The following is a 72,089-nucleotide window of genomic DNA, read 5'->3' on the forward strand; positions in this document are numbered from 1 at the left end:
TCGTACATGGACCGAGAAAGCATCAGAGGGACTCACATTCTATCTCAGAAAAGCTCGTCTTTATGCGAACAACCCTGGCAGCGACGAACTCGATTGGGAAAGCGTTAAAACTCAGAAATAATCCATCAGCAGAGGCCCGTCTGTTTTTAAGACACGTCTACCGTGCCGTAGTAACTATCGTAGCTAGTCCTTCTAAAGATTTCACTTACCGGAACATTAGACTATTTCAGCAATTCATTAAAACGATTGTTATGTTTAAGTGACGTTACGTTAGTTTGTGTAAAAGTAACTGGCCTACTTCTTATCTATCGCTTATCATTACGAACGAAAAAAATGCGGTACACGCCACGGTACACTCCACGGTATACGCCACGGTACACCCTAGTGTCCTGCCTCGGACGATTGTATCTTTACTGCATCATGTAAATAGCATTCTTCAATAAACGTTGAATATCCTCGTGTACATACGCAAAAATTGCATAAACGCGAACATCTACGCCATCGGCCCTAGTCCTTGGAACCAAAGGTCGGTGAGAGACGTTATTCATGAGCTACTGACAACAGCATAGATAGTACAAAGAACACCTGTTGTATGTCTATAGTCGCGGAATATTTAACGTTAACTGCAGGATTTCATGTTTGGAAGTCATAATAACGTGACTATAGTTTTCGAAGACTAAATTCGGAGTGCGGTATATGATCTATCCTTTCCATCTTGATCCCTAACTTTGTCATGTTAAGATTTGTAGTGTTATATTTTGGTTATTTATAGAAGACCTTTTCTTCAATACAATAATAAGTCGATGAAATAAACGAATCAGAAATATATTCTTATTATTTACTTTACTTACACTATTTTACAATAAATATACATGGTAACGTATTAAAATTTTACACAGCCGGTATATCATACCGTTCTTTAAAAGAGTATTGTTCCAATTTTCAAAATTCTCTTTTTGTGGCATGCAATTAAAACGAATATCAAAATAATATTACATATTATTTGGACACGTCCTTATGGCACATATAATTTTTTAATATAGTTTGGCACATTGCGCAGCCTCAGCACTTAGGATTCCGGGTCTAATTGCCATTTGTAAACCGTATAAATTGATCGAGTGACAAAAATATTAATTAATAACTGGGGCGCGTAATAATTTTTTTATGATAGTTTTAGGTTTTCCAAACGTAGTCACATACTTGGGCTTTTCTATTGAACGGGTATAATAAATTGAAATGATTTGGTTCGCCACAGATAAAATATTAAGGCTTGATCTAATGGCAACTCACCAGCCCGCAAATAGACCTTTTTCTAAAATAAAACTTATATATATTTTTTCACTTTATCAGATGACAAATAATTCCTAAATGTAATTCCCAATTCGCTGATACTGCAATTTATTGTCAGTGGATCCATCGAAATTCGGCAATTCTTCCCAAAAATATTCAGCCGTAAACCTGGTTTGTCACTGCGCCAGCGCTGAGACCAAATTATAAAAATAAACGCCATTGAATTGAAAAGTTAATAATTGCGCGTAACTTTTGGTTTTGAAATATTATCAAAACATGGCTCGAAATGGTCACGTTCTAAAGTTCTAATAGTTCTAATACGATTTTACACCAACTGGTATAATAAATGCAAAATAAATATTCCCGGGGAATTAGTTTTTAACTAAACTTTTTTTTAAGTACATGATCACAACCATTTTCGTAATAAAAATATTGTCGATTCATAATCCGAACTTGGAACAGCCCATTGAAACACGAGCGACGTATCTTTAATTGTTCATCGCAAAAATTCAAAAACACCGGGAAATGAATCGTTTCTCGGGACAAGTTTCGCATTTAACCTCGCAGCACCACTGGAATCGGCATTTGCAGTTCGACTCGACCACGACTTTCGAAGTATTGTGTCCTCTTCCGCAACAGAGAAGTTCGCAGCCCTCGACGCCCTGCGACGTGTGATTGCACACCCTCCCCACCGTCCCCAAAGATCCCGTCTCGCGGTTGGCCACGCAAAAATCAGGAGACTCTTCGGAGTAGACGATGTCCTCCGTGTCCGGAGGTTTGATGGTGGCACCGCCTTCCGGGTGAAATGTTTTGCCGTCGTTACCGGCTGTCACTTTGGCGGCACCGTCGAAACGTTCTTTAATACGGTTACCAACGTCCCTGAACAATGGTAATTTCCTCCAACACGACTTGACCGTGCAAGATCCGGACATGCCGTGGCACTTACACGTGATCCTCATGTAGTTTTTAACAGCCTTTTAAATAGAAAACCATTACTGTTGAGCTGATATAACTAGCGCTGTGTTAACTAGCTTAAATTGTCATTTCATAGCTGATATATGAGCTAGTACCGTAAATCTATAATAGTGTTTCTTAAATTTATAAAATATTTTTTGTGACCTCTTCAGAGTGCATAAAGTCATCACAGAAAAATCGGACGCAAGCGAGGCGCTGACATAGAGTCTGTGTTGGGCGTATGTCTGAATAGAAAGGTTTAATGCGAAGAATAGGTGTCATAATTATAGGGCAATTACAACGTTAAGTGGTGCGATTTTAGCAAATAGTGCTCTAAATTAAGTGTCTACGTTTTGTTATTATTGATAATATTCAAATGTAAACCCTTTAATAATAATAATCGGCTAGGCTAATACCCAAGGCACAACCCTATACCTAAGTCATCTAGCGACTTTTATTGCCTTTAAGTCAGGTGGCCGGGTTACAATTCGTAGGAGGGTGGTGGCAAGCCCTTCATGCCAGGCGTGTCAACAGCTCCCCAGTGCCACAAGCTGAGATCGAACCCGGCTTCTCTTGCTGCGAGGCGAAAGTGCTAACCACTCCGCTACCCCACTTTTTCGCGTTCTACCTCTCTCGACAGATTTGATTCAATTTGATAAAACATTTGAATAATTTTAAGCTTAACCAATCCGAAAAAGAAACTTGATTTATTATTTCCGCATAAAGTAGAAAAATGTCCAGAAAATGGTTATAAGCCACTTACCATTCTTCCCGCTTCATAATTGTGTCTCAGCACCATCGTCTTTACGTCGCTTCTTTTTCTAAATCGCTCTTCGAGGAAGTCTTTAGCTTTCTCGTATCCATACTGGACATTCTCGCCGCAGCCTCCCCATCCGTACTGGCTCGTATCGGGGATTGGTGGGTTGGCAGGGACCAAGTTGTTACCGGATGACAAAGAGCCCATCGACACGCCAGGAACGACTGAAGTTTGAAGTATCGACGCTTCCATCAATGGGCGAGTGCTGGTTCGGTCGCAAGGGCAGTCGTTCAGAGACCCTAATGTGCAGGCTTGCGTAATTGCGTACGTCACTCCGGCCGCCGTGATCGCGTTGACGAAACCCGTTTCTCTCGTGTCTAATAATATACAATGAAACTGTAGATTAATATCCTCACTAATTCCTTTGACTTTATCAATTTGTCGTAGAAAAAAGTTAATTGCCTCTGATTAAAATCTTTCTGAGAGACCTCCTTCCAACGGTGCAATTCCACCTTCTGTTTCTGAACTGATATTGACATTCCCTCAAACCTAACGAAGCTCCTCGTCCTATAGCTCTAACTACGTCAGGCTCGTTTTTGCATATTTGCAGCGTTTTCCCTCGCAATCTTCGAGTTTTCCGGCATATCCGACTGGGTTCCAAAACTGCCCTAAGGAGATATACAGCAATTAGTGTCGTTGCAACAAATCCGGAAATAGCCTACGCGTGGAGACTAATTTTAAAATGTTCGCTTTATTAGGGAAACGCTTTAAATCCAGCAAACCCTCTATGATTTAGAAATACCATTAAAATATTTTATATTATAAAAATTTTTTCCACGCCATAATTCAAATATTCAACTGAAGGTCTCGTGCGTATCACGTAAACATTTTTGGTATTGTTACTAAATTAAACTGAAAGACTCGCTAAGTAGCTTATAAACTGCTCAAATTCGAACAACACAAACGCAAATATATCCAAAATAATGAATTGTTTTACGAGGTATATACGGTCCTAATGGAAACTAGACCCTTATTGCGTCAGGGATCTCGAGGATGAATTAGATAAGACGTATTAGGTTTAAAAGACGCTATCTGCGAATTCCAAGCTATTGTTCTTCCAATAGTATACGTGTCTTTGAACTTCTCGGACAGGGACAATCAGGCGTTTCGCGGTAAGTGGCGTAATATAATTAATCTAAACGACAATAAATCAGCAACGATCTTATATCAAAAGCAGACACCTTTATAGAGCCACCTTATCGAATGCTGACGGAAGATGGTAAGCTACAAGCAACACCGAAAACGCTTTCGGCACATGCCTAATCGGCGCTACAATGGCAATAATTTACGGCTAACAAATCTCGGCGACTGTGAAAATCTTTAGTTCCCAGAATTTGCCTTCCTGATTGCGAATTATAAATTACATCGACGAAACGTTCGCTCGCTTTCGCGGCGCGAAAAAATATGTATATATTATTTTTCTCGTTCAACGTGGACTTAATTAATTAACCTTTCAATTTTTTCGAAGCGCTAATTAGTGTTGATGAATTTTGTTCCACGCATCTGAGCCGAATATCCGAGTGATTGGCCTCGTGCGGAGTGACGCCTTTTTAATTTATACAAACTTCCGAGAACAAGTGCTCCGAAGAAACCACAAAAAGCTTTTTTCTTTTCTTTTTTCGTTGAAAGGGGCACCACTTATAAGCCTAGAAGGAATGTTACGAACACATCTTGCTTTAAAACTATATATTTTGAGGACATTATACTAACGAGTTGCTTAATAGCTTCGAATAAAGCAAAGCATTTCCGTCACTACTTTAAAGAGAGCCACTTTATACCTTACAAATTATGTAAAACTATACGAAATGAACTTCGAAATTCCTGAGAAATTTCGATCATTATTTTTTAATGATATTTAATCGAAATTTTTACTTTTAAACAACCACGGCGCATTTTTAATATAGACTTTGTTCGTAGAAAACTAAAAATTAAATGTGTGCTAACGAAATAATCCAAAAAATATTTATGGGTTTAAAATACCAAATGTTTAAACAGTAAGTTTAGTTTCTAATTCCAAAGCGAGGTTTTCAGGGATGGACAATGCAAATTTAGGAAGTAAAATGAAATTTGTGAAACGAAATTCTCAGAGGTGAAGGCATTTCCGATTTCGCGGTTTGTTTAAGTTTAAAAATAGCATACAATGTCGCGAAAATTGTACCAAGTATATTTTCGTTTTGTCTTCTTGGAATGAATCCGGTGCGGCGGGTGCGGATAAATAAGCAAAGCGTAGTCAGCGGCGGATAGAGAGGCAATATCGAAGACCCTTTTTTAGACGAATCGGTGGAAATTCGCGGAGGTGTATAGCTACTCGGAACGAAGGGAAAAAAGTTGTATTTGGTTGACAGTTACTCGTAAAATACTTTATAGCGAGCGAGCCTCCGTAGTCGCGACGAATGGCGAGTGTTTACGCTACGAAGGATAAACATATGACAGATTTAAAGACGGCTCGAGTGAGCCGCGACCTAACCTTCTTCGGCGAGATGACAAACAACGCTGTAGCTCAGTTCCGTTTAGAGGACATTTGATTTACGAAATTGCCCGAATTTTATGACCGTTTTACCGTTTTCCATAATAGTCGCCTACGAACCTGACAGAACGGCCCTCGTGTTTACAAATCTTTCCATTCATTTTAGGATCAGTCTGCTTTATAACGATATAAAATATAGATACTTCGTATAATTAAGCACTGTCTGTCATTTGCTACCGTAAATTGGGGCCGACGTACGCGTTACTTTTAGTCGAGTAAATAACTTTCCCTAACTAGCCGTTTTCGGCGCGCTGTAAATGCTGCTAAGTTGCGCGACTAGACTACTCTCTTTGGCTCTTCCGCACTCTAAAAATATATTGAAGTAAGTAAAATGGCAAACGTTGTTCCACAATCTTCGTACTATTGCCAGGAAATAATTAATTAGTTGGTTAGTTGAAGGTTACTAGCGAGATCGATGTTTAACAAAAAAACTAATACTTTGCAGATTATAATAATAATAATAATAATCAGCTAGGCTAATACCCAAGGCACCACCTTAGGCCTAAGTCATCAAGCGACTTTTGAAGCCTTTTTAATTCAGGTGGCCGGGTTACAATGCGTAGGAGGGTGGTGGCAAGCCCTGCATGCCACGAGATCGAGCCAACAGCTCCCTACACTAACTATTACCGTTATATATTATTATATATTATATATTATTCATTATATTGGTCTAGAAATTACCTAAGATTTTTAAAAATCATTAATGCAATTGAAACGGATGAAAAAAAGGTAATGTGAAATCATTTCCAATTATTTCTAAAGACGGATATTTTTCGGAAAAGAAAAATTTTCACTAACTACTTCTTAATTAAATGAGAAACTATAGATCGTGTCAGGGGGTCAACAGAATCCAGGAATATTTCTTCAAGTGAATGTTAATTTTATGATATAATATTTTGCGTACATTGCTTATGTATCGAAAATGTATAAAGCTTAAACAAAAACATGTTTCGAAAACCCGGATTCCCAGATATAAAGTTCTAAAGTCCGCGAAAACTAAAAATAAATTTAAACCTTTGATTTTTTCCGCCGATGACGAGAAGAATAATTGATTCTATTATTTGATTTGGCTGGTGGCAACAACGGCCCTTTTTTGTATACACGTCTGGAGGAAACACGCGAGTTCGAAAGTACTTGAGCTAAAAATATTTCGTTCGCAATTAATTTATATAATCCCGCGGAACGAGCCATTTTTCAGATAAATTTAGTTCGCTTTATTGCCAATCGATAGATTAGATCTCGTCTATATAATTGATTGTATGTTTGACTTCAACGCGTATAACAAAAACTTGTAACGTATGTTTATAATCTTATCCGCGGGGAAAGAATGATTTCGGTGTCTCTTTCTCAGATCGTACGCTTAAAAGTAATCGGGTAATTAAAAGTTTTCGAAAGGCCGCGTATTTAGTGCCTCCCCGAGCCTCGCTTCCACCAGACCGCTGTAGGGAAACGAAAAATGCACCACGTATGAATAATTCATTGAAGCGCGATGTTATTTACTGCGCAATTACTGGCAATTAGCAATGCAAATGCGAGTTCAATCATTCTCCGAGACTGCGCAAAATGTTACATTTGCCGCGAACCTATTAATACTTTCCATTCGACGTATTATAAATTATTTTCACCTCGAAATATCACTCGTACATTCTGCTGTATATATTTATTGAAATTATTTTTATAGAAGCGTTAAAATTACCTTGAATCAAATTAAAAATTAATTTAATGAAATAATGGTAAATCCAATACCAAGGAACAATTTAAATCGAATAATATAAAACCATACTACAATTTAAGAAACGAATTAAAACAATGTACAGTTAATGCATTGACATAAATATACTGTCTTAATGCACTGACATAAATATATTGCTTTAATGCATTGACATAAATATACTGTCGTAATGCACTGACATAAATACACTGTCTTAATGCATTGACATAAATGTACTGTCTTAATGCATTGACATAAATGTACTGTCTTAATGCATTGACATAAATATGCTGTCTTAATGCACTGACATAAATACACTGCTGAATGTACAATTAAATGTATATGTAGGCTTTGTCAAAGATTCGCTTTTAATCTGATATGAGTTATGATGATCGTAAAGGATGTTGCTGTAAATACTGGCGCCGGCGCATCTTTTAAAATTAAAGTTCGAGAGAAAATGAATTGCATCCACTCGCGTCACACATAATGTGGAGCCGTGACTCACCTTAAATTTCATTTACCCGATTTAATTTAAATTCAGCATTACATTTATATTCAAATATTTGGCCATTTTTAAAATTAATAATTAAGCGTTAACCTTTAATATAAATTCACGTTTACGTAATCTAACTTCAATCTACCTTGATTAAAATTTCAAAATAGGCCCTGACCTTAAAAATATATAAATTTGATAAAAATGACGTTTGATAAATAAAGTTTCGGATTCGTAAATCGAAGGTTATCGTATAAAATTTGAAAAATGTCTTAAACGTAAAATAGAATAAATAATAACGAACGAATGTAAGAGCGGTCTTACTTACCACCAAACGGTGTCAACGTAAACAACGTGGAAGACGTAGACCATTGCCACAATCCGTTTCCAATCCATGTGAGGTCGACGAGAAAAATTGGGAGGAATTTTGGTTCTATCTCTGTCTTTCCGTCGCGGCTCAGATGGGGGACGGAGATGAGTCGGTCAGAGCGTCATCGCTTCGTCGCTGCCAGCCCCCAACGGTGCCCGCTGCACCAGCACCAGCCATGGACGGAACGCGCTCGATGGCGGGGAACAAATATACGATTGTCCGCGGCACCACCTCCTGATAAATCTCTCTCTCTGGCGATTGCGGCGAGGATGGTGGCGGAAAGCGAACTTTTAGATCTCTCCGGGAGCGTCCCGCGAATCGGTCGCCGCTCTTTTCGGCAGACCTTCAATCGGAACCGCTAGAATGGGCGCGCGACGGGGATGAGGAACGACAACGGATGGTCCAGTTTCTCGCCTAAAGGAGACGAATTTGCTGGTTTTGTAATAAAAAAGGGAGAGCGTAAACGCGTTCTCGGATCGGCGTCTCGGTAAGTAGGGAAGACTGTGGCGGGGCACCCTCCGCCGAATGTAGCCCGAATGGAGCTGATATTTCGCGGCGCGCGAGACTCGGCGCGAGCTGGCCCTGACTCCGCCCCTTTCGAGACTCCGGCTCTCCTTCGTTCGCGAAAGGGGAAATTCTATAAAATACATCTTTCTCCTCGTGCGCTCCGAACGAACTTTGCGTGATTCAATCGGAACAATTCCATCGTGATGAACCGTCTCGGGGCATTCGGAAACTCGCGCGACGATGCTCTACGATCGATTTTTACATTTTCCGAAATCGTTAAAAATAGTTCTTAAGTCGGAATCGTAAAGATAGTTCTTAAGTTAGAATCGTAAAGATAGTTCTTAAGTCGGAATCGTAAAGATAGCTCTTAAGTCGGAATCGTAAAGATAGTTCTTAAGTTCGAATTGTTAAAAATAGTTCTTAAGTTCGAATCGTAAAGAATAGTTCTTAAGTTCGAATCGTAAAAATAGTTCTTAAATCGGAATCGTAAAGAATAGTTCTTAAGTTTGAATCGTAAAGATAATTCTTAAGTTGGAACCGTAAAAATAGTACGTAAAAAGTCGTAGTTTCCAATTCGGAATTCAACTTTGATCAAGTATTGTAAATTACAATTATTTGATTAAAATGGTAAATCTAAATATACTCGCTGTCGTAACGTTTCAATTAACGAAAGGACGATAATTTTTCAAAATACCTATTTATTTATCTGTTTGAAATTCGTCTCAAAAGAAAAAACTACTACGTATTATATCATTTATGAACGCATTTTAGACCATTTTCTTAAAGAAATTAAATAAATTACTTTTACTTAATAATAAAATGTTATTTAAATCTTTAGTTTATACTATTTATATCATCAGCACGACAAAAAAAATGATTTGCGTTTATATAATTACTTTTATATAATTTAAATATTCCATATTTAAATAAATATTATTATGATATTATTATATTATTTGTTCCATAACATATTATTGGTAAATATTGAATAACTCCGCAACGTTTTTAACATCGGTTCCAGCGTACGTAGAGCGGTTTCAAATTTCAATGCCGTACCTTTTAGTAAGTCCCCCTTTTTCGTATTTACGATAAAGTAATTTAAGCCATCAGATTTCGCGTATTAAACTATAACCTTTCATCTAAAAATACAAAGCGTCGCTTATTTATTTAGCGAGCTCGGATAAATACGAAAAAATGGTTAGAAAAATAAGCCATTGAAATAAGCCACTGTGAAAGTTAAAATCTTATCACTGTAAACGAGTTGATCGAGCTATATCGAGGCCTTATTTCGCTTTCCGTTCGAGTCTAAGAATTTCACGCGGCGGAAAGTAAATCTCGCAACACCTGGAATCATGATCTGTACGTTCCAATATGAACTTTGAAATGGCGTTTTCAGATATACGATTCGTGATATACGAGGCTGAATGTCATTTTTAACTTTTTATTTACCGTATCATCCGTCTGCTCAAATTGGAATTTTTTTTTGTCTTTTGATTAGGAAAAAAATTGTTTAATAACTTGTAATACGAAACCATCCAAGTTCAAAGATATTAGGGAAGTTAAGCGCGTAAAATACTTTTCAGAGAATACGTCTAGCGTACTAAAGGTTTTTCCGAGATAATTCTTAAGCCTAACGCTCGTAGTGCCGGAAGTCGTTAGGCTTAGGAAACGCCTCGATAAAGCTCGTGACGCTCGACGGCTACGATTTACCTAGCCGTATTCGGCGTTCTTAACCTCTCTATTAGTATCCAATTTTACGGTTAAACGCACCGCGGCTTTTATGCTAAGCTATTGAACGAGTGTGTGTAGGAGGTGACCGACGAAGAAACGCGTCACTCCGAAAAGTTCTTCTTCAACGCGAGTTTACTTCTTCTTAGTCAGTTTTATTCCGGCGTTGTGAGTCAACTGGACGATGATTCAATTAACTAAATAAACGTAACCTCTCACGAGCGTGTTTGAGATTTAAGAGAAAAAACATACGGTCGAAATGTTTTATAAATTAATTCTTTTGAAAGCGCAACGCGTCAAAAGGAAGTGCGTTTTTCCGTTTATTTTTGCGTTTGGTACGGGTTCTTCTTAAAATTGTTAGTTAGACTGTCTTATCTCGAAGGGATTTTGGTTTTCAATTAGTCCATGTGATATCTTTTATTTGTGGCAAGAGTATCTGAAATCATTCAAATTTACGCGTATGATTAATTAATAGGATATACGACAGTGGCTGATGTTTTCAAGCTTGTCCGAATGATATCACATTTGTAATAAGCTATTGGTAGGTGAAATTAAAAATTAGTTGACATTTTAATTGTATACGCTTATGTCGTTTTTTTTGCAAATATTCTTTGTATAACAATGAAAAACCATAATTGATCGCGGATGGCGAATAAATTTATATGGTTCGAGATATACCGATTTTTTTTTATTTTTGGTATCTATAGAAGTGATATAAAATATATTACGACCTAAATTGTCATATTTTTCAGTCGAAATTTTATTGTTACTTCCATGACTAACGCTAATTGCTTTGCATTTTTGAACCAAGTAAGAAAAATAAATATTTTTATTTGAAATAAATTAAAATAGTTATAACCGAGCCAAATTTGAAAATATCTGTTCACTCCACGTGAAATTTGTAACTTTTGTGGGTGGTCCCCGTTTTGGCGTTTGAGAGAGAGCCAAAACTACCTGTCAAAGAAATGGGAAACTGAGGGATCAGTAGGTCAGAACGTTCTATGTAATTACTAAGCGATAGTGGGAAACAAAACGGTTCCGTAGGATACACGTAGGATTTTATTTTTGATACGAACTTGAAGAAATAAGAATGACAGATGAGAGGATAAGCTTATTGAGTTTCGCGATTTCAAATCAAATAATTCGCAAATACGCGAAAGGTGATTTGCTTTCAAACAAATCTTCGAGCTAAGCCTCGATTAGTTTTTGTCTTACTAAGGATTTTGGAGCAAAAGTCAAACGCGTCAAATCGATCGATCGAAAGACCCGTCAACGTAGTTTATTTTAAAGTTTAAATGTTTTTAAGGCGAGGAAAGAGTTGGTATTGTCAAATATAAATTGAATTTGCCTTAAGCGTGTCAAAGTCACGACATTGTATTGTGTAAGTTTAAAACAAAATGAAAAGGGTATTTTTTTGGAAGAAAAGAAAGAAAGTAAACTGGTGACTTCGATGTTGGAGATTAAATTTGAGACTTATGTGATAAAATTAATATATATTTTTAATTTATAGAAAAATGCCGCTTTTAAAAAACCATTTAAGGCACTTTTATATTACGATGATTTAAATTTGTTATTTCGGTAATGAATTTCGTACACTGGAAATAAATAAATTCTTAAGATTAAATCAGCCTCAAGTACGGAGAGAGTAAAATCGGTCTTTCTAATCAAAAGTATGAACTGGGCTTTGGTGTGGTTTTACTTTAATAGTTTCCAATTTATTTTATTTTAAGATGAAAAAATATTAATTATAAATCCGGGTAAATATTTGGGGAGGAAAATTCCAAATATAAATGAATTTTGTACTAAACGAATTTCAATCAATACAGAAATTAATTTCGTTCGAAAAGAAGTTTTATGAATTGGACCTTTTCTTGACAACTTGTTATAACACGATACAATTGGAAAAATAGAATAGGATGATAAATCTTGGGTCAAGTGTATTTTGTTTCGTCTTGAAGACTGAAATAATGGAAGGGATTGTGTTGGCAGATAAGGATAATTATTTATTGAGAGAGATTGCCAAGAACGAAGCCAGTGCTCCCTAAATTTGCCATTTGTATTCAATTAAGAGCGAAACAATGGCAGTGACGATTGTTGCTACTGAAGTACCTATTCTTCCAACATTATTGATAAGAAGCCACTCTACAGACGCTCGCGTCCTCAGTTTTGCTCGAGAAGCCACGAATAGAACATCTCTTCGACGAGAATGAACTAGAATCAAAGCAGTATCAAAATGCAATATGCTTAAACGAGTTTTCGATTAAGTGGATAAATTGAAAGGTTTTGTTTTTCAAATGCAGAAAGAATGACCGCGGCTAACGATTGAGAGTTAGCTATTATTTATTTCATTTAAATGTGTTTAAATGTTACTCTTTTTCTTGTACGAATCTCTAAATCCGCTAAATCTATAGGTAAACATTTTTTTTAAAGAAATCCATAATTTGGGATTTTCAATTCCGCAGACTTTATGGAAAATGCATTTAGCTGAAATAATAACTAAGTTTCTGAGAAGCAGTCATCCGAACTAATTGACAATTTATATTTTACAATATCTGTTAATCAAAATATGAATTCTTGGAATGAGATTCTTTCTCAGCTGACAATACGAATTGACAGTATTTTAATTTCCTTCTTACAATCTTATCTCGCGAAAACAATAGATTGATAATCGCTTACGAAGAAATGATAAACGAATGAGTACTTATCGAATTTCTTTATCTTAATTCGACTTAAGAGTGTTCCAATAGAACAGTATTGTTATTCAATTTGATATTTAAAAGATGTCGAACAACTTACAGTTTTCGATCGAAAATTGGCTCATGTTTTCGGGCGATAGACGATCATCCCCGAAAATAAGTCAAATATCCGAAATTGGTTCGTAATTTGCAAAATAGCAACCGGTTTTGTAAGTTATCAGCTGAAAATTGAAAAACAATTTTCGTGTTTACAACTGAAAACCTTGTACGCGTTACCACAGGGTATTTTCGTATTTTTTCGCCAGTGCGTTTTCGTAGCTATAGTTAATTAAAAAGACGAGCCCATTTCACGTTTTAACTGCAGTTAACTGTAAAATGTAAATGGGGTTATTTTATGATTCGTCTCATAAAATAAGCCGATTTACATTTCACAGACCTCAATTGATATTTGGGTGGTCATTGAGCGATAAATATATTTTCTTAAAAGCATGAGGTGAGTCCAAGTTAGACTTTGAGCGTGAAACTATACTGAAAACCATTCTGGAAAAAGGCACTCGTAAATAAATTTTAAATTAAATGAATATCGTAGTTTACGGCTTAAAAGTTGATGTCCGAAATTACGCACTGCCAAGAACTCGGAATTAGTTTGTTTCTCGCAATTAAAATTAAGCTAGATTTTAATAGCGCCGAGTATTATTTGTAAAGGCAAACGTACCTTCGGGTTAAAGCAAATGTGGTTGTTGTAGCTGGGTTAGTTTATTTAAAAAAAAAATAGGTCGATTTTGATCGATGTAATAAATTAGTCGCGTTTTCCATTGTAAAAAGTGGGTACGTTGTATAAATTCAAAGGAAGGAAATTGAGATACTTGAGAAAGGGCTACACCCTCTATTGTTGACGGCTTAAAGCTCCCTCCGCAGTTCAATTTAAGAACTAATTCCAGAAGCGAAACAATACGTGTATTCTCACGCACCGTTCACGGCTTAAAAAAAGAACTAAAATTATTACCTCGCTATTAACCTTTTGCAAATAGATGCAAATAAAAACTAGTTATAATTTTCATCGAACAAGTGAAAAGCCTCCAGCTATTGAAATCAATTCGGGTCTCCTATTTTTTCGTTTCGTTTTTTTTATTGAACACCAAACAGCCAGCGTGAATTAGAACTCTTAATATAATTCTGATTGCCGTACCCTCTAGCACTTAGCGTCACATTTTTGGAGTAATTAAAATATTTAATTTGACTTGATTTGCATCTAAATGGTTTGATTCTGCTATTTGAAGATTAATAATTCCCTTCGAGCTTTTTTCTCGGTACACCACATTCAAGCCCATTTTTTAAACCTCTTATTTCACTTAATTTAAATAAGTTTGAATTGTGTCGTTCGGACTAGTTTCATTCATTTTTTATAGCAAGCTATTAAAAAATTATATCGTGTTATTACCACTATTTAATCATTAAAAATTATTCATGCTCAAAATTGTGAATGATATTGTTTTTACAGTCGATCCTTTTTGTATATATGACTGCTTAGTATAAGCAAAGGTAATGAAACACCAAAGTGCATTGTAAAACATCTGAAATATACTTTGTTGGTTCATCAAACAAGGACAGTCGCATTCATTCTGAATTCTAATGGTTTACGCAGAGATAAATTATTATTTTGCTGATATCTCGGAATCCTTATGTTTTGTTTTTGTTTCTGAGCTAATAGCATTAGCATGACAGATGCTTATTTTCCAACCTGGTTCAGTGGCGGATACAGAAAAAACTCAAGGGGGGGGGGGAGATGTTAAAAGACATCTTGAGCTATGGGTGTAATAACAAATCATCAAGTCACATGCAAAACTTAAGCTTCAAGGGGGGGGGGGGGAGGGCGTATGTATCCGCCACTGACCTTGTTCTAAAACGGTTTGAAAGCTGGATTCCTATGCCAATTTTAATTTTCAATCACATGGCTAAAAGGTTAACCGAATTGACTTAGACTTAATTATTTTTTATTTTTTTTATTTTCATTTTTCAATAAATTTATTTTTATTTTTAAACATATTATGAAATTTTAATTAAATGTAATGTAATTCCTACTTTTAATTAGCAGCTTGCACATAATAACGGTTCATTTAAATCATTGATTTTAAAAAAAAAGTTTTTTTTTTACAATCTGAAAAAATCAATTTCATTTAAAGGGAATATAACCTCAGGTGTTTTGGTGTGGAACACCAACACTTCGACCATTTCCCGCTCCCTCCTATGGCTTCAGATATTTTCGGCGCTGGTTAGTGATTTCCCGCCCAAATTGTTAACATAAAAAAAATAAAAAAACCTTAAAAAAGACTTGAGGTTATATATTCCCTTTAAATTGTTTTGTTTCATTTATTTCATTTAATCCATTGAATTAGGAATATGATTTTTTTTTAAATGTCACATCTTAATTTCGCAAGGTGGTCTAGTTTTACACAAACTTAACCTAAATACTCGATTAAAAATAAAATTATTTTTTAAAACGTACGTTGCTTTAAATCATTAAGTCATTTTCCGTAGCAACGCAAATGAAAAGAAACCAAATTAAAAGTAGTAATAAAGTTTTATATTAAGTTGAGTTAACCATCTATCAGTTACGCGTTAAGAATGACATTAAACGCTTAAATATCAATGAAAAAAATCGATTCCATTTAATTACGATTATTAAAATTTATATTTTACTCTACAGTAAATTATACGGTTAAATGACAATCAATTAATAATTTTATTATTGGATTTAAATTTAATTTAAAATATATATCAGCAATTTATATATCAATTATACGTTAGAAAAGTTTAAAAATCATTAAAATTATGATTTATTTACCACCAAAAAATGAAAAAATAATTTAAATCGTTTAAAGTGTGGTTTATAGGCGAAATCAGACCACGAGAGATTTCGTGGCCAAATATTTCCATCGAGGTAGAGGACGCGAAGGTCGAACAACGTAGACCAACACGGTAAGCCGCGGGTTCGTTTGTTCTCGGTATTTGGTCTCCCTGACCATTTCAAGCTAATTTGCAATTTGTGCCACCTATTTCGTAAATGGCGGCTGGTAAGAAGGGTGAGTGGAGGAGTCGGGTATTCGGTTTCAGAAGCGATTGACCTCAAAACTGCGATAAGGATCGCCAGAAACGCCGAAAAGGGAATTGTTAAATGATTGGGAAGGCGTCAAAATTGATGTTATGTTTTTTACCCTCTAATATTAGGAACCCGCGACAGACTGGTTTATCGTATAGAGCGAGCAGGATTCCCCGAGTCTCTTGGCAGCGTAGACGCCGCTCGGGACGCTGGCCCACGGTCGCGCTTTCCCAAGCAAAAGTCGCGAGGGCATGACGATATACGTTTGGCGCGCGCGTTGCAGCCCGAAAAATTAAAACGTTGGTAGAGATGGCTGAGTTTATCTCGTAGAGACAAGCGGTACCAGATCGGGCTAACGTCTTTATTTTCGGTTCAGATGGGCCGAATATTAGAAGGAGATCTTGGCCCTCGGGCATCCGCGGGGACCTCCCAGTAAGCGAACGCAATTAGGAACATCATCCCGGCGAAGGGACCAACTACAAATTACGGCCCGCACGCGTTGATACCACGCCTTTTATATTCGCGAAGCTTTGAAGGCGCTATATTTTTTGCCGACTTCCTTTAAATTTATTTATCGAAACGTAAACCAGAGTTGTGGTAAAAATAGCTATTGTACACTCTCTCGAGGTATTTCTCCCCGGACGAGGCTCGTCGGCGCGTATAAAATATAAAAGCGGGCTCTCGGCATACGTGTTCCGACTGCGCTCTTCTCCTAATTCCTTTGTTGCTCGCGTGAAAGGGTTTTTTCGTGATTAATTAAAACGGGACCACCAGGAATGAACGAATTATCAAACCTCTACTTCAGACGGTTTTCCGCTCGCCAACCGGGATAAGCTATCCTTGAAGAAATTGCGTTTAAATCTCTCGGATACGATAGATGTATGATTAAAATCAGGTGGAATTGATTCCATTTAGCAGAGATAAATTATTTCCGATGTTCCTGGCACACGTTTAATTGGGATTAAGGGAACGATTATCGAAGAGGCTTAAGCCGATTAGCTTCTTACCCAGTAAATGGTCATGACTCGAGTCAAATGAATGCGAGCGTGCTTCGATAATATTAATCGTTAATAAAATATATCTTAATATAAATTTAAATGTCCTTGAAGTATTCTAAAAATTTATAATAAGTGGGCTTGGCGTTTTACTCTCGATTAAATAATAATAATAATCAACTAGGCTAATACCCAAGCCACCTCTTAAGGCCTCGAGCGAGAATAAAGTTCCATATCAAATTTCAAATTCCTGCCACCAGGTTTAATGAAACTATGGGTGCATAGCGCTAGTTACGTTAAATACAAGACGAAGCCCTTATTAGCGGACTATTTTTCGATTTAGTCTCTACTCTCTTAAAATAGGTGGCGCTAGCATTCAAACTGGGTGAAAGTCTCCGAAGTTACCGCAAGAAAGGGACGAGATGCAAAACCGTTTAAAGTGTTGGTTGCACAAAAAATCGATAGTAATAAAAACGAATGAATGCGGGCTTGTTTTGAAGCCCAGGACGTTCTTTTTCCAAAAATGTAATTGTCGAAACAAATTTCCAAGCCTAAGTGTATTAACTTTGAGTCCGAAACTGACATTTTCCGCTCCCCAAAATCCTGAAATTTTCGGAGAATTTTCTCCTCCGTAGCACGAGCAATTTGGGGCAAATCAAAGCTGTAGTTTTATTCCTAAAATAGAAGGAACTGAAGTGGAGAGATTCTGTTTACTTGTAGAAGTTTTCCAACCAGAGGTTTTTAATCATAATATTAGGCTTATTATCGAAATAAAAATATTTTTTTACGCGCGCGCTACGCGGCGCGTGCGACCCGACGTTTTAATAAGAATTTACAAGGAGCCTTCGGTTTCATATCGTTTTTCTACTACGTAGGCTTGTGTATGCCTATTTCAATTACTACTGCGTAGGACTTTTTCCTGGGTGTTAAATCAACCTGCTTTTAATCCCAGATGTAAAGAAATGTATTACAGACAATTAGCCAATGATACGCTTCGCATTTTCTGACGTCATGGGTGCCGAGAAGTCTGGAATTTCGCCGAAAAACTCTATTTCCACCATTTCGACTTCTTTTTATAATAATTCAAAGACCACTTAACCGATTTTGATGACATTTTCTGTACTTGCTATAAAATGTTTGCTCTTTCTAATGAACCATTAATTAGCCATAGCTAAAATTTCGTGCAACCAACACTTTAAGACATTTCCTTTAGAAGTGAAACTATTCTAGTTGTTACAGTAAGGCAATTGTAACTTTCTGGCTATTGATTATCCACCCATTTTCAATGGACTTTAAATTTTTCTAGTGGTTGTTCGTGACTCAGGAATGGATTAATTCTTTTATACGAGGTATACGCGTTTATTGTTGAGATAGATAAAGATTGATATTTATAATATCTTTTCGAAAGGGTTACTTAATTTAATTACCGGTACTTTTAAAAGCGAACATTTTGATTACGGCAATAAAAACCGGAATGACTCTCCCACGTATTTGGAACATGATGCATCATGCATCATATTAGACTGCCTGGCGCGAGAGAGATTGCCTCTGGGGCTCCGCAAGTTCAGAAAGGATTCGGAAGAGTCTAGAAGCAAATATTTTAATCTTTCCGCGAAGTAAAGATATTTTTTCTTTTTTTTGTTGTAGAAGGACACACTTATATTTAAGGACAGGTATGAACTCGCGTTCACACTTAATATTCGCGTGGAGCTAATACGTGGTTAGCCACCAACAACAAATAGGCGTGGCGCGATGAATATCAAATAAAAAGCAAATGCCAATTTAATAACCAAACAAAACGAGAAAACGTTTATGTTTCCACTTTTTACGTTCCTCAATGGGATCCAAGTTCCGAAATCGATCAAGGTCAAGTAAAATACCATCATTATAGCTTTGTTTCAACCGTGTTGACAAATCGTAAGTGACGTATAAAATATGCAAAAACTGACATATTGTCAGAGCTTCTTTCATTTAACAGTGGCCATTAAGTTGAATCAACGTTCGTACGTTAAGTGATCTTAACAGCTTTCAACTTTTACTCATCTTTCGGTTAACGAACTTGTACATTCGATTCTGCATTGTGGATGCTGATGTCTATACGCTGAAGGGGTTCGGATACGGCGACACTTTGACAAGAATCCTCCCATTTATCCCAAGATAAAAAATCTCCTTAACCCCACTTTATTAAATTAAGATTTAAAAACATTTTAATTATAAAAAATCCCAAACAATTAATCACGGTGATTTCCGGGTTTGAATTTGAAATATCGTTTTTCGCGTCGCCATAGCTAATCAATTGTCGTACTATCGGAGGCATAATGAGAACGAGACTCGAATACTTGTCTCTTCGGTGGCATTTTGATTACGTGCTCGGGGCTCTAGCCCGATAATGAGCTCCAATAGGCTGCGTAATAGTCTAAGCGTCAATGTAACTCCCGGGAAAAGAGCGGCTCTTAAATCCCGCTAAGAATTTTTCCCAGAGAAAGATTAAGACTCAACTTTATGGATAGCTCATTCCAGCGCGTAGCCGTCGTAGCTTTTTCTTTCTTCTCCGATACGAATTCGGTTCCGAAGAGAAATCCCATCCCGGTATCTCGCTTTCTTTTTAGGCAATGTCTCGCGGTCGGTATTTATGGAAGGTGACTTCTTTCTCGGGGTCACTTTCGACCCGTATCTAAGTGGGAGTACAACAAAACCTCCGAGATTCTTATCTTCTACAGATATTCGTTTTGAGTACTTAAACAGAGTATATTCCGGTTTTCAATGAGACTCATTCGATACTGTTATTGTTTGGACTCGAGTCTAGCGAAACAAGGTGCATCATTACGTCACCCCATCCGCAATTTCGCACTCGCATTTTTGTGGAAAGTTTGTTCCGAGTCTACTTTGTTTTAGACTGCCTCGATCGGATTTTGTACCGTTTAGAGCAGCCTAATTCGTCCCATTTTATCGCAACTAAGCTCGTATCACCCCAAGTTTTGAAAAATTACCACGTGGTATAAAAATCAGAAACGAACACATTTTTAACATTTGACACTGTAAATAGTAATGGGAAATGAAAATTGTACGGGTAACGTTGATAGCGCGTCTAAATACTAGCTGCTAAACAAAGGGAATCATATTGAAATAATCTTATTCTTCACTTTTTATCCACGTCAGTTATTTTGTTTTTACTGTCAATGTGAAGTATTCCGTAAAATAGTTGAAGGTTTTTTCAAACTAACCGCGCACAGACATACTAGACAGCTCTATTAGCTGGTGACGTAATGTGGAAGAGCTTTAAAAAGTCGTCGAAGCTTTGTCACGGGATTAAAAAGCGATTGGAAGTTGATTTACCTTCGCTTTTCAGAGATCGCTATAAGGCAAATGTCATTTTTTATGAAGGTCTTTTAAGTGAACTAAATATGTTTTGAAGTAACGCTTTCACAGAGTCTTTTGTGGATACGGATTCTAGTTGTAGTTGCTGATAAAGGACCACCCATTCGCGTATATAAACGTCAGATACGCGACTGCCGAGTTCTACCTTTTATCTGCTCGAATTTAAGAAACTCTGTTTATTATATCAGTTCCGCTTGGGTTTATTGAGCTTTTTCTTTCAAAGAAATTGGAGCTTTAGACTTGATTAAGTAGACTAGCTTAAGCTAATTCGGCGCAAAAATCGTTGGTCTCCCACGACATTTTTGAATTATCGGCTTAAGCTAATCCATTATCGGAATGCGTATAGAAACACGCAACGGTGTAGGTTCCCATATAGTTTCTCCCAACTACGGATGTCAATTAATTCCAAAGACTTTAAACTATAACGCGGGAACTATTTGTATTGAATTAATAATCGTCTAGGTAAAGAGCACTGAAGTTAATAAACACCTAGTACCAATAACAATGGATGCGGGAGCTTACACGGGCCTGCGTAGAGATGCGAGAACAGCAAGGCCAGTTTTATTGATGCATTGTGTGCCATTTGTACCTTGCTCGAGCGTTATATCAGGACGTAAATATAACCGCGTCTTCTCATCCTGCCTATTACACAATTTTAAAATAAGGTAAAAGATTAGTAAATTGGTACTCAGTCCAGGCAACAGGGCCCATCAGAAGCATGACCCGGAGTCTCAAAGCATCCATCCGTAACCCCCAGTGGTTAATTATCGAATCGGCGCACGCCTAGGGCCTCAAATATTACATAGCAATAAAAAATACGAAAAACAAAAAGCAATTTTACTTAAAAGCGCCTTATGAGAAACTTGGGCCTCAAAGGAACATAATCCCCATGCAAGAAATGTTCATTGCGGATGTAATGTTTCTACAATAATGTATTGGGTAATGCTAGATTGAGTTTATAAGCTATCTCCCTGTTGGTTAGAGGGGTTTTCTCGAGCTGTTTGGTTTCCCCATTCCATGAAAACATGCTGAGGTTAACGGTAATAGTAAGTGTACGGAGCTGCTGGCTCGAGTGGCTTGAAGGGCATGTCACCATCCTCCTACGCAATTAAACAATGCCACCGGTAACGGGCTTTACAAGTCACTAGTTGACTTAGACCTGTGTGATTCCTTAGCTGAACGGTATTTGTAATATAGAAACGTAATATTTTAAATAAATGAGTTTCCAGGTTCAGCTTTTTCTGTATATATGGACTGCCTTCGGCGTAGAGTATTGCCTATTAAAATTACTGAAGCCATAAACCACCCAAATTTAGGTTATTCCGAAAATACCCAACAGTCGGAAATCGTCAAATACCCTCAAAAGTTCTTTATTTGCTATAGAAATAGATGACTTCGAGATAAATTAAGCATACTTTGTGTATAGAACATTTTACAAATATCGAAGAATAGTGAGCAATCCATTTTTATAGTGCAGGTATTTATTTCACGAGTATCCGTTATACATTTTCCCCGGTGGCGGGTGTGACTGGAAGAATTCGTACTTTTTGAACAGCTAAGCGCAAGCCGTCAGAGCTTCAATGTCATCGATTATTCCTTAAATTAGCTACAATGCCTTAAGTTTCGAGACAAATTGCCATTAAAAATAGGGCCTGATAGTCATGTCACGAATCAAAAATCTACGGGGAATCACTACAGTGTCTCAAAAAGCATGCGTTAATTCGAGGAATCGGGAAATCATGTCCAAATCATTTCTGACAAACTTGGAGTTTTTGCAATCAATTCTTCAAAGGCCGATAACATGAGAGAATCAATTTTCTCATCAGCGCATTTTGACCCCCGCAAAACTGATCTTGTTGATTTCTTGACGAGTGATAGCGTCGACGGCTCAGACTATTTTTGAATAGAATACACATAATGAGCATCCATAAAAGAGGTTAGCTACATTATCCAGAATTGTCCGAGTGGTCATTCAAGCTGTGAAAGCTGTCAATCAAGTTGTCAGAGATGCCAGTCAGTTTTCACTCGTGAAAATATTGAATACAGGATGAGAGCGGTGGTATTTCGCTCTGTTCTCTGTCTTACTTATACTGACTTACAACAGTGGCGTTTTAGATTTATGCCAAGCCTACCGTATCAACAAGATGGAAACCGTAAGTTTATTTATCCTTGATCCATGCATTATGTATTTCGGATAAAAAGTAGGACCATAAGTGATATAATATCATAAGTATGACACAAAACAATATCGGTTAATGACTGCTTAATCGGGAACTTCCAATGGTGAAACTCGTCATTGCGTTTTTCTCTTTTTTTTTGGAAAAAGTATTGCTTTGTTAAGTTGATAGCAATAAATAGGAGCCAAATTTTCAAATTCGAACTACCTAACCTCAAAAAAAAAAGTTTATATATAGGATAGCTGAGGTGGATTTTGAGGTAACATTTCTATTTAGGAAAACCATAATGATAATTTCAAAGCAATAGACGTTGGAAAGCGAATGACAAAAAACCGTCGAAATAACGTTTAATACTTGGTTTCCACTAGAGCGCGTCATAATGCATTTTTTGCGCGTCCAAACGTTTGTACGTCCCAAAGTTGAGTGACGCGCCGTTACGCGCCCTAGTGGAAACCAAGACTAAGAAGAAAGTGAAATATTTTTCACGCACTAGGTCGGTGTCATTTGAGATGTCAATCCGTCAATGCGTTTAACTAGCTACTTATTACCCCGCTCTTTGGACCGCCTTACGTACGGGGGGAGGGGGGCTTCGCGCGACAATGGCCGACGAAAACCTTTAAGTAATAAGTCAAACGATCCAGTAATAATAGGCTTCCAGCTTTCTGACGCTTACACCCTCTTACAAACGAGACGTTATTAGGGCTCCCTTTTCGGTCGGGCTGGCCTCGAAGAAAGGACATTGAGAAATGGGTTCGCTCTTCCCCTTTCCGGGAGCCACGCAGCGAGAACGCCGTCCCGGATCGCCAAATACTCGCGTCAATTGTGTCAGCTCTATTTATTACCCACTTGGTGAATGATCACTTACAAACGCTCGGTTTATATATTATTCCCATTTGCTAGAGGGCTTTCCCCGCGCGTTGGCAAGCCACTGAAACTTCGCTTCAGAAAGGTCACCTACAGTAGGCTGTCCGAGATAACGCGTTTTGCCTTTTTTCCTCCCGACCTTGTTGCCATTTTTCCTGTCTTTTGCGCGGTGGCCCACCTAGGGGAATTTCGGTCTGCGGAGAGAGACGGCTGTATATATCTCCCGTGTCTTTTTATCCTTACTAGTCATCATTAAACTTATGTTGACAAGCATCCAGCTACTTGAGCCAGCCTTCGAAGGTATATTCGCTAGCAGGGCCTGTACCGAGCGTGTTACCTCGAAGAGGGGGCTGTCCACCGGACCTCACAGGTTGTCGCGGGGTGCGTCCTCTAAGCGTTTGCCTACTCGATCCCGGACCGAGTCTTTGACGCCGCGATTGCTAGAGTTGATTACTCTAATAAACTCACTCTAGCGAGTTGGTTTATTACCGGTCGCTTATTCGGACTGAATTAGTCAAAATCATATCTAAGTTTCGATGAACGAAAATTTATCCAAAAATGAACGTGGTTGATTTAATAAATATCAAGGAGTGGCATTTAGGAAATAAAACAAAAGGATCGAATTAGTAAGTCTCGTATAGAAGTTTTAATTTGTTGGCTTATAAAAACTGAAGACTTAACGTTAGTGCTAGTCTATCTTGTAGACTGTCGGGCGTGTAATGTTTTAGGAATGTTCCCCGGGGATGACCCTATCGGTATATTTCTTTGGGTCGTCGCCGCGGAATATATTACTTTGAAGCAGATGTAACCTAAGTCTAATCATTGCTTACTCGCTGGACAAGAATTGAAGATCCCGACGGGACGTCTTTCGGCGTAAAACGTGTCTATTTTTCATTCAACTCGAGCGCGGCAAATGTCCCGCTGTTAAAACTCCGCGCCGTAATACCTGCAGCTCGTAGCGCGGGGCTTATTTTAGGCTATTCGAATGGGGTTTCTTCCTTCTTTGGTGATGTATTGTCGTCGGCCTAAAGGCCGTGGCTGAGGTTTTCGTCCATTTATCTTCAACGCGATTCGTCGTCAACGTCATAGACCAGAAACGCGTTAGTTGATAGGTAACGGTTGTCACGAGTGTATTTGAATGACGTCTGAATTGGCGATCGGATACAAAATAACTTCTTAAAAACGTTACGTAACGTATCAATCCGTTGAAACGAGCTTCCACCCTAATCCGTACCAGTCTATATCAGTTCTTTATACGTACGTGTCTTTGTGGGGGGCCCTCGTACCTATAAACGTTATTCCAGCCAGACAGCGAGCGGCCATGTGTAGTTGAGTGTCATCTTAGGCTCGCCAAACTCGTTTTCTAATTTGGCCTGTCTTTCAAACCATCATACGAATTTACGCGCTTTCAGCCGCCGCAACTTCCAAACGGCTACAATATATACGCCGCGCCGGGACGAAGATTTATCTCCGAAAGCGAGGCGAGTATACGTCGAGGAGTTTCCGCGGGGTGCTGAGCTAGCTTCAGATCTGATAGTGGGGGAAATACCGGTACGCAAAATTAATTAGAAATTACGACGCTTTATTTTTTGGTGGGTTAATGTTTATTGCGTAATATCACCATGGTAATACTTAACAGATTAAGAGACAAATAATTTAAAAATATTGATGAGAGTAAACTCTCGCAAAGAGCCATCTCTAATGTCGCTAAAAACAAAGTGGCGCTCTTTAATTCCGCAGCTTGTTGTTTATGGCAAATAAATAGTCAAGAACGCTTTTCAGTTTTTGACTCGCTGTATTGGATAATTAAAAAAAGTGGAAAAAATAACGATTCACGATAACCTAAAATATGTATTTACATATATAATACCGTTAAAATACATTAAAAAGTTACGTAATAAATTATTAAAATATCCCCTATATACTTAGCATTGATATATATTTAAGTTCAAGTGTTCGTCACGCAAAAGTTACATTTAAAACTTGGTGAATGTAATTCGTATTGGCAGGTGAAGTTTAAATACATCACGTCAGACGAGAAACTATATATTTCATAATTCAATTGCTTTTACATGATGCTACACGGAAAACGCGCTTAAATGTATCCGCAACTTATAACGTAGGTGGTGCTATTCAGCGTGATATTCACAAAATAATACATACTACTTATAAAAACATAAAGGCAATAATTTACGCTGGTTCGATGCAAAAACTCTGAAGCAATTAATATTTTTTAAACGTAAATGATTTTGCCGTCTTTGATAAGCTACTTACAACAAATTTATCTTGACTTAACGTTAAAATAACTCGAAAAAAGAGCGCGTAACGTTTAATTCAACCTCACCACAATACTGCTTTGTGCTCATTTAAGAGTCGCGGGAATGTAGTTTGTACGACGCGCTCTTAAAAGCGAATGTTTTACGAAATGTTACACGCTTTATAAGCACGTGTTGATCGTTCTTTTAATCTTGCAAGTTTTGCACTTGACCTGACAACACCAATGGAAAGTGCAACTGCATCTTTCAATTTCTTCGCGCACTTCTGTCCTGTAGCCCCGACCGCAACACATGAGGTCGCACCCGTCGACGCCGATCGACGACTCGTTGCACTGTCGCCCAATCGTGCCCGTCACTCCCAATTTAGGATTGGGCACGCAAAAGTCTGGAGAGTTTTCGAAGTACACCAGGTCTTTCCTCGAGGGAGCTTTGTGCTCCGGGTGATACGGCTTTAGCTGAAAACGAAACTTCCGGCGGAAGCGACGGAAGCTGCCCTGATTCGTCATTTGAACCCGAGACGCGCCATCGAATCGTTCCTTCAGGTTGTTTCCAACCTCGCGGAAGGACGCCAGTCTCATCCAACACGTCTTGACCGTACACGATCCAGACATTCCGTGGCACTTGCACTCGCGCCGAAGCTCCGAAGAAACGTGCTATTCATCAAAAAGAGATATATGTAAATATATACGTATTATAAACTTCGAAACATCTACAAATTCTTTTAACGTCAAGGGTTCCAATTAAGGTTGGAGACATTTTTCTCGAAATCAAGGTAAGAATATTCAACTTTCTAAGACGTTTATCGAACACGAGTATTCCGTTCCATATAAATCTTAAAAATATGTAAATATTTGGGTTAATAAAGTGCCATACCTGCCTGACGATTACGACCAAGTTAATTCGTTTATCTCCCTTTGTTTAATAGCTATAATTTAAAGGTCACTGATAAAACGTTTACAGCTAAGTAGTCATCCAGACTTTAACTGTCTATTTTATGTTTATCTTAAATTTTAATGGGATATCATAAGTTTCCCACAAACATTTGCTCTCAACATTGCCCGACCGGTAGCACCATCGTAAAGAGTGGATTTTTAACTAAAATTTGGCTTCTAAAGCTAGGCGCCTACTGGCTCTCCGTTTCGTATCCGTCCTGCCTTCCACAAGGCATTGTTTCTGTTACGAAGCCAAGGCTTGTGAAAGGTACGAAGAGCTGTGAGCGCCTGGCCTTAGTAATTGCAACGGATGGCTCTTCGAATGATAAATCGCGTAGGCTTTGGTTCGTCCACGATCAAATGACAGTTGAATATCCTAGGTCGACAAACTTCTGATATTAACAAACGCGATTAGAGTCTTGGGGAAAAAAAGCAACGAGGGTTTACCATTCTCCCGGCTTCGTTGTTGTGAAGGTTGATGATGAAACGGATGTCTCTTCCTCTTTCGGCGGCGTCCACGAAGGAGCGAGAGAATTTGTATCCGAATTCGGCGTTGTCGCTGCAGCCTCCCCATTCCCAATCCACGTCCGCGTGAGCCGATCCGGACATTCCGTGGCTGGATATCATCGGGGCCACCTTGGAAGCCACCGCCGAAGGCGCTCCCGTTGTGGAGCTGCTCCGTCGGACGCCGCCGGCGACGTTTGCCCCTCCAGTTCCCCTGTAGTCGCAGGTGCAAGTGTCTATAATGCCTTCGCTGCAAGCTCTGGAAACCGCGTGCGCTACTCCGGCGCTCGTGATGGCGTACACGAAAGACGCTTCTCGACAAGCTGCGTTCGTAAAAACAAAATATGGTCAATCACTTTCATTTCTATCTTAACGCGACAAATTTTTCATTTCAAATTTTGAAAATGTTGAATGGCGTGATATTATTTTAATATCACATTTTAAAACGTGGTTATCCAGCTCGCTCAGGGAGTTTAACCTTAGCAGGGAAAGTCTATAGCTTCCACCACGAGTATTGATGGAAGCTAAACAATAACTGCTTATAGGTATGTGAAAGAAAACTTAATGGAACGACTCTTCCGTTAAATATTAAAACATTTTAAAATATTACCGGTATACGTTTTAAATATTGGTCATCTAAATTATAAACAGTAGTTTTTGATACGCGGAACCGTTTTGAGCGAACGCGCCGGTAGACCGTCGCTAGTGAGTCAATGAGATATATAGATACGCGCCCAGAACTTTAGATTAGAAAGACATTTTGTAAAAAGATAAATGTTTATGGGTTTTAGATGTGTCGGACAGTCTTAAGACCACTAGGGGAGAGACCTCGCTTATCTTAATGTATTTTCTCGGCGAAGATTTCTTATCCGCATTATAGAAAGTCTATGAACCCTGTTTTGTAAGCAATTCTATTTTCTCTGGGGACATTGTCAGAAACCCAGGATGGCCGTGCTCGTAACAATTAAGGTCAAAACATTTTCTAGGATTTATTATATCTTAGGACAAATTTAGGAGTATATGGCATGTGTTTTATTTCAGCTAACCGCGTCTTAACGCTAGAGCCGCGGGGAGTTTAGACAATTTTGTTGAATCGCTCTATATTATACGCATGGCCACGTTTTAAAGAGTCTAATTTACTGGACCTGCGTGTCCTAAGTACGCGTTTCAAATAGTTTAAAATCGCAAAATGCTCGTCTGTAAAATATTGTTTTAGGGCCTACAAAAACGTGGTATCAATTCACGGGTTTCGTTTTCGTGTAAGCAGCTGTGATCACTGAAATAAGGAAATATGATTTACGATACAGTTTTCTCGGGTATATATATGTTTTGTTTTTGATTCATTTTGTTCGATTCAACGAAACAAATTTTAATTATCCGTATCGTAGCTCGTATTTGTTTTAAAAGTAAATCCTGGTCTGGAAAAAAAGGGCGATTCGCCGTGTCTAACGCGAGAGCGAATGCTTTAAAGGTGGCTAACTCGTAATTGAAAAGCGCTAATTACGTCATCTCAACATGTCCGGCCGAGAAACGCCACCAACCATTACGCGTACCCGCGCGCGGAGAGGGAAGAAAAGGTATAACGCGTACCACACCTGCCTTTATCATTATTATTAAATACCTTTCCGAAGACGAAACGCGTCTGGCCAGGCCGATCCCCGTTATTAACGTAAACGTCTCTTGACAAGCTAATGGCCTTAAATACGGGTTGCACGCGCGTGAAGTAAATTAAATATAGTTCTGCATAAAACCACCTACGCGTTTTAGCCGCAGCGCCGTTGAAATTTTCCACGCTCGCCGGTTTTTCCAAGTTTGAAGGGTAATAAAGGGAGATTACCCGAGCGAAAGCTCCGCCGTTCGTAATAGATTTTCTCCGTTTCCATTCTTCACGGTGAGAGAAATCTCGAACGGAAGTAATTGGAAATAGCGTGAGAACTTAACCCATAACGATTCGTGGAAGTTTTTTGTTATTATATTTGCCTTTCGTGTTTAAGGTGGCGCTTCGAGGGAAACGGAACAAAAGGGACGAGAATTATAGTTGAAGGTGTAAATTTCACAATGTGACTAGATTCGAGGATTTTGTTCGAAGCTATCACGTCATATCCTCCAATTATTTCACGAACTCCAACGATTTGTACTCTCGTCCGCCTGGCGGGAAAAATAATAAAATGACTAAGAGGTCTTTCTCGTCATTTTTACCTCTCCGAGGGGACTTTGTACCCTAGGAGGGGTTATACAACCACCGTGTCTGTCTGTCTGTCTGTGGGTCTGTCTGTCAGGCCTGCGAACGCGTTCGCATTTTCGGGGCAAAGGGTAATCACTGCGTACGCAGTTTCTTAGAATAAGGGAAAAGGTTTTTCCAAAAGCGCCCTCTTTTTGTCATTGGGTGTAGTATAATTTTTTAATCGGCCGGGATTCGAACCCGAGCCCTCTTGCACGACAGGTGAGCGTTCTACCGCAGAACCACGGATACAGTTACGCTTCACTGAAAATTAAAAACTCTTCCGAGGAGAGGTATATTTTGGCTTGCCAACTTGTTCAATTCGTAAATAAATCGACGCGACAAAGAACTGCGAAATTATCTCGTTTAAGACCTTTAGCTTAGAAAAATTACTTTAAATAAAAAAGGTGATGCAATTTTTACAATTTTATAATCGTGAGCGTCAGAAGGTTTCGATGTAATACAAACATTAGGACATTCTAAAACAAATCTAAGACACCGATCACGCTGTCAACCAATATCTAAAAGATGAAGTTTAAATTCTTTTATTCTTATAAACTAGCCTAAATTCACGAAAATGGTAGATCAAATTTTATTCCAAAATTATATCCAAAATTTGGCAGATCTAATTTCGACTTCGATTCAAAATTACAATCCAAAGTGTAGGAAATTAAACTGTATTATGTTTTGATCAAAATTATTTAATCCAAACAGAATTGTATTCAAAATTTGGACATTGGGTCGAGTAATATTCGTAAGGGTGTTAAGTAAAATTTTATATTTTTAAAGTAAGCCAACTCTTGCAAAATTTGAAATGAATTTGGATGCGCGATATCGTTGTAAAATGTTGTTTCTCACCTTTATGAACTATCTTTCCAAAAATGGACTTTCCTCTGGAGTAGTCCAACGTAGGACAGTTCCATTTTCGATTTCTGAATTGATACTTGCACTCGCTGATGGCCAAGCGCAGACCTTTGGCGATCGCTATTAAGGAACCGGGATTGGCCTTCACCAACCTTCTCTGTTTGCGTCGAAGAGGAACGTTAATGCCCATGTAGTCGCGGCTGGCCGTGATGGAATTTGACTGTTGCCGTTGTTGCGACTGCTGGAACTGCAACTGCATTTGTTGCTGAAACTGGAACGTTTGCGGATTGTTATTGCTGGCTCTGTTCGACGCTTCCGGTCGGAAATCAGGAACGTAAAGGTTGGAGTGACCGCTAAAGTGATCCGCCGAAGAAAGCACCAGATTATTGGGCTCGCCAGAGTGAGCGATTCCCCTGCAAATGGACAAGAACAAATTTCACATTTCTATACGTAAACCTTTCGTGGAATATATGTTCTCCCTAAAATCTCAACATTCTTACTAGACAGTTTCGTAATGATAATGTATTTGATGTTAGAAATTTAATCAAATCTTTTATTTAGACTTATTTGTTAAAAAAGAAATATAAAAATGTATTCATTTATAAAAAATATTACTAAACACGAATCATGTTAAGGCATTACGGTAAAAACGTATTCATTCCACTTTTAAATTACCCTCTTACGAAGCTCTATCTAAATAGTTTTTTTTTATCAGAATCGAAAATAAAGCCCTAAATAGGCAGTAGCACTCTACGAGGGATTACACAATCCAGAGAGAGCCGGGTTAATGTATAGCCTTTAAATAAATTTATGGTAGAAATAGAATGGGTCTGAGTATATTGTGTAAGGATTACGGATCTTCTAGAGAATTTAGCTTCCTTTCTTCAAGAATGTTATATTAGGTACCGGTCTTGGCGAGCTTTTTCCCGGGAAGCCGTGTACGAACACTCTGGCGAAGCATCTGCCGCCAGAAATCCCTGCCTGCCCTTTTGTACAGTTTGTTCAGCTTGAAAAATTGCCGGTATTGAGTTCCCTAATGGACTCGCTATTTAGATAGCACTTTTTTCACGTAAGAAGAGGGAAGTCAGCGTAAAAAGTTTCTCCATTTTTTTACGAATACCCGACAATAATAGGCGAAATTTATGCCACTGAAAAATCCATTACAGTTTGTATTTCAATCAGTCTGTAACTATACGGGGGAGAGTATTTTGGAGGGTTTTTCGAGAACGAACTTCTCAACCGACATAAGGATGAAATATCACGAGGGTTTTAAATTTAAGTAGTTCTATATATTTAATTCATTTTTTCATGTTTTGCATTCGAACGATTAATTATCTTTGTTTACGTTAAAACGAATTATAAATTATATAGGCCTATGAACTTTTAATATTTATGGAATCCGACCGAAGTATACATTTAATTTATTTAAACGAATGCAAAAAAAATAATTTTGTTTAAAATAGCTAATGCAATTTTTTTTTAATACTTAGAAATATTGTATCCCGCATTTATTCTTACTGTAGTTTGATATAAGCTTAACTGTAAAAATCAGTCATATTTAACTGTTTATTAAATCTTGTTTGAGCGTGAAAGTCTGTCTTGAAAAATATGACTTATATGAGGCTTATTTGAGTATTTTAAAAAAGTATTACAAAAACATTTGGGTTGTAATTTTTATTTCAGACGAAATTATTCCTTAAATAAGCCGTAATTCTATTTTATATTTATTTCCAACCTCCTATTTGATAGGTAACAAAAATTACGATTGATACTACTATCAGATGCTTAGAGACTACTAATTAAAAATAATAAATTACGTTTAATTCAAAGTGGAAATATCACTAGCGCCAAATTATGCAACACGAGCGGTGTAAAATGCGGGCCTTCATTTTGATATCCGAAATGAAAGGCAAGGCAAATAGTCCTCTGTAGTGTAGCAAACTTGGAAAATAGGACGATGTGGCTGGCGTATTACGAAGGGAAGTTTCTGTTATATGTAATGTCGATTTTTTATATATTTTTTTTGTTTGCGGCCCCGATGAAAGAAAAGGCAATTTCTCAAGTTCCCTTCTAGCGATGAACCGATGACACGATCATTCTTCAAGCGAAGGCAAAAAAGTAATAGAAAACCTTTTCAAAAGAAAGATATCTTCTTTTATACATACACAGAGCAAGTTTTTTACGTTTTTTTTCTCTTCGTTGCGAAAATACGCGCCTTTCTATTATTATGATTATTAATTCAAATTTTTAATAAAGCGTAGCTTTAACCCAAATTATTTTCCAAAAGAAAAAATATCAAAAACATTTTTCTTTTGTTGAAATACGACGTAAAAGATTTTAATATTCGTGTATACGTAAAAACATACACGATACAAATCGAGTTTTTATCTGAGTTTTCTTTTGTAGTTTTTCCGAATATAATAAAAGATATATAAAAACAACCCTTCAACGTGCAATACGACTAATCCGATCAAATATTTTCTTAAAATGTTAAGTTTAACTACTTCCGACAAATGACCGGTCGTTGCGTATTTTAAAATATTTCAATATTAAAAAAATTAAAAAATTTGATATGGATATCATTATTCACTACGTTGAGATATGACAGTTTTGGTTTAATTAATATAAATATAAATTAAAAACACCATTATTGCATTTATTAAAAATGATAAATAAAATTATATTTGGTAAATATACCGAAGCTTTCTTAGAAATGCAATTAAATACCAATTAAATCTAAATTACAGATAAGTTTATTCGCTCTTACTGCGTTTATGATTCTATTAATATAAATAATCGACAGAAATATTTAAATATAAATTTAATATTTGCTTTTAACCGTTAATTAAAATTAGAATGGAAAATATTACTGATCTACGAAATTAGTAGTTAATGACAGGCGGCATATTTTACGAATGTAACGTGTTATTAAAAAAATTGGAAGATGTCCATATTAGGTAAAATATTTCGGATGAAAAACATTTAATTACTAGTTTTCGGAGTAGCAGTGTCGAAATATCACGCGGCATACCCCAAAGCGTTTGCCAAAATGAAACATTTTCTTACTTAACTCGAGTCGTCGAAAGTGGGCAGTATGCCTATTAAAAGGACTAGTAGTCAAGGTTAATAAAAAAATTTCCTCCGGGCAAATTACGCTTTTAAAATCCAAATTAACGCGTTTATAGGCCATTGTTCAGAGCCTCACCGCTATTTTTAACATCGCTATAGACACATCGGCGCCTCGTCATTCACTCACTAAATCTAAACTTCATTCTTGAATATTTTAATTAGGGTTTAGTTGAATCTGCGATACAAGGGATACTATTATTTTTATATATTTTCGTAGAAATTAAACCAAATTACATAAAAACAATTCCGCAGTTATAGCGTAAGAGATCTACCATTTTCCAATATAGAGTCGGGTTTCAATCAAAAACCATAAATATCATCTGTCGGATGTGACTTAGCAACACGGAAAATATAATAAAAATTGCCTAAAAACTAAGGCATTTATCGCGGATATACTTTTATCCGCCATTTTCCAAGATGACGTCGAATTTCAATTAAAAAAAATTGATACGGTGTGTGAGGAAATCAGCCAAATCGGCCAAACGTTACTTAAAGGCATCCACTATTTACAAGATGGCACCGGATTTCTACCAAATTATAATCTCAGCTAAATCCGATAAATATTATACGGCAGCTATTGCGACAGGAACATTTAGGGTTTTCTATCCGCCATTTTCCAAGATGTCGTCAGATTTCAACGAAAAACAATCATCTGCCGGGTGTGACCAGGCCACGCGGAAAATTTCAGTCAAACACGTTTAAAAATAAAGATATTGACGGAATTTCAATATTTGGGAATACTCTATGTTAACAAATTTACTCGTCCGTAATAAAAGTCAGGGACGTCATTTGGGTAGGGCAAGGGGGGGCATTGCCCCCCCCCTGGATTTCTATGATCTTAAAATGTTCATGCATATCTTGGGAAATTTTTGGTTCTCGCTATTATCCTGAAAATCAATAGCAAATATGCAATAACTATTTCGATTAAAAATCCCAAAAATATGAAATTTGATGGGTTTTTGTCCTTTTAAAAAACTGGTTTTCCGGAGCTCTATAGTTCTGCCCCCTCCTGTAAAATCCTGAAATGACGTTCCTGATAAAAGTAAACAAATAGTTTTATTACAGTAGGAAAACACTAAACATACTAAAGGCAATGACGGTGAACAACACGAAACGCGAGCCTCCAACAAAGTTAGTATATAGCCCAGCGAGATATCATTATATTCGAAATTATTTCCATTAATTTTCGTCATACGTAATAACGAGCTTATATTTCTCATAAACGTGTGGCGATAAACGATCGCTATTGTAACTGTCGCGTAAATATTTGTAAAACGCAATTAAAAGCGACAGATATTTTTAAGTATAGTGGCGGTAGTATGAATCCTAGCTCGTAATTTACATGGAGGCTCGATTAATTAAATCATTTTCTCGAAGGTTTTTTTCTCTCCGCTGTCTCAATTAAACTCTCTTCTTCGGAAATAATTTCGCAATGCCATAAAATGGGCATTAAGATCGGCGTAGGCCTAATAGAGACGTTTCGGTGGGTGCAGTTTGTTTGAAATCTTCCATTAGAAGCCATTTCGTGATACCTTCACCACCTCAAACCGGTTTCGAAGAAGGACCACCCAATCTGACACCTTTGCAGATTACCTATATATTATTAAGAGTTTTTTCTATCAATTTGCCCAAAGTACTCGAATAATAAATATTTTTTTTAAGAGAAAACTTTGCAGTTCGAAAACTATTAAGAAAAAGCTGATGGAGGGGGAAAGATTTCTCGAGGGGATGTTTTTAGAAAAATTTACGCCTTACCAATTTACATAGACGATCTAAAATTTTATTTGTTTATTCATCTCACCCTGGTTAAAAGGAATTTTGTCGTAATTACGTTAAGTCGGTCCCGTATATACTGGAAAAAGTTCGATAATTTTCTCGAAATACCGCGAAAAAATATTTACGGCAATGCTTTAGGAACTTATAGACAAAGCAATGGGTTTTGGAACAACGTTGGAGGTCTCTCTATTTTGGACTGATTATAGGACGTTTCGTAACGATTTTCGGGTGCTATAATTGCGCGGGCCCAAGGCGACATTTCCACCGCTGACCTGATACTTATATTTAGACTGGTATCAGGCGGCGTTAATGAATAATAATGGGAAAGTTCAATATCTATATATCTCAGGGGAATTTTTCTCGACGTCACAGAAATATCTCTTTACGTATAGTCGAATTGTCGATATGAATATTTTCAGAAATAATTGATATCGAAGTTATTGAAGTCATTGAAATTGGCTCGCAAATTGCCGGGTGTTAAATCGAAGTTGATTTTACGTTAAATTGCACTATATTGTGGGTATTAATGGGGCTGCCCTCTATTAGGAAAAGAAGCCGCTTGTCGGGGAAACTAAAGTTTTTGGTTTTGCTGTCTTGCAGCGCGCGAAATTTTAAACCGATAGGATTGAAGGGAAGTTCCGTAACAAAAATGCCTCGAATATGGTAACTTCGATTCATTTACTACTGATCTTACTCAATACTATTTTCTCCGAAGCTAATTCGAACATTTTCGCAATTAAATAAAATTTAATTAAACTTCTATATTGAACATTTTTTGTTAGTTATTCGTGAAAATTTTAACCTAACAAAAACATTGTTGATAGACTTCTCACGACAGTGGAGGTCGTCATCGGTACAATTACTTTAGTTTTACACCCGCTTAAAACCTTGACCAGCGGTCGGACCTAAACGCGTCGCTTCTACTCTAACGCTCTCTATCATTGATCGGTCTTGAACCACTTCAGATTTTATTTAAGAAAAATTAAAGTGAATTGTTTGTTTTATCTCAAAAGCTCTTGTCTTTTAGTAAGCTGAAATGAACTCGACAAAATCTGACAGATTCGCAAAGAGAGAGATTTGTCCCATTCCGGTGGTGTCCGCGGGTGTCCGCGGCCGAAGATGAAACGATTAAAAACGTCGGAATGAGCTCATCAGTCAAACGCGGCGGCGCTGAGAATGCGAAGCGGACGCCTTCTTCATCATCAACTATTAAAAACACCTTCCGCGTAAACGGCGCGCGGCACTCGAAGGCGCGATGTGACCAGGCCTATCTCACCCTCGGGAATCCGCCAAATGGACCACCCTGCCTCTTCGATTTTAATAAAGACGTTAGTCCTAATCATAGGTTCTGGAAGCCCGGTTTCGCCGTCGGCGGTCAGCCAACTCCCTCCCCCCCCCCCCTCGCCTCGATCTACACGCGCGGGGTACCTTAATCTTAGGTATGGCGTACCGTATATACGTAGGGATATTTATTCCAACCCCTGAGAGACTAGCGGATGTCAGAGTCAGAAAATTACCCCACTGAAGGTGTTCGGATAATATAGACTTTAAGTTAGTCCCCAACGCGTTCGTTTTACCTCTATCATGGCGGCCCTGCAGAGAGGGGGGGGGGGGGAGAATGCAAAGAGTCTTCTGCAAAAACGAAGGCGGTGTTTTTTCAACCCCTGATTAATGCATTTTAGAGAGGGGGGGACACGCTTTCTTAGATTTAACCCCCTTAATTTTTCTACTTTTTTTCCACGTATGTCTATTCTTTGTAGTCGAGTTTGTTGTCCGGCGCAATTCTGGAACGAATGCGTCCGGCATTCCACGATGCTATCCACGGAAGCCTACGAGAAGAAGTTTCGGCGCGAGGTTCGGGAGTAGCCTCGACCGCCGCTCCTGGAGCGATTCCGTCTACACAAAGACCTTCCCATCAACGTTGAGATAACTGTGTTTAGTTTTTCCCCTTCTTTCGGTTCGTCTGTCGCCTTCCGTTGTTCCTTCCATTCGCTTTTTTTCTTCCCTTTAAGAGGTGGGATTTTTTAACACGTCGCGAATACCATTGTGTGATTTTAAGATGATCGTAATAGGTTTATTTGAGCAATTGTAGTATAAGAAATTAAGTATTGAGTTGAGCTCTTAACATTCATCAGTCGTCTCCTTCCCCCCCCCCTGACTCCCCCCTCTTCGTCTTTGGGAGGGTTTTTTTTCCCGGAGAAGAAGCCAGCGCGGTCTCGGCCAGTAATTTCTAGTTTGGAGCCGAGATTTCGGTGGTGGGCTTTCTCAAACGCTAACACGTTTTTACTCCGCAGTGAAAGTCTGTCACGACTGGTCCGCCGCTGTAACGCGTGATCAGGATTTTAGGCAGAAAATTGGAAAGATTTTTAATTTATACTACCTCGTGTCCAAAAAAATGACGCCGCCAGCTACGCTCGTAGCCGCGGTTCGTCTTCGCTGAAATAATAGTGATCGAAAAAGGGACCGATCCTACATTCCAACATGCCACGACCGACTATCGCGACTCAATTTCGCAACAGTCGAGATACGTGAAACAATTCAAAATAATAAACCTTTAGTATTTGTTTTACATTAGATTGACTAACTACTTTATTTTTAATGTCGCTTTAACCTTCTTTTTATTATATTTATTATATTAATATGGCAATTATGTATGGCACAAAATGTATCTTTTTTGACTCGCTTGACTATCGCTCTCGTGTAGCGATTTGTCAGTGACGTGTATTTTTATTTTTATTCGGCCGTAATCTACTTAATAAATAATTATATAGAAATGTTAGTTAATTTGGTTGAAGTGAGAATCCCATTATTTAGTATAATTTAATAATGGGACCTAAAATCCAGCGTCAAAATCGCAATATAAATTTCTTTTAAAATCCTACTTTTCGGAGGAGCTGTTCCTAATTATTCAATGATATTTACAATGAATTTATTTGGAGAATTTAAATCGTTTTTGCATTAGTTTAGTAAATTTGGTATACATTACCAAGCGTAGACATTCTCGCAACCTGGTAGTACTATAGCGTAAAGTAAAAATCCCTAAATTAATGGGTTTGAGTCTATTTGATCGATTCCCAATGATCGAACGGGTCCCATTTGATCGAACGAAATTTGATGGAAAGCTACTGTAGGGTAAAACTACTAGTTTTTGGGAGTAAATGGAAAAGGCAACGGTGCATACTCGCCTACGGCGCGCGTACATCAACCTAACCTAACCTAACCTAACCTAACCTAACCTGACCCTATTTATATATATATATCAAAAACAACGGGCTGTTATCGTCGATGTCATAAAAAATTCCATCATATAGTGTATAAAGTAAAAATCTCTTCATCTTTGTGGCTTAATACAGTTAAAGCAATTAATTTTTCCATCTTTATTCCTTCTGCACTTAAGCAATGAATTATTCCATCATTATTCCTTCTGCACTTAAGCAATGAATTATTCCATCATTATTCCTTCTGCACTCCATATTGACATTCGGTAAAATAAAAACATACCAACTGGTACTATAAATACTTTTGAATTCGATCAAATAGTATTCGATCATTTGAAGGTTCGATCTTATGAAACAAATGACAAATGGGATTCGATCAAATGGAATTTCGATCAATTGCAACGTATAATGATCAACTGTCGATCACATATTTTTCGATCAAATGGACCAACACCAATTAATGTAATGCCATTTAATTTAATCAGTGACGCTTAGACTGAAACTTCGTGGTCAGACACAATTCTTAAAAGTTTTTCAATTCACAAATCCATAAACCATTAGCTAGCGACAACTGGCGGATTAAGTTGACAAAGTCATCCTATAATTATGTTATCATCCAATTTCACCTCATAAAATACAAATTTTAATTTGATTAAACTTAGAAAATCCATAAAAGCAGCATTCGTCCTTTTGCACTTAAGAATTTCGCGAAAGTAAATCTTCTCCAAGGTCATATTTTCGGTTTCAAAGTACTATTTAGTACAATAATAACGGCACGTAGTTTCGGAAATAACCTATCTGTTGCGTTATTCTCCGCGCGTGCAGCTACCACTTTCACTTGAAGCGCGCTTTCAACAAATTGATTTAATTGAGACATTGTTAAATGTATGGGCGAGAGATAAATATCTTCCAAGGTTAATTAATTTTTGATGGCTCAATATATAGTCTACCTCCTTGCGCTGCTAAAGATATATTAGACATTCATTATTTCCTCTATATTAATTTCCTTAATTACTATTTAGACCTTTTGCCACCCGGGGCGCTCGCAGAGTGTGCCGCCCCTATTTCCAGGGATAACTCGTATAGAAAATGTCGCCCCCCACAAAGTGATGCCCCCCTCCTTTGCGACGCCATTGGAATTATGCAAAAGATCACAGTTATATTAATTTCGTTGATTTTCTTTTACAAACTTACCATTTTTTAAAGATTATTCCATAAATGTGACACTTTATATTTTAACTTAGAGCTACTCGCGACACAGACTCCATATTCCTGCTTTTACGCGAATAAAGCTCGGTAAAATATTTCCCAAAAATAAATACTTTTCGATCATTAGGGACTTATGTACAGAATTACAGTACTAAAAGTCTTATTAAGTTTAGCTTTGGACTAATAATCTAATGGACCCGAATCATAAGCAAAACCCAATTCTTCAAATTTCTAGCATTCCTAGCAAGATAATCGAGAAACCTTTCCACCCAAATATAAACCACCTGAATGTGAAATGACGAACAAAAGGCAGTGGTTTCGCTTATATCGCGTTTAATATATTTTGGTAACACTCTTTACAATATCGGACACAGCGGCGCTGCTCCCAAAGAACAAAACAGACAATGTAGATGCCTGTCCAGTAGTTTATTTGTCCAATGAATTCAAGTGTGTCATTGCGATTAAGTTTCCTAATCGAAACACTGTGATTCATATTATTAATTTGGAATGTAATAGAGGATATGTTTCCTTCATGATTTATCGCGGCGCAGCCATATAGTATGTTTTTAACATTCGCTCAAGGCGTATGAGATTGAAATGAACGGCCGGGTTCCGATGATAAAAAAAAAGAAGCCTAATGAAATAAGTGACGTGCCGTGTTATTTTCGTGATAAATGATCTTTAAAATTGTCAAAAGGGGTCAAGCCGATTGTGCTTACGTGTTTCGCTCTTAGTGCCTTTTTGTCGCTGAAATTTATTGGATTATTTGTAACTGTCACACTGATAAACATATTATTCGTACATTATAATCTACAAAAATATATCTGTAGTTTACCTTGGGGTCTAACTTTGAACAGCATACGCGGGAAATATTAATTAATTTCCTTAAATACACGAGAAAAGGTAATTTAACAAGATTATGATTCGCGTTATAAGGTTTTCCGTAAATCTTGAAATTTCATATGTTGGAAATTACGTTTTTAAATCCACAATCTAGAAAACCATTTTTGAACTACCCCAAATTTAAATATAAATATAAAATATAAAAAATACGCAAAATCGTATTTTAACAAGATAGTTGTTATTACTATTATTATATAGAATAACAAAGTTACTTTTGTCATAAAATCTACCCTGAGTGTGTTATATAATATTAATAAATCCGAACTGCATTATACAGTGTAAAAGCTTCAAAACCACCGTATTTGATTTCAAAACGTTTTATGGTATATTGTTAATCCTTGACTGGAATTTAAAAAGTTTTCTTTATTAATGGTAGAAAACATAACGGGTCTTTCGAGAAATATATGAAAACTATAATTAGCTAAAAAAAACCGTCGACAAATCGGATGTAGCGAGCGACTCAAACGTGACTACGCGCTGACTAAAAATGCCTATTATTTCCTGGTGTCCAAAAAATCAGCATAAATTAAGTTTGGTTAAAATCGCGAAAAGCATTTATTTTCTCAAGAATAGTCGTCGAATAATACCGTAAGCGTACGCTAGATAGCGCTTTCGAAGGCTACGCAGTCGGCGAGATTTTCGGAGGTCGAGTCAACGGAGCGTAATAAACACGAAGAGCCCTGCGGTTTTTACGATTTCCTCGAAAACGAACGCGCGCTCCGACAGAAAAGTGGTTCTCGCGCCTTTTTCTCGCGCCTACGGTTGTCGAAGGCGTTCGTGATCGGCGACCATTCTCGATTTCCCCCTCTCTTTCTCGCCGGAAATGAACGAACAGGTGTAGTAACTCATACCTCTCGCCTTTCGTTTCATCAGTCTCGCGCATGTTGTATTGATCAAAACTTTCGGGTAATTACCGGGTACGAGCGGCGTTACGTATAAATATTAGCGTACCTCCCTTCCACCCCTCGCTCTCTCTCTCTCTATGGCTCAACCGAACCTCCTCGTGCAAAGAGAGGAAAAATAATCGTTTCCCTTTTACTGATTATTTGGAGAGAGCCTAATGGCACTTGGAAACAACAGCGCGTAATTAAACTTCGCCGGCTTCAGTGGCCGACTTTCAATTTAACCGCGGCGAGTCAGAGCGTTGTTTACCTTTTTCACTCAATAATCGAGAAAACTGAACAATTTTGTTAAAGGGAACTGTTATATATTATTTTATATTGTAGCTTACTTTTACCCTATATAAAAATGAAATTATTAATTTGAATATTCGAAATTAAGCTGTTTAAAGCCCGGAATATTTCCTTAGTTGGAAAGTCTATAGCTTCGTGGCTTAGTATTGGCGGAAGATAGACCTTCTCTGCTAAGGTTAGACTCCCTTTAAAGACTTTACCTGGTTTGTTTTGTTTTTAACCAAGATTTAACTTCTAATGGATGGCCTTTAAAATTGGTTTTTCGTGTGTTATGATAAAAAAGCGGATAAATGAAGAGTTATTTTCCAAGACTTGTACAGGGTGACCACAGTTCCTATATTTCCTATTTTTTCCTATAATTTAACGTCTTTCCTTTTTTCTCCTCTAATTTCATTAAATTTCCTATAATACCCTATATTTTAACTCAATTGTGAAATAGTTGATATTTTACCCTTGGAAGTCTTCATATTGTCCTAGTTTTTAAAGATGCTTATTTCCAACACTGTTTGCCGATAGTTTTCGACTGTTTCTATCGGTTATCAACTTTATTTTCAATATTATTCCCCCTTTAAATAATTTTGACAACCGTTTTCTCCTATTTCTTCCTTTTTTCCCCAATTTTCTTCCTATATTTTCCTTTTTTCCCCCAATTTTCTTCCTATATATTTACCTATATTTCACTGATAAATTTCCTATAATTCCTTTAAAGGAATTAAAAATATTCCGCGGTCACCCTGCATGTAGCAAAAACGTCATTTCAATTTCGACCAATTAATAATGTTGGTCTTTTACTATAGTAATTCCGCAGATTAACGGGAATCGTTCGAAACCGTCAGGAGCGTTGAAATGGTTAAGCTTATCCTATTCTTCGAAAATGGGTGATAGTGTATTTGGGCAGTGACATTCAGCACCACATTTCCAGTATTCGGCGACAACGCGGGTTCAACGAGTCCTAAACCATTCCTATATAGAGTTGTTCTTCCTATAAAGTTGTTCCAAGTTGTTATTCGTATTTTGAATAAGCGAAGGCATTTATTAGTTAACAAAGATTTAGAATAAGATAGTACTAATTTTAATTATTTAATTAGTAAGACTAAAAACGATTCGCGGTCAATTGGGGAAAGGTTGACATATTTGTAGGTAAAATTCGTGCACGTTTCTACGAATCTTAAGCTATATTTAATTACGAAATTTCGGTGTTATATCAAACGGAATTATTTTACGTAGAATTTTTACTTTGAAACGGTAACAGTAAGTTTAGGGATACAATTCGTTCGGTGATTTAGAACTACGGTGGTGCCTCGGGATTGTAACTTCTCGTAATTTATAAGACAGTCGAGAGTAAAACGTTTTGAGAATTTTAGCTAACTAATCAAACAACTCGTGGCGTGCATAGAGAACAAAGGTACACTGAATAGCGCGTACTTACCACCACCTGGAACCCCTTCCTCTTCCCGAGCCTCTGTTTCTTCCGTTTTTGGCAGCTTGCACCGCCACGAAGGGCATCAGTAAAGTTTGTACCGCTAGGGTCATGACTAGCGTAAAGTTGATCAGAGTCTTGATTGAGAATCGGAGGCGGGTGTGGCGTTTGCGACGCGTCGTGGCGTCCGCACCGCCGCCGCCGACGCGAATAATTGGAGTCTTTCGAGAGCGGTCCCGGACAAATAACCGACTAATCACGCGATTAACGACGCTCGTCTTTAATAGCATGGCCAATATCTCTGGCGGACCTCACCGCGTTCGAGGCACTCGCGACGAAGCCAAGTTGATTCTCTCGATGGCCCGACCGATTGACCTTCGCGGTTGCGTATAGCGTACGATGTCCCGAATCGCCGGATCCTCCTTCATCAGTATGGCTCATGTCAGTGTACCGCGGGCATAGGCGTTTTTTGACCGTTGTTCCGAAAAGGAAAAAAAGTTCCGCACTCGCCGACGAAAGATCACGGACCTTCGGCGTATTTCGGCGGTTCTCGGCCCGAAGTCGGAACTATCGAAAGGTAACAAAGGGAAGCGTGTTCGGAGGGGAAGGTGTCATCCTCGTGTCTATCTCCTCCAATGAGAGTTCTCGAGTGCAGTGGGCGCGAAGCGGGCCAGACTGTGGCTGGGGTGATTGCGAGCTATTTAAGACCTACACGCGTACGTAGCGGCCCGCTGACACGATAAAGGTCCGCTTCCTCGCCGCTATTTCCTATAGTTCCCGGAGGAAGAGTCTCTACGCGTAGGGATTCTATTTGGATTTCTTTTCTTTCGCACGTTCGGGGGCGCGCGGCGGAGGGGCCGGGATCACCTTCTTCCGACGGAGTGTTTTAGGGGTTTCGGGGTACGAGTTGCCCACTCGTTTCTTCGAGTGGTGGGGCGTGGGTCGCTCGTTTGTGGGTGGAAATTGGTGCCACGAACCCGAGAGGAGAATAGGTGTTTCGTTTAGCGTCCGCTTTTAACTCGAGTGAGAGATGCCGAATTTCAATTCTTCTTCGGAGTTTTTGTTTGCCTAGAATCCTCGGTGATTCCCCGCTCGCGGATGAGAGCCGCTACGAATTCAAAACAAGCGCGCTTGTTGCTTCTCTCTCTTCAACTGAATGCGCCCAATATTTCAACCTATATTGACGGGAAAACAAAATTAGTTCAAACTACCAAAATGCCATTCTTTAAAATCATAACAAGCTCGATTTCAAACGATTTATTCAACGAATATATAAACAACTAAATTATTTTTTGTCACTTTTGGTCTTACCTACGGTTATTTAGTTTTAAGATCCCCCCGCGTAATTTATCGCTTTTATTTTGCTAGGAATATAAAAGAGTACAATTTTATGACTTTTTCTCCAAAATGTAAACGATCGTAAATGCAAATTTCGCTAATAAATATAACTCGGCGAGCCTAAGATACCCGACGAGCTTGGCAGTTGGAACACTTCTACAGGCGTAAATAGATGAAAAATAGGCCAGATCGTAGACTATAATATTGCGTACCTTAGAGCGTTTTTCCCCCAAGATCGTCCATCGCGTTTCAACTGTATCTGGCGCTATTGTTACACCGACTGCGAATCCAACACGCGTTGTTCTCGTTTATTTTAAAGCTGTTTTCCAACAAAAGGAGCCGCGAAGAATGGAAGCGTCGATGCGATAAATTCCGACAACAGGCGTGTAATCGACGCGTCATTACGGGCCCGAATCTCGTTCGATCGCTCCTCTCCGGAACCGTTTTTTCCCTCGTCGCGCGGGCCACGGGGACCGGCGCGGCTTCGAGGCCTGTCGCCGATTCTCTCAACGCGGCGCGGCTGGCGCGTGGTGACGGGGTCCGCGGAACGGCCGGGCGGCGAGCCTTTTACGCAAACATCTGAAGGATACCGCCGCGTCGAGGTCGGGGGGAGTCGAGGCTTCGGCGTGGCAGCCACCGTCCGCTTCTTCGTTCCGTCTTGGTGGCGGGGAACTTACTGGCCAGCGCTCTTCTACGGCGCGACTGTCGCGGAAAACGAGGTGTCGATATCCGAGGGGATGGACGCGTTTCTCATTAGAACGACACGCATTACGCGTATTTCACGCTGGAGCGTATTTCGACGGTGCCATCAGCATTGTTCGATGGCCCCAGCCTGACACGCGGAGACACGGAAAAGACACTCTTTGCGAAGGTCAAATTTTGCCTTTACGAAACCCCGCTTTACATTCGTACTACGTATTGGACTGCGATAATTACGTTCATTTCTTAATTACCTAATTTTTTATTTCATTTATTTATACGACATTACGCGCTAAATTAAGAAATATAAATATTTGCAGTTCATAGTATCCTAGTTAGTTCAAAAAATTAAAATAAAGATTTAATAATTAATATTAGTTTTAATTTCGTAATTTCTAATGTTATTTGCAATTTATTATTTTCTAATAGTTTTTAAAATAAAGAGTGAATAATTAATTTTAGATTTTTCATGATTTCAAATGTTACATATTTGCAGTTCATTGTTTTCTAAAAGTTAAAATAAAAGAGTTTTTTTAAATAAAGAGTGAATAATTAATTTTAGTTTTCTCATGATTTCAAATGTTACATATTTGCAGTTTTAATTCATTGTTTTCTAAAAGTTAAAATAAAAGAGTTTTTTAACTAAAGAGTGAATAATTATTTTAGTTTTCTCATGGTTTCAAATGTTACATATTTGCAGTTCATTGTTTTCTAATAGTTCAAATGAAAAGATTTTTTTTTCAAATAAAGAGTGAATAATTAATTTTAGTTTTCTAATGATTTAAAATGTTACGTATTTTCCGTTCATTGTTTTTTAGTAAAAAAAAAGATTTTTTAAATAAATAAATAATAATAGGTATTTCCATAAAATAAAACAATAAAAAGTTAAAAGTATCAAATATTTTACTCTGCGTCACGAGCTTAAGCTGTTTAGTACTTTATTCGCACGCGCGTTTCGCACGTGGAATTCCGAAATCTTTATCGACTCCAGCGCGTGCTCTATCTTCAATAACTATAGCTAGTGACGTTGAAAAAACATTTACACGTGACCTCCCCTATTTCACAGAAACACTAATTTTTGTTTTTCATAATTTCAAGCAGTTCGTGGTTTTTGAGCAGTTAAAATAAAATATTTTTAAAATAAAGAGTGAATAATTAATTTTGGTTTTTCACTTTTTCATAATTTATTTTTTTAATTATGAAATTTCTAAATAAACTGTTTTGTGGTCCACGTTTTGTGATATTTCCAATTTTAAGAGAGAGTGCGAAAGATATTAAGATTAAAAAAATATTATTTATTTTTATATTTCTTATTATAGTTTAACATTTTAAGAATGTGAATACAGTGCCAGCAGCTTGAAACCCTGCGACGTCACCAATGTTAAACATCTATTGAGAAAAAACGCGAGTTTTCATGAAAACCACTACGGAAGCTACGACTGTGACGTCACTAACTTTTAAAAACGCATCAACTGCTAGCACTCTATAATCTATACCCAATAATTATTAGTTTATCATTTTTGTAAGTGGGCCTAAGTTCATTTATTTTCAGAATCATAAATATTTAACCTTGATATATTATAATTATTTTGTTCCTGAACATTCGAGGTTAAAAAATTGTTTCATCGCCATATCGAAATTATAGTCAAAGCTAAATTAAACATGAAACAAATTTAAACTCGTTACGGAGGAGTGTAAAACACCAATTAGAATTCTGTCGAGAAAACTGTAATATCAATTACGCACCTAATATCAATAACGAAAAGCTCGCTTTGATCGTTACGAATGAGTCATTCCCAAATCGATAGAAACGAGCAGCGAACGCGTATAACAACGAGCAAAACCCAAATGTGAAATGAGGGAAAAAACACGGAGCTGGTGTGAATCTCGATTAAACCGCGGAGGGTTCGCCATCCGAAGATTCCACACGCACCGAGACTATGTACGCTTGTAGGTGGAGACCCCCCCGATACCTTCGTGGGCAGTAAAGAGGCTGGAAGGGGGGCAGGTGCGGACTGTGGCTTAGAAAGGCAATCGGGCTATGACAGTTTATACATTTGCGTGCGAAGGGTCGTTTTGCAAGGTGCAAAAAAACTCACCCGGAGTAGACGCCGTGGTCCGAGATTCGGGGGAGGGTGGGGGGTAGCATAGCCCGGACCACCCATAAGCGTTACTTCTTATTTCATTATATTATTCCTCTATTTTTTCGTTGCGCCTTACCTCTCGCGTATCCGCGGTGTAGAGCGAGCGGCGGTGACGAAGATTTTCGGTTCTCGATATAATTTGCGCCGATTTCTACAAATCACTGAGAAAGCTCTTCTTTATTTAGTGAAAAATACCCTCTTCAGATTGCCCTCGTAGTTTAGGCTTAGTGACTTCGTCAATAGCGGCCTTTTCCGTTATTTCCGGTGAGTCGCTAAACCTTCGCCGACGTCGGGCGGCGTTGGGCGACTCTCACTTGGCACCGTATTTATTAGTACCTCCGTTTCTTTTCTCTCCCTCTTTTGCCGCTAATAGTTATCATTTCGGACGTCTGTCAGTCCGTCTGTAATTTAAGAATCATTAATGTTAGCTATATTTTTTCTTTTTACACTTACGGCCGAAGAAAGTAGCTTTTTCCCCTCGGCGTCGCGGATGGTTGCCTATTATCGACTTATTGTGATTAACCTTAATCCAAGAGGCGTTCTTTAATCATCTGTTTATGGATATAAAGATTGGCCGCTTACGATCAAACGCGATAAACGGGCTTTCGTTAGACCGTTATTCGTCATTCAGAGAATGATACGAAACTAAAACGAAAAAATTATAATCAGCTAGTCAAATATACCTATAGCATCAGATTAGTCCCAAGTCATCTAGCGACTTATAATGCCATTAATTTGGTGGCCGGGTTACAACGCGTACGAGGGTATAGACAAGCCCTATTACCCCTTTATTCTCCATGAGCCAACAGCTCCCTACACTCACCATAACATCAATCAGTTTTTAATAAAAGGGAATCCGAAGAACTCGAGGGAAAACGCCTGTTAACTCAATGCGGAAGAAGAAGCTCCGATTGTTCACCCATTGTCACAAACTGAGATCGAACCCGGCTCCTCTTGCTGCGAGGTGATAGTGCTAACCACTCCGCAACCACGCTTCGGAAATATTTATTGTTACTTTAAAGAAATCCGCTATTTTATTTAGTTGAAAATTAAATTATATGACATTAAAATTACGTCATTAACAATAACCATTAGTTAGTGTTTACAAATTAAATGCACCGATTGATACCAAATTTCAAACGTCTCGTCTACTTTTTATTCGGAAGTATTCGGTGTAAAACTACGACATTTATGGCCCTAAGCGGATTTGATGCCTAATTGTTATCAACCTTAATAGTAAGCCACGCTCGCTCGGTCACAAAAACCTTCAAAAGTTGGGGAAAAGTTTGTAAATGTTTGAAAAATATCTCTAATTTATCGGTCGCATTTTACACGAAGCGCTTCCGACGGATCATTAGTTGTCGACCAAACCCCCAATTAGCGGAGAGAAAGCTCACCGAAGCCTTCGAGTGGTCGTAACTCATCGAATTTCTCGCGTGAATGCTCGGAGTTATTTAATTTAATTTAGGAACCCTCCATTTTTTGTATTCGTTCGTCTGGCGACGGGGGAAAGCTCGTAATTAATATTCACTTTTGGCGGAAATTAAAGGCTACATGATCCGGAAGGTCTGAAGTGGGACCCGGTCGGCAATGACGCCGCTCGGAAACGGGGTGGTGGAGAGAGGAAGATCACTCGGAGCCGTCCGCGGCGGACGGACGAAAGGTTTCTATGGAAACGAATGAGAGAGAAAGTGGGCGTGGCGGATCATCTATTAGCGCGGCATGCGCCTTCCATAAGTTTCGTCGAAATCGGTAAATTACAACTCCGGGGGAGCCCAGTCTATAGAAACTACCACGCGCTATCTTTGAAATAAATTTCATTTCAGCCGCTTCAATTATTTGGGTCTCCGGCGCACGTAGGTGACTCAGTTTCGAATTTCCTGATACTGCTACACCGTTACTAATGTATTTATAAATCCAATTATTGTTTGAAATTGCGCGTTATTTTTTTTAATTTATACAGATGCTACAGTTTTTTTAAATTCTGTTTTGCGACATTGTTGTTCATCCTTTGGCTTTCCAAAAATATATTTATTTCTGCTTAGCGAGAATGACTGTGTAGACGATTCTTAAGCCACGTTCACACTTACCCCTAGAATCGCTTCGTTTAGATAACTAGTTTCCAAAACCAGCGTGACAAATCGCTTCATGTTGGTTCGAGAAGCAACTCGTCCAAGTCGGTTCGCTTAGAATCGCTTTCAGAACGATAAGGTGGGCAAGTAAAATTGCTCGTATTTTCCAAAATAATGGGAATAAAATTTTAAATAATGTCAAATAATATTACAGTATGTATAGTAAACATGATTAACTAATTGTTTTGGGATACATTTTAGTATTTTCAAAATTCTAGTCATAATTTGAAATGGCGTTAAGCCTTGGCTATAAGCGAAACGGGGTGAAGCCATTTTGCACGTGTGAACCAAGAATTATCGTCGGCGGTCAAAACTGGCATTCAAACTGACCTAAACTGGGTTTTAGGCTCTAGTGTGAACGTGGCTTTAGAGCTATTACCAATCACCCTCACAGTCGAAAAGTAAACTAGCTTCCCCCTCAATGGTTTCAATAAACCATTCTCATACTAAATATAAATAAATACTCTTTTAGTGTTGTATGTAAGTCGGAAAATTTTCCGTATTTTTCCGAAAAAAATAAAAAACGTTTTCATTCCATGATTAGTCTAATATTGTTTGCAAATTTAAAAAAAGGGGGGCATTTTCGCCTCATTTTTTCGAATCTAAAAGTAAAACTAAACCTCTAGACTAGTTTTAATCAGATTAAGAATGTAACACTATTAATGTTTTGTAGTATGTTTACTGTTATTAGACATTTTATATCGATAAAAAGTTTTAAAAAAATTAAAAACCCTTAAAAAGTAATTTATGTTTCCATTTTTTATTTTTCCGAATTATTTTTCCGGAAAATTAACAATAGGAATAAGTACTTTCTTGGTTTTTTTCCCGATTATTTAGGTCAATAATGTATTTATTTATATACCTCCTTATCTGCCTTTCCCCTTTAGCTGGGAAAAGATAAAACACGAGATGAACAGGTTGCTGCTTCTATGTTCTCAATTAACGTTAATTCCTTCTTGTTTATATTTATAGAGAAAAAATGTTAAGAACATTTTTAAGGTGTCTCCCGAGGGGCTAACCACTAACTATAATTCTGTACTCCTATTACAGTCATATAAATCTGAGTACAGCCTTTGGTCAGTGACGGCGATCCCGTGGGGGCTCTGGGGCTTGAGACCCCACAGGGAAAAACAAACCATGGCTTAGCCCCCACAGAAATAAAATTGAGGGAAAATAGCAATCAGGGAAAAATTAAAATCTCACTGAAGTTATTAGGTTCAAATTCAGTCTTTTTACCGAAGCTATTTTGAGATTGCAGATGCGAGTAGCATTAACAGGCCTGAAAAGATAGGGGGAAGCCGGTACAAATTACCGGGGCCCGTACTACCTTTGGGGGCCCGCGTTTGAGCTCTTCTATTATACTTCTCCCGCGACCCATTGTTATTTACAAAAATAAGGTAGCTCTCGGGGCCCGAAATTATTGTTTTACCGGGGCCCTGAGCATTAAGATGATATAACCGTAAAATTTATTTTGATAGATTCGTCCAAACAGAAAATCGCGCGCGGCATCGTGTACCCCATTTTACCTAAAATACCTTCGTAAAGTGTGTGGCCGAGAAAAGCTTATCTTGCCATGTACACAGATATTTTTCTAAAGATATCGACTTAAAGGCCTAGGTTTTCTTCTGCCTGTTTTCCTTTAAGTTTACTTCCCGCCGCGCAAATATCCTGGTGGTACGCCAACGTGTTCCGCGGTTGGCCTACCACCAGGATATTCGCGCGGCGGTAAGTAAACTTAAAGGAAAACAGGCAGAAGAAAACCTAGGCCTTTAACTTTTATTATCAATGTATGACGGATGAGATATAAAGAACTCTTTTAAAAAAATATATATAAATTTAGAGCTGTACATTTTCTCGCTTAAGTTTTAAGATACCAAAGCGTTTGACAACGGCGGCGTATATGCCATAAGCCGAAACATGTAACGTGGTTTTAAATTGTTTTTAATAAAAACCTCTATAGTGTACTGGTAAATATCAATTTTTGGATAAAAAATAATGGCCCGTTCCCCCACTGAAATGTTTTCCGATTGCCGCCGCTGCCTTTGGTAATGCTAATTTGGTAATCAGATGCGTATGTTGAATATTCTTTAGAATAACGAATAAAAATATGAAGGATAGTATATGTAGGAGTATAATTGTAGATATTTGTAGCGAAAAAGAGATGTTCTCGCGTCGGGTCGAACTGTCCAGTGGTCCCATTATCACTCGGAAGAGAGATAGAAATGTAAGGAGCTATATCTATCTCGAAAGGGAACAATGAAAAGAAGGATCTCGTCCTCGAGAAGCGCCACTATTGTCCGAGTTGTCGTCCGTTTGAAGGCGATGGTCGCTTTCGAGGTATGTGGGAATAAAAGCGAAATGAGCGGAACACGAGCCACCGATGCGTGTACACTTTCTTCACGACGAGAGGCAAAACGGTTCTTAAGCGCGCGGCGGATTCAGACTCTCAATTTGCAAAACGCTTCGTTTCGAGCGTGAAAGGATGCACCCCGGCCTCTTACAAAACATCGTCCCGATCCGACGCGCGGCGGCTCAAGTTTGGTGCAAATATTGAGCGCGGCTTCCGAAAGAAGAGGGACATCCGAGCAAACAGAGGAACGGAGCTCTCGCCGATTCTTCGTCGCGAGTGACCAAATTATAATGGCTGTCGGAATCACTCCTTATACGGACTATAATCTGGCCTATTGGGCCGCCGGTATCATGCTCGGATATTTATCAATGGCCCTGCGCTACTTATTCTGGCTTGTTCACTCGTGATACTGCAAATCCCCATGGCGTATTTCGCGGGTGACAGTCGCCGTCTGTACAAATCCCCGAATAGCGCTTCTTTATGTCTTCGACGTTTTAACATATTCATTTCGAACTGTAATAAAAGTGTTCCATTCTTTAATCTCATTCCGCGACCAAATTACCATTGATTCTTTGAAAATCGCGCAATTTCAATTTTTTTTCGTCAAGGAATGAAATCGTGTATTGTACATTTCTTTGAGGTGGGTGTTGACCACCTAACCAGTTTTATTAGTTTTTTACAAGTTTAACTTAAATACGCAGTTTCTTCCGAGAGCCAAATTTAAAATAAGAAAGATAATATTCGTGGATCCTTTATGTTTACGCAAAGTGAAACTCTTTCGTTGTATTTTGTTATCTTTCGCTCAAAAGTACTACAAACTTGGAACATTCTGAAAAACACCGATAAACTATTTGGGCTAACGGCTATGAAGGTAAAATTGCGTTAGCGTCAAGTGCCTCGTAAATAGATACAGCCTATAGTTCTCTAAAAAACGCCGTTGGCCACACTTTAGCGTAAGAAAAGGAGCGTAATTTTGCAAGAGCCTCCAAGACGTTTCGTGTCATTTTTCGGGTGTACGAAGCGCTCTAATTAAATCAAGTGCGGGGAATATTTTTCGCGAGTACCCGCTAAAATATTTCTCATCTTTTGTTCACCCGCAGTCGACGTTTTTTTGGCTTTTAACGTTATTTTCGAAATTTTTGGCGACTTCCTTTCCGCGGCCCCCTCATTTTTGCCACACTTTTTAGGATTAGCGCGTCGCCCGCTCTATTTACGAAGACCAATTATGTTCAATTACAAAGGGTGACTTCTCGGAGCCGCTATCGTTCGCTCGTCGCGAGAAGCTTTCGCATTTTCGCGAACGAGTGTGAAATACCTTTAGGCTAATATCGTCTCCGTTTAACCTGATTCGACAATTGGGCATTTTGCCGGGGCTGGTTTCGAGAACGCCTTTTGTCATTCGGGAGGCTGAAAATAGCGTCAGATAGCGGAAACGTCGTAAAATTGGGCTTACCCCGGCAAATAGTTTTAAGTTTTTAGATACGATAAAAAAGGGTCTTTTCGAACTGACTTGTTAAAAATATTTGAAGAAGTGGTTGGCTCTTATCCCTACGCGTTTCGCTAAAGAAAAGAGCCAACAGAAATTGACGGAGCTGTTTCGGCTTTTAACTGCTCGTGAAAAATGAGTTTGACAATGAAAAAAAATCTATTCGCCCGCGTACCTGAATTTCAGGGTCAATTGTAAATATTTCTTTTCTTACGGGGGTTTTTATACAGTTTCCAAATATATCATACGTTGTAGGTTTAAAACGCGAGAAGAGAATACGGACGGTGGACGGAGTAATTGTACAAAGAACGAGTGATATATTTTTCTAAAAGGTGGAATGTTGCTTTGTCCGCGTATTGCGAAATATAATATTTATCGGTTAGCCAATTACTCTACATTTTTCAGGGTAGGTACATTTGTTCGAATTTCAATCGTCCGAACGGTGGAACAAATGTTCGAATTTCATTCGTCCGAACCGCCGAAATAACAAACGTTTCAATTGTTCGAATTGGACAACTTGTTTGTTTCATTCGTCCGAATCGGTAGCACCACTTGTCCGAATTCTGTCGCTAAATTACTATTTCTTATTGCTGTTTTCTTTGGTCCTGATTTTTTTTAGTGCAAAAATAAAAAATAAAAAACTACATTGTAAATATCGTTGTTTGTTAGTAAGTGGGAATTCCGTTGAATGTTGTGGATATTTTAGGTTAGGTTAGGTTAGGTTAGGCTTACGTTAATGTTACTATTTTCTTATATTAACAATATTTAAAAAAAAAACAACCAATTCCTAATGTTCGAAAAAACGGACAAACGATTATTCGAACAAATGAAATTCGCCAGTAAAGTTAACATAAATTGAACGACTAAATCACCAACAAAAGTTGTGATAAATTTTTCGGGCAAATGAAATACGTTTTCGGACATACGATCCTGTTTTCCGGCATTCGGACGAATGAAATTCGAACAAATGTACCCAAATCCATTTTTCAAATTCTTAATACCGTCTCGAGGCGATTTCATTACATTCGTTTGGCGTAGGTAAAATGATCCTCTTAAACATACTACGGGCCTACCGCAATACATCGGTAGGTTTATAAATCGATTTAAAAAAGATACCGAGGAAACTTTGTATAATTTAAGTTGAGAAATACGGCAAAATTTCGTAAAAAGTGATTATTTTGAGGAGCAGCGTAAATAATATTGTTGGCATTCGTAGCCGGTATGGTAATAATGAAAATGTTTCTCATTCTTGTATTTCTCAATAGGCGTACGTACAGGCGAAGAAATGAGGGAGAAACTTAGCGAATTCCGCGCTAAATAAAAGAATTTCTTTTTTGGGGGAACATCCTTGGCGCGGCCTCACACGGCGAAAAATCCGAAAACGTGGAAGAAAATATACGCTCGGTCCGAAAAAAGTTGGATAAAGAAAGCTTCGCGAACTTTGGGCCGCTTTCGGGGCGATTCGTCTAAAATTCGTCTCACCCCGTTTGTTGCCTCGAGGCCATTTTCTAAGCCCGGTGGGTCCTATCTGCTCTGATCCATTATAAAAGTTTTGTTACACTCTGGGGTATATATTCGGAGGGAGATGAACCAGGGGGGCGCGAGAAGGTACGAACCTATATAAATATTCTCTCTCGGAGGTTACGGAGGTCGAAAAATGCCGAGTTTAGCAGTTATCGTAGTAATCTGTAATGGTGTTAAAAATGAATGAAAAATATCTGCGGACGCGCTTTTAACGTCGCTGTTAATTGAAGTATATTTTACCGATGCGAGCGCACGATGGTTTACGATCGTTTGATATGCAATTTTATAAGCATCAGAATGTTTCTTAATTTCATATCACGAAGAATGCGAGTTCCCTAAAAAAAAATATTTTGTTCTTCAAATTTGTTTTTTAAACTGCTAACTGAATTCACATATTAAAATTTCCAGAATATTTAAGATACCGATATTGTTAAATTAAATTTTAAATTAATTGAAGAAAACCATTGACATTTAAAAAAAATTAAACGACTTTTATATTTGAATTACTAATATATTTTTATACCCGAATTCCCTTAATAACATAACAGCCTAGTCAAATTGGTAAAATTAAACCTTAAATCTTGGTCAATTTGGTACAAGCTTAAATATTATTACCTAGTCGATTTCGTGTAAATTTTATACAAAAACATAAATCAAATCAATTTGTGATAAATTGCACATCAGTATAACTAAAATCATTTGACTTTCTATTTCCCTAAAATTGTATAAAAAATTTCAAATGTCTATATAAATTTTCTTAACGATGTCAAAAAAAATATATGTTAATGTTCCTAACATTCTATAAAATGTAATATTTAAATATATGTAAAATGCCGTGCGCCAAACCATGTGTAGCAACCTGCTGATACGACAATGTATTGTTTTGTTACACAATAAAAACCTCTTTCATTTCATTTCATTTATTGCAAATTTTCGAATGATTTTTAATCTTACGTAATTCTTTCTACTTTGAACATTTTTGGACAAGACGTTTCATATATATATCTTCGAAACTTTTCATACTAAATTCTAAGGCCTATAGCTTTCATTCTAACTTCCAAATTATTTTCATATTGGTCTATTCGAATCAATTTATGTTACGTAAAAATTACACTATTTTCCTTTATTTTATTTCATAATTCAGACCTTGGTTTCTTAAGTGATTCCGAAGCAACTCCCATGAAAGGACATTGCTGAAGATAAATGACTCGGCGTATATGGCACAGAGACCATGTTCGCCGTTCTGATATGACCATATTCACCAATAAATCTTTGGCTTCGTGCATTACGCGATGTACTTTGAGGAAAGTTGAGATAAGACGCGGTTTACAATCTGCTTTCGTCTTAATGTTTCCTTTCACAAAGCGCGACTCCCAGCGCCCTCTTTCGGGATGGGAAGTCACTTTATTTATGAACTTGTCAACAAGTTATAAAGATTGTACCGTACTACTGATGTATCTTTTGAAACGTTGTTTCGGTTCTCCTTCGGAAATAGGTTTCAAAAATAATTGTTAGGTTCTCAATAGTAATGCAATTTTGCTATTGGTGTTTTGGTTATTATATTTTTTCGAAGTAATATATTTTTGGAAGGGGGAAATTGAATATTAACCAACTCGGTTTCCAAAATCTCCAAGTTGGCAAAATGTTTTAGGTTATTTTTTTAAATAAAATCAATTCAAAAAATAAATTGTAAAATTTTAATTTAGCGAAGTACACCTAGCTGTAAAATGTTAGTATAGATTTCAATGCTACCTGATAACAAAAGTAAAGCTAGTCTAAAACCACTCTTTGGAGAAAATGAACTTCCTATTTTAAATCTAGAGTAATTGCAATAATGGTATTATAATGGGAAAATAACAAAAAACAAGGTTAAAATAATGTTAGACATTTAGTTATGAGTCAGCAAAATTAAAGAAAATACTCTAGGATTTTTATTTCAAATTTTCTTTTTCACGTCGCTTATCTCGACTTGTTTAACATTTGCTCTCAGGTAATGTAATCCCGCCAGGGTAAGTTCCCTACATTTTAGTAGGATTTGATTTTAGTTGAAATCAGTCTCATTGAGATAAAAAAAAGTACGTTAGCTGTTTCCCTCTGCACAAAACAGTTTATTCGAAGTACTTAATCATGTTTATCTAATTTTTTTCAGAAAAGTGTAAAAGCTAAGATTATGGCTTATTTTAAACAGTTCATTTGGGACAAACGTTGATTTTTTTATTTATTATTAGCTCGTGAGCCGAGTCCTTCTAAAGATATTTTGCTCTATCTTCTTTCAGAGGTGCGTTTATACAGTGCCGTATTAACCCATGGCAGGGGCCTTAGGCTTCGAGCTTCGTTGGCCCCTCAACCCCTGAACATCCCCATCCCCCTTGTGATACGTGGGCCCGTGCTTGGCCCCTGCTCTTTGTGGGCACCTAGGCTTCAGTCTAGTCAGCCTTTTGGATAATTTGTTTATAACACTCGATGCACTTACAAGGAAACGGTTGCCTATGGAGACATTTCCCTTTAGGGTGTCTCAAGTTACACGAAGGTCTACCAAACCCCCGAGTTTGAACCAAATCGGTGCGTTACACCTCGGGTCGTCTCCTTGTTAGACGCAGTATGATTTTGGTGCCGGTTCCAGAATTTTATTTCGGGGGACGGGGTTGGAGCACACAATTATAAAAATATCACACGTTTCATAAATGCCCCCTGTGTCCCCCCCCCTGGATACGCCACTGACCCGTTGCGCACCTCGATCGAGACTTAACACAAAATGTAACGTAGTTCGTTTTCTACTTGAGAGAAAATGAACTATACTAGAACTAAGAAACTAATTTATCAAACGTCATTAATGTTTTAATTTATATAATCTCGGACCGTTGAAGGATGTGACCAATTGAACCATTATTATTCCTTTCAAATACGGCAATTGACTGGTTCTAAATAATTCATAGGCTCTCGCTATTTCCCAATGATATTAAACGTATGTGAAGGTAACTTTAAACTAGATCATTTGACCAAGAGCTCCTACTGCCAAAGAAATTGATGGCGAAGCTAAGAGTTCCTAAAAAGGCGACACTGGATAATTGTGATGAATTCGTGGCCTTACCGCGGAATTGTAGAGGATTTTAATGAAGATTCCAGCCATAAATGGGAAGGGAATGTTTTTCGTGGGAACAATCCATCATTTCTTTATATAATGCAATATATCATCCGCTCTTTCGTGGCTCTAAACTAGCCAATAGCGTTGCTTCGTACTCAAAATCTCTTTCCATTGGCTATAGCCGTATTTATCTATCCAAAATCGCAAATAATCCCCCGTTTTTGAGAAAATCACGATCTAGCGGTTCAATTTAATACCAGAAATTGGTTCTAACTTCTACGTCTTTAAAGCGCTATGTTCTTGTCAACGGGGGCTGATCATAAAAGTCATAAATTAACTATCCCGGTATTTTAAATACTCGATTCTCCGATAGGGGTTAATAAGGAATTGTAAGGTGGCGAATTGAGTTCGATCCCATTTTGTGGCACTGGGTGAAAGCTGGTTAAAGGGGTTTTCCCCCGAATTAATCTTAAGCGGGTTAACGGTTGGGAGATGTTTGGCTATCTGTAACCATTACAAGTTGTTAAATTATTTAATTCCTTCTGCGGTGCCATGATTGTTACTCTTTTTATTAATTATTAATAATTAAATATTTATTTAGTTCGAAACGAAAGCTATTTGTATTTCTACGTAAGTGTATAAAACACATTAAAATAATAGCTTGGATGCATTTTCACATATTTGTCTTAGTAGCTTAGTTTTTAATAGTGTTGCAGACATCAAAGAATCGTCACTAATCACGAAGTTGCGATTTCAGTCAATGTGGACCAGGCGAAAATTTAATTAGGCGAATTCTTCGGATATTTTATTAAACATAAGTTCATAACCCATTCTTCCGCTTAACACAAGTTAAAAATTCATTACTAAAAAGCGAATAGGTACCTTAGAGCCAGTGTTCCAAAAATACCACTGGTAAATAATGGTAAATAGTGGTAAATAGTGGTGATTAAATGGTAAATTGTGGAAAATAGTGGTAAATATGGTTAATGTGGTAAATTATGGTGAAAAATGGTAAATAATGATAAATAGTGGTAAATAATGATAAATAATGGTAAATAGTGATAAATGTGGTAAATTATGGTGAAAAATGGTAAATAATGGTAAATATTTATTTATATTATGTATGTGAAATCACGAAAATCATTCAAACAAGGAATATATAAACTTTAGAAGATCTTAAATTTTATTTTAATTACTCTACAAATCTGTTCTAAATCTTAAAGGTTTTATCTCCTTAAATGTAGTTTTAAGTTTTAAATGCTGTAAATAATTCATGTAAATATATCATTTACAATTAAATTGCTTACCATTATTCAACATTTTTTCCTATTTTTCGTAACGTTATTTACCATTTTATACCATAACGTTATTTACCATTTTATACCATAACGTTATTTACCATTTTATACCATAACGTTATTTACCATTTTATACCATAACGTTATTTACAGTTATTTAGTACATAATTTACCACCTGTTAAATACCACTTCGAAAAGAGCGAAAGAAAAAAATTTCCTTCCTAGTTTATTCCCTGCTTCAAAATCAACTGCCATAATTTTTATTCTCGGAATTCGATTCTCGCGTAGAAGTAAGGTAAACCTTACCGATTTTATTTTTTCATAATGTTATAATCTCCTTCTTTTCGACCCTCTCGTGGGTTGTTCGCTGTTGTTTAGCTAATGTTTCGCCATCTATAGGGATATTGAGGAATCACGACACGCACTATACATATTTCTTCTGCGAATAAATAATGAAAATAGGCTTCCTATAGGTTATATGACCAGATTAGTAAATTGCACTTATATGTTTATTATATATTAATATTATTTATTAATAATATTATTTATTATTAATATTATTTATTATTAATATTATTTATTATTAATATTATTTATTATTAATATTAGTTATTATTAATATTATTTATTATTAATATTATTTATTAATAATATTATTTATTATTAATATTATTTATTATTAATATTATTTATTATTAATATTATTTATTATTATTAATATTATTTATTATTAATATTATTTATTATTAATATTATTTATTAATAATATTATTTATTATTAATATTATTTATTATTAATATTATTTATTATTAATAATATTTATTATTTTAGATTTAGCCAAAGCCTTTGACAGGGTGTCACATCACTACCTTCTAAATAAGCTCGACAGCTATGGTCTTCATGGAAATTTGTTAGAATGGGTTCGTGACTATTTGAGCCCCCGCAAAAACGTCATCAAATGTAATGGAGTCGTCACTGAAGTAACATATCCGGTCACTTGCTGAGTCCCGCAGGGGTCTTCGCTGGGCCCGCTTCTATTCAATATGTACATCTATGACCTTCAATTTAGTTTAAATCATTCGGAACTTTATCAGTTTGCTGATGATAATAAAGTTTGTCGAGTTATAAAGGATGTAGGTGACTGTGACTCTCTGCAAAGTGACTTAAATATAATTAATTCCTGGTGTAAGCAAAATAATTTACCAATTAATCCCGAAAAATCTGTAGTCGTTTCATTTTCGAGAAAAACCAATGTAATTCGGTATAATTATAAAATTAATAATGATGAAATCGCTCGAAAAAGTAGCACTAAAGATTTAGGGGTCATTTTTGACAAAAACCTAGATTTCCGAGAACAAATACAGAACATTATTAGCTCCTGTAAACGGTTATTAGGAGTAATTCTGAAACTAAGCAAAAACATAAAATCTAGCAAACATTTTATTTTGTTATATGTAAGCTTAATTCGTTCCAAAGCTATGTACGGGTCATTAACTTGGGGGGGTTGCAGTAATTATCTGTTACTAAACATCGAAAAAATTCAACGTAAATTTGTAGACCAACTATATTATTTCATTTTTCGAAAACACTGCAGAAATAATTACATAAATATACTTAAAGACATTGGATTAAATACACTTTTCATCATTCGTGAGCAAACCGAGCTAATATTTATGCATAAATTAATAAATAACATTACACTATGCTCGAATCTTTTACCCCATATCAATCTATGTGTGCCTAATTATAATATTATTTATTATTAATAATATTTATTATTATTAATATTTATTATTAATATTATTTATTATTAATAACATTTATTATTATTAATATTTATTTTTAATAATATTTATTATTAATATTATTTATTATTAATATTATTTTTATTAATAATATTTTTATTAAGCCATTAATAATATTGATTATTAATAATATTGATTATTAATAATATTTATTATTAATAATATTTATTATTAATATTATTTATTATTAATATTATTTATTATTAATATTATTTATTATTAATAATATTTATTATTAATAATATTTATTATTAATATTATTTATTCATTTGTTTTTTAATTACCTAACGTAAGTAAATCCTGACAAACAAATATTTAATAATAATCAACTAAGCTAATACTCAAGGCACCACCTTAGGCCTAAGCCATCAAGTGACTTTTAAAGCCCTTAATTTAGGTGGCCGGGTTAAAATGCGTAGGAGTGTGGTGGCAAGCCCTTCATGCCGACAGCTCCCTACACTAACTATTACCGTTAACCTCTACGGGTTTTTATGGAAAGGGGAAACCGGACAACTTGCGGGAAAAGCTCTTTTAACGAGTGTGGAGAGAACTTGTAAACTCTACGCAGAAGGAGTGTGTCCTAGTCTCTGCACCCAGGGCCACAAGCTGAGATCGAACCCGGTTCCTCTCGCTGCGAGTCGAAAGCGCTAACCACTCCGCTACCTCACATTCATGCTATTTTTTGTAACAATATACAAAAAATGATATAACAAACAAACTTAACATATGTATAAATTTTAAAAGAATTTTTTATGCAGAAGAAACAAAGTTTGAAATTTGAATTGAATTATGATTATTATTATTACTATTATTATTATTATTATTAAATATTTAAATGCTCACATAGAGGTAAACTCTATGTATTTAATTTTGAGTACTATCAGAAGTTTATAATATATATCTTACTGGAGAAGTATCCATCTAGGCCATTAAAAAGAAACTTGTAACTTGGCAGGCTCGATATGCTTTTCACTAAGGCTGAATTTTCCGCCAATTCGCGGATTTTCCGTGTGTATGACGGCGTCTAAAGATGTTGAAATGTAAAAATGACTCTCCCTGGAGATAAACTTACATAAAAAGCACATTTTACCGATATAATTGTATTTCTAAACCTATATTGAGCTTGCGAAGGTACATGAATAGGTATTCTTATCTCTTAAGAGATTATAATATACTTCTGGTACTATAGAATAACAAAACAATTTCCAAAAATCCTTACCTCTTATATGATGTTACGCTTAATTCGAATAATTGAATAGCACTACGAATATCCCAAATAACATAACTAAAGGTGAACTAGTTCGCCAGAATAATCCTTCAAAGATGACAACGAAGATCAACCGCAGTCTTTGCCGAAATTCCTCAGTCTAGATATTTCTTCCTTCGTTCCAGATTGCTCATTTCGAGGTTTCGCGATTGAACCTTTTATCTCCATTAGCTTGAAACAATAAACAATTAGCGACGACGCGATGGGAAAAACACTTCGAGAAGAATGTTATTTCATCGGGGTGAAAGAATTAGATTCAATTATTCTCCGAACGGCGACGAACACGTGTAAAATATGTTGCAGAAGGAAATGGTAAATGGAGCTATTAAGTGATGTCAATGAAACGTAAGAACAATTCGTGTTTATACAAAACGATTAAAAATGGCTCACCTGTTAAATATTTCCTCTTTATTCGCTATTTTGGAGTGATTTTAAAATACATTTCTTAATGGGTTTTTCAATGAAGAGTATTTAATCTTTTAAGTATCTCAAATATTACTAGGTCTATAGATATTCTTTTTATTCTTTATTGTAACGAATTTTATACGAATGTGGTAAAAACAAATTAAGTTAATAAAGTTAATAGTTGAGACTTAAAATGTCTTTGAGTATTCAAACTCTAATTTCCATAAGTTATTTTATAACAAATTAGTGTCATTCATTTTAATTTAAACAATTGATTCTAAATAATATTTTGTTCTTGGGCAGTGGCTATTGTTTGCCAGTTTTCATTTAAATTAATAGATATCCAAATACAATATATTATTAAAAATGTTTTGTAATAGTATTTTATAAAAGGTATATATATACATTTATTTTGGAAATACTAAATGAACAAATACAATCGTATATCTAATTACAGAACATAAATTATACCGTAAATTTATGGAAGATTCGTGAATCCTCTTGGATTTCAAACTTTCTAAATAGGTATGTTGATTAAAAATAAGGTACAGATTTTGAAAAAAAGATGATAATTAGACAACATTAAATAAAATGGACGATTTCACTACTAAGCTCTTTATTGTTGGATTTAACAAAGTAATATAATGTTATTTATAAATATTAGTACTTGGATCTATTTGCAAGTGTAAAAATCTTTGTGCGTAGTGCACACGTCGCAACGAACGTAACAACACCAGAGAACCCGGCAGCGACAAGAGCTCTTGACCACCTTCACTTGCACATTGTAGCCTCGGCCACAGCACATAATTTCGCAGTTCACTCCTTTGACGCAGGACCTCCCGCTGGTCCCTGGTCCGTAAAGACCCGCTTCGCAAAAATCGGGTGACGCTTCCAAATATAACATCGAAGTCCTTCGTTTTCCTCTTCGATTCTCTTTCCTCTTCATTTTCGGCAATCCTTCAATCGCATTCTCGGACTGCCGTTGACGTTCCCTTTCCAATCGCAATTTGCCATTTTGCTTTTTCCTATAAAAAAAAACAGTATCTTATCAGAGCTCACTGGAATGTGACAAAATTGTGCAAAAAAATAAATTAGAAATAAATGGGAGCAACGTATGGCGTTTTCTGATATGTGGGTTACTCTACACTCGCGACTTTTATTCCAAAACGTTCCTGATTACCTTTTATGGTCGCAAACCAAAATCAAATATGCGTTCTACCGTTACAATATTTAATAAAAATTACTGTCCTATTAATAATAATAAATAATTATAAGAAACACATTGTGAAACCGAACAAAATTAATAATGAGACGTAAAAACGGTTTAAATTCACAGTATGAATTTAGCGTAATATTATGTTTGTCAACCATATAACAATTGACCTATTTCTTATCAAATAAATGTTCATGTATACCACTATAAATAATAGTATAAATATGGCGTTCTATTGTGTCTCTCCAGCTAACAATTAATTATGCAAATTTTATCGTTAATAAAACTTTTATTATATTGTACATCTTGATTATTATGTTGGAACACAACACTTAAAATTCTCGTTTTCGAGAAATAGTTCGTTCTGAATATTCCCGAAGAACAGTTCCTCCGAAACATTGAATTTTAAAATAAATTTAAATTAAGAATTCTATACCGTTTTTTACATCTCATTATTAATTTTTTTTTCGTTTCACAATGTGATTCTTTTTATTCTTTATTATTTTTATTGGTGAATTAGAAGGGCTGTGCGATTAGTGGTTTTAGGCAATCGAGTTGTTATCGAGTATCAAATTTTTTTCATCGAGTAATATTGAAGTCGAGTCGAGTAATCAAGTACTTGATTAAGCGGAAAATTTCCCTTATTCGAGTCGAGTAACTAAAAAAAAACCTCGAGTAATATTTTAACGAGTCGGGTTATCGAGTACTTTATAAGGAGAATATTATTCAAGTAATTATGAAATTAAAAAGGAGTATTAAGTAACTTTCAATACTAAAAATATCCCGTTAATTTAAATGAACCACATTTTTCCACAACGTTGTAGCTACCGTTTATTGCCCCCCAAAAAGTTATAAAAACCCCTCTTTGCAGTGGCGGCTTAAGAAGGCTGGGTCCCCGGGGCGGTGGCAGTGTTTTGCGACACCACCCAGGACCGTGTAGAAGTTTTCACGGGTCCGTCTTCTTCAAGTTTAATCGTTCTGATTTGCACCCCCCCCCCTTCGAGCTTCTTCCATGGCACCCCTGGTTACCCTGGTACGCGGGATGGACCCCCCCCCTCACCCCCCCCTTACGCCGCCACTGCCTCTTTGGACTTTGAAGCAACGAGGATAGAAAAAAATAATTTCGACGAGTTTAGAGAGCAGCTTTTTCGAGTAATCAGGTACCCGAATTTGCAATTTTTTGGTACTCTGTAATCGACGAATATTCTCCAAATACTTATTCGAGGTCGAGTTCGAGTACTCGATGATGTTCGAGAACTCGAACAGCCCTACGAATTAGACGTTGTATTTACCGTAAATGTCTTTTCAGTTTTGACAGATCAGACACAGTGTGTCGTTTGGAAGATCCATTCTCGAAGACTTCGTTCTTGTGGAACCTTCCGGCGTGATTGGCCACTTTGATCTGAACAGCTTGCTCGTACTTCACTTTCAAATTTGCTCCCGTCACTGCGAAGTTGGCCAACTGCTTCCAACATGTCCGCACTGAACAAGAACCGGATATCCCGTGGCATTTGCAAACTTTTGCCACTCCTTGCCGGAGAACCTGTAATCGTAATATCGAGACATTACGCACTAATCTTAAGAATTTATCTACATCGATATTTTCCAATATTTTTGGAAAAAAGTTAAAACCGAATTATACTAAAGTGACTGTCCCGTATTCTAACATTTGAAGTACTTAAATTTTCAAAAGATAAGTACAAACTGTTCTTGAAGGCTAATGCAATTAAATTTCTGAAATAGATAAGGATTTCGCTGATAGCATTTTCGATGCAATTATTGGTGTAAGTGTAAAAATTAGGAAACAAAGTTTTCGCCCAATGAAATTTCAGGTAAAATAATAAAAAAATATAGACGGACTTGAGGGGGACACCTATCCCAGTACCTGGATAGATGCTTATCACGCTGAAAGGGATAGTTAGACCTCACACGTTGGACTCTAGCTACCGTGCGCGTGTGTGTCGCAATTTAAGTTAATCGCGTCTGCTTGTACCACGCGCGATTTATTCTCCCTTCGATACATTAGAAACTTCGAAAAACACTTCCAAATTCCTGGCCCAGGTTTTCGGCATGATCGCCTAAGAATCATACTGGAAACGTACTATAATCATCTATATCGACAATATTTATAGAGTAGGTGTAATTTTTGAGGAGAGGAAAAAATTATTGGCACAAGTTGAAACCGCTGAAAATTATTTTAGTTACCCGGTCCGAAACAATTAAAAACTCTCCGTAATAGTATTTAGTTTTTTAAATGGTAGCGACTCTAATTATAGGGAATATAACGCCTGGTGTTTCCGTCACAATCCAAAGGGTTCCAAGAAAACGAGAACCACCGTTGCTCTAAAGGTAACAATGAACAAAGGTTGAAGAGGTAAAAAAGACCAACAACGTTTGGGGTAACTAAAATATATATATTTATTAAGTTAAACCGATACGCGGTACTTCGCCCGATAGGCCTTGAAGGCGAAGGTACAAGTTAAGACTAACTAACTATCGGTTTAACTTAATAAATAAATATATTTGAGTTTCCCCAAACGTTGTTGGTCTTTTTTACCGTGTTCAAAGGGTTCCAATATTGTCCGCTCCCTCCTATTTCTGCTTAGTGGTTTGTTGCTAAGGAACGCTTCGGTGATTATATTCCCTTTAAGGCCCGATTTTATTGGTACATTTTTTATGGTGACCAAGATCAATAACTTGGCAACGGTGCTTTTGACGCTTTCGTTGGCCAATTGTGCCAAAAATAGAATTTCCGTGATAAATTGTCCTTCCTCGAGTTAGAAAAAATAATATCTGATCGGGATGTGAAACAAAAGTGTATTCGATCTCGTCGATCTTGTTTCCGGATCTAAGGGCTGGCTGACTCGGGTACGGCAGAGTGTAGATAACATGACGTATCGGTATCAGCCGCGGAGGACTCTATTAGGATTCAACCGGTACTATAAATCCTGTCTGGGCGCTGCGAGGGGCGCATTGATTTCTTTGTAGGAAACTTTGTCCCGCGGAGGTAGCTAGATTTACGACTTCTCGGGACTCTATCTCGACTGAGCCCGGCTCAAACTAAATAAACTCCGAGTAATAAACAACAAGTTTGTGTTTACCACTGTAGCGAGTGACTGTGTCTAGTCCTCTTATTATTCCGCTCTTTTCCTCGAATTAGAGGTCATATTGATACCTTATCTTCAAGTCGAATTGATTGGGATAAACTCTTTTATTACCTATTGGGGAAAAATTGAGACGTTAAAGAACTTAACGAAAACGTGCCGCGAATTTAAAATATCCCCCGTCAGTTGGACATTCATTTCGTTTCACGGCCGACTCGACTGCCATTTGCTCTTCATTTACCGTTATATATACTCGCTAAAACGATTATTGGTGAGCTTCTTTCTAATATCACTTGGTTATTTCAAAAACGTTTTCTTTATATTGACAATTTCAAACGAAAGATGGCGTTCTATTTATACGAAACGAATAGCAGGGTGAGAAATGAGGGTTTTTTTTAAACGGGACCTGACGTGGCCAGTAGAGCCTAGGTAGTTTAATTAAAAAACTGGCCACTGGCCACTTACCTTTTTAACCTTCAAAATCAGGCTTTCATAATTTATGGTCAAATTATCTATTCTTGAATTGTACTATAGACCCGACCCGAACAAGCCTACTGAGAGAGAGACTGTTTATATTTCTTTTGGCTAACTGCTAAATTCGCTTCTAGAAGCAAAGACCAAAGAATTTTAGATATTAATATAGTATTTTTTTAATGAACTAAAATCTTGAAGCGAAAAAAACTTTGAATTACACCCCAAGCATTTAATTTTTAAACTGGCCCAGCTAATTTTTAAACTGGCGATTGGCCTGTGATAGTGCCTTATTTCTCACACTGACCAATAGAGCTTTAAAAAGCTTTCTGCTATAGTGGCGAACTGTCACTAGCTGGCGGCATATTATACTAGTACCAGAAGTATATAATATATATCATACGAGAGAAGTATACATTCCACTATCCCACTAATATTATTTGCCTGAAACATGTACTTGCGCAGGCTCCAGAGATAATTTTTCAAAATACTTTTCGGAATAAATATAGTACAAAGCTATAAGTACGTCATAAACTAACTTTCTAAAGCTAATGTATCGAGGAAAAATTAAATATTCCTACGGTGTGTAAATTGTAACATTTGACAACGTTAGACGAACGTGGTAAATTTTGGGCCTTGATTCGGTGTATTCATCCGCTATTTGGAAGAAATTTTTTTTCCCGTAACAGACTTTCCTAAAAAAAACGTTGAAAAATAATGAAAGCCAAACGCGCAATCTAATGTCAATTGATCTCATTGTGAAATAAGAATATCTGATTCAATATAAAGGGGATGACGAAAACTTTATTTACATCCGCTGAAGCGCGAATTTAAGATACGGATTGCTTTGCTGGAGAGGGTCCCAAGTATGAAAAATAATACGCCCATTTTAGTGATTTGAATTATTACGCAAACAATCCGATTTTCATTTCAACTCGTACGAAAAAACATTTGTATACCGGTTCCATTAGCCGTTGAAAACAGTACATCTTGCGGAAAGATTCTTGACTCGGAGTAAGATGACCCTATAACTGACACGAGGTCAAAAGGATCTCTCGAAGTGTACATTCTCTCCGCGGTCGACTAAATCTTGAAAACGGGAACGCTTGTATATATCCTCTTTAAGAAATCGAACCAAGTATTCGTTGTTGATCTACGTCTTCATTTTTGCTCGGACGAATAAGATAAACTATAGTATACGGTTCGCCATTCCGTTCTATCGTATAGATTCTTGGCTGTTCTTTGTTTGAACTCTTAGCAATATTGAGAATCGCAGCGTGGGATACCTTCCTTAATGTTTGATTTTCGCGAAGAAAAGTGTTCGAGTCGCAGTCTGCTCACTTGGATTATTTGTTTTCGCTCTTTCGAAGGACGATCTTCGCGGCGTTGTTTTTCGGTAGATTTAAACGGCGGATGATTCGAAAGCGACTGCTATTGAAAGATCGTTTGTTATAAACACTGGGTATCTACAGGATCTAAGCGGTGTTTATACGGAGTTATACCCGCGCGAAAGTTTAGTCTCGTTTTAAATCTATCGCTTACCCGACGCAACCGCTATATACTACGGATTAAAAGCTTTATTTCGGTTCGTAGTAGGTTTTGCTCGCTCGAATGATGGTAGTTTACCGTGGTAAAAATAAGTTTGGGTACCTAAGCGTCGTCTACCCACCCGCAATATCCGCCTGTTTATAATACAACGACTTTATCTACGTCAAATCTATGACAAATCGAAGCTTCGTTCGCTCGTTCGGAGCGCGGCTCGCAGCAAAATTAAAAGTTAAGATACGAATTATAAAACTTAATCGCTTGAAATATTTCATATCGAAAACTTTCGCTATTTTGCCAGCATCTCGGACGAAAAGACAAATCTTTTCAAAGTATAAGATGAAAATCCGGATTACGGCGACGGCTTCGCGGAGACAAGCGGCTTACGCGGCTAAATTTTGGTTTTAGAAAATGAAACTCTCGGTTAAAGCGGCGCGCGATCTGTCAGAATTATCTTTCTCTTTTTTCGGCGACCATCGCGACGTCATTAAATCCTGTTATCGGCTTCGAATTTAACTGGTTTCGTTGAATGCGCGGTATTAGGGCTCTCCCGGGTTCGTGTTCGCTTCAAAGCGGATTTATCGCGGACTCTAAAAGCGAGCAAAAAATGCGCCACCTATCAATCCATCATGCTAATCACCAAGTTCTACAAAACAATACCAAACCGTTCGTTATTGCTTTTTTCACCCGGATTATCGTGATTTCGGTATTTAAATTTTTCTATACAGATTTTTAGATTTACTCCTAGTTTTTTTATTTGTTATAAAGAAAAAATATATAAATCTTTATATAACCAAAAATTGTACGAAAAATAATAATAAAAATATATATCGATTTTCCTAACGGGGCAACCAGGGCCAGATTACTCATAAGGCACAGTGCCTTTGGTCTACGAACACAAATATCCGACCTGACGGCAACTGCCTAAATTTCCCTCCATTGGTTTTCATTAGGTACGTATTCAGCTTGTTGCCAAATTTTATAACGCGTTGGGTTATGCCTTTACCAAAATTGAAAAAAAAAAAGCAAATGACGCGTATACAATGTGTGATTTTGTTTTATAGCAAATGTCGAACGTAATCGTCCAAGGAGCGCTTTTCTTCGTAATTATGGCTTCGACTATAACAAATTCCCTTCTCTCGATGTACGCTTAAAGTGACCGCCGTAGCTGGAAGGCAATCCAGTGGGCTAATCGCGGACGGCCAAATACTTTTAAAAAGGAACAGCCACAATGAGAGTCTTTAACTTGACACGCAGCCGTTTGATGGCGTTTTCAGCTTGTCCGAAGGTGATAGACTCATCGCCAGCTTCGCCAAATAACAGAAGGTTTGGTCCCGTTTCCTAGTTTGAAAAACTGCGAGGTGTTCAACGCCAATTATTCTCTCAAAAAGAACACGAAAATTACACTCGAATGGCCGTGCCTTAATCTTCCGACTCGTCGAAGTCGAAGTCGTAAAAATCATAATTATAGCTCATATTGCGCTCTTTGTATTCCGCAAGAGAAAGTTTAGCTTCTTGCAGCGCGCGCTGTTCACATTTTTTTCTTCCACTGGGAAGTTTGTCAAATAAGAAACGAAGAACTCTATAATATCATGATGTAATAATTTTCTTTAAATAAAACGTTTCGGGCAACGTGAATGAGCTATTAAAGGAGGTGGTCTTTTCAGTTTTTAGAAGGGACATGGACAAATGTGTCTCGCGGCTTTTATGATTTATTAATCCTTCAAAATATTTGCTCTCAGGGCCGTGGAGATACGTTTCTTGGCCCAGGGGCTATTTATGCAAACGCGGGCCCTTCTGATTGAAATTTTCAAGGGGGGAGGGGGTGGCACTGACAAAGAACACGGTGTTGGGCCTATAATAAACATGCCAGGCCCCCTTGGATTTTAGCCTTTGCTCTACTTTTGAATCTCTGAACCTTGATTTGTTAAGTGGTTGATGTAGTAGAAAAATGTTAGATATTTTATTGGCTCGTTCTTCGAAATTGCGCAATGGTTTTAAATTTTAAGTATAAAGTTGCGAATAGTAGACAAACCTGAAGGCCCACTTCGGAATTATGTCTTTCTATTCTAGCGGTCAGATCTCTTCCTTTTCCCGACCTACTTCCGATCAGTCGGCGACAGCCCAAGAGGAAGCGTCGCACGAATCGGACTCCGTACTTGACGTTGTCTCCGCAGCCACCCCAGCGCCACGTCTTCCTCGTCTCGTCGGCTTCCTGCGAGAAGTCGTCGCAAGTGCAATAGGCCAAGCTGCCGCTGCTGCAACCTCTGGCTACTGTGTGCGCCAATGACGAGGAAGCTATTGAGTACAGAAATGCCGTTTCCTTGAAAGCTACGAGGAAGAGAGAGTTTAAGGAAAATTTTCTTTATTGAATAGATTTTGAACAAAGTTCCTATTCTAACAATAATTAGATTCCTCTTGATATAGGTTTGAGATGGTGGCCATTCTGGAGGGAGAATGGATAAAAGGAGAGGAGACGTGCTGTAAGACGCTTTGAACAATAAAACCGTTTCTCGTTTACCAGATTAGTCTGGCTAGCCAAAAAATGGCCGCAACAATTCATACGCGAGTCAGCTAGGTTCAGCTAAAGTTGTTTTTCATTTTGCCAAAATTGCTAGTGTCAACTTTGTTAGGCCTATAACTCAATATTTCCGCGTCGACGTTAGCAAACGTGGCGTTTTCGCCTTTTGAAAAGCAACCTTATTTCTGGCACCGATTTAAACCCAAGCGGAAAAGGACCATATTGGGTAATTCCATGCCAAATCACCCGTTTTCGGAAAAATTTTCCCACGGCACCATGTGCGATTTCGACGTTACTTTACACCTTAGTAATATAGATAGTTTTAGTGGGAAATACAAATTTTAAGCCCAAAATTCAACGTAGTTTTTAAAATATGATTTTTTGAAAAAATGATGTCTAGGGTGTACATTTTCGAAATGCCGAAAATCTTGGTATGTGCGTACGAATA

At 37.4% G+C, this 72,089-nt stretch overlaps 3 protein-coding genes across 3 annotated transcripts in view; all 3 read right to left on the bottom strand.

The window, feature by feature from the left end:
• Positions 1 to 883: 883 nt before the first annotated feature.
• On the bottom strand, positions 884 to 8,183 carry Wnt6 (Wnt oncogene analog 6). Its single transcript, XM_090171910.1, has 4 exons — positions 8,121 to 8,183; positions 3,464 to 3,669; positions 3,008 to 3,378; positions 884 to 2,264 (listed from the first exon to the last, which is right to left on the bottom strand). The coding sequence occupies exons 1-4, from the start codon at positions 8,162 to 8,164 to the stop codon at positions 1,800 to 1,802; spliced, it is 1,086 nt and encodes a 361-aa protein (XP_090028036.1). The 5' UTR covers positions 8,165 to 8,183; the 3' UTR covers positions 884 to 1,799.
• A 17,861-nt stretch (positions 8,184 to 26,044) lies between these two features.
• On the bottom strand, positions 26,045 to 30,681 carry LOC149947940 (protein Wnt-1-like). The gene is made up of 4 exons (XM_090171927.1): positions 30,399 to 30,681; positions 27,529 to 27,642; positions 27,263 to 27,417; positions 26,045 to 26,536 (listed from the first exon to the last, which is right to left on the bottom strand). The coding sequence occupies exons 1-4, from the start codon at positions 30,661 to 30,663 to the stop codon at positions 26,045 to 26,047; spliced, it is 1,026 nt and encodes a 341-aa protein (XP_090028053.1). The 5' UTR covers positions 30,664 to 30,681.
• A 32,690-nt stretch (positions 30,682 to 63,371) lies between these two features.
• The window catches only part of LOC149947941 (protein Wnt-9b-like), a 20,445-nt gene continuing 11,727 nt past the window's right edge, over positions 63,372 to 72,089 (bottom strand). Inside the window, exons 3-5 of the mRNA XM_090172585.1 lie at positions 71,156 to 71,451; positions 65,293 to 65,543; positions 63,372 to 63,812 (exon numbers count right to left, since the gene is read on the bottom strand). Coding sequence (XP_090028711.1) covers positions 63,461 to 63,812; positions 65,293 to 65,543; positions 71,156 to 71,451 — 899 coding nt within the window. The 3' untranslated portion in view covers positions 63,372 to 63,460. The remainder of the gene's footprint in view (positions 63,813 to 65,292; positions 65,544 to 71,155; positions 71,452 to 72,089) is intronic.

Source organism: Leiobunum rupestre, chromosome 4 (assembly GCF_980474605.1).
Source record: "Leiobunum rupestre chromosome 4, qqLeiRupe1.1.hap1, whole genome shotgun sequence".
Classification (NCBI taxonomy): domain Eukaryota; kingdom Metazoa; phylum Arthropoda; class Arachnida; order Opiliones; family Sclerosomatidae; genus Leiobunum; species Leiobunum rupestre.

Coding starts and splice junctions, on each gene's coding strand:
- Wnt6 (XM_090171910.1), bottom strand. CDS start 8,164: ATGGTCTACGTCTTCCACGTTGTTTACGTTGACACCGTTTGGTG. Junction 3,670..8,120: donor TACGTTGACACCGTTTGGTG/GTAAGTAAGACC, acceptor ATATCTCCTTAG/GGCAGTTTTGGAACCCAGTC. Junction 2,265..3,007: donor ATTATGAAGCGGGAAGAATG/GTAAGTGGCTTA, acceptor TCTATTTAAAAG/GCTGTTAAAAACTACATGAG.
- LOC149947940 (XM_090171927.1), bottom strand. CDS start 30,663: ATGCAGTTGCAGTTCCAGCAGTCGCAACAACGGCAACAGTCAAATTCC. Junction 27,643..30,398: donor TGGAAAGATAGTTCATAAAG/GTGAGAAACAAC, acceptor TTACGAACGCAG/CTTGTCGAGAAGCGTCTTTC. Junction 27,418..27,528: donor CACCTGCGACTACAGGGGAA/CTGGAGGGGCAA, acceptor ACGGAATGTCCG/GATCGGCTCACGCGGACGTG.